Source organism: Procambarus clarkii, chromosome 81, assembly GCF_040958095.1.
Source record: "Procambarus clarkii isolate CNS0578487 chromosome 81, FALCON_Pclarkii_2.0, whole genome shotgun sequence".
Taxonomy (NCBI): Eukaryota; Metazoa; Arthropoda; class Malacostraca; order Decapoda; family Cambaridae; genus Procambarus; species Procambarus clarkii.
Genome location: NC_091230.1, coordinates 22284652 through 22356740, shown reverse-complemented (window position 1 = coordinate 22356740; position 72089 = coordinate 22284652). Strand labels below are relative to the sequence as shown.

The 72089-nt window shown below is 38.3% G+C and overlaps 2 protein-coding genes and 1 long non-coding RNA gene across 34 annotated transcripts in view; 2 read left to right on the top strand and 1 right to left on the bottom strand.

Annotated features, from left to right (window-relative positions):
* LOC123773018 (cytospin-A) overlaps positions 1-17321 on the top strand; it is a 424140-nt gene extending 406819 nt beyond the window's left edge. For 17 of the 25 annotated variants that reach the window (XM_069315366.1, XM_069315367.1, XM_069315363.1 and 14 more), the window contains 11 exons: positions 282-400; positions 595-742; positions 1512-1700; positions 3272-3541; positions 4023-4185; positions 10711-10893; positions 11253-11345; positions 12573-12709; positions 14739-15059; positions 15354-15641; positions 15814-17321. In XM_069315366.1, coding sequence (XP_069171467.1) covers positions 282-400; positions 595-742; positions 1512-1700; positions 3272-3541; positions 4023-4185; positions 10711-10893; positions 11253-11345; positions 12573-12709; positions 14739-15059; positions 15354-15641; positions 15814-15903 — 2001 coding nt within the window. In that variant the 3' untranslated portion in view covers positions 15904-17321. The remainder of the gene's footprint in view (positions 1-281; positions 401-594; positions 743-1511; positions 1701-3271; positions 3542-4022; positions 4186-10710; positions 10894-11252; positions 11346-12572; positions 12710-14738; positions 15060-15353; positions 15642-15813) is intronic. The other 8 variants (XM_069315372.1, XM_069315374.1, XM_069315359.1 and 5 more) reach the window with 1 other exon arrangement.
* Positions 17322-24550: 7229 nt separating this feature from the next.
* On the top strand, positions 24551-60431 carry Aldh-III (Aldehyde dehydrogenase type III). 8 transcript variants are annotated; one of them, XM_045766497.2, is made up of 15 exons: positions 24551-24661; positions 26459-26509; positions 30252-30395; positions 31093-31188; positions 31382-31502; positions 33106-33206; positions 35666-35829; positions 37276-37506; positions 39130-39241; positions 40246-40331; positions 46175-46290; positions 50078-50213; positions 50804-50954; positions 54389-54513; positions 59030-60431. In XM_045766497.2, exons 2-14 carry the CDS (start codon positions 26480-26482, stop codon positions 54458-54460), a joined length of 1560 nt encoding a protein of 519 aa, XP_045622453.2. In that variant the 5' UTR covers positions 24551-24661; positions 26459-26479; the 3' UTR covers positions 54461-54513; positions 59030-60431. The 8 variants fall into 8 exon arrangements, with proteins under 8 accessions (XP_045622453.2, XP_045622451.2, XP_045622452.2 ...); XM_045766495.2 differs by lacking the exon at positions 46175-46290 and adding an exon at positions 43803-43918; XM_045766496.2 differs by lacking the exon at positions 46175-46290 and adding an exon at positions 42319-42434.
* Positions 60432-63919: 3488 nt separating this feature from the next.
* Positions 63920-66026, bottom strand: LOC123773016 (uncharacterized). Its single transcript, XR_006774737.2, has 2 exons — positions 65884-66026; positions 63920-64902 (listed from the first exon to the last, which is right to left on the bottom strand). It is a non-coding gene; the product is annotated as an uncharacterized lncRNA (long non-coding RNA).
* Positions 66027-72089: the final 6063 nt, after the last annotated feature.

The window sequence follows — 72089 nt, the reverse complement described above, 5'->3', positions numbered from 1 at the left end:
ACTGTCAGCGAGTTTTGATAATACTCTTGATATTGGAATAAAATGCAGATCATGGAAAAATGTAGTGTTAGGTCTAGTACCATGTAGCAATTGGGTGTGCTTTACTGATATTTCGGAAAATTTTTATACTTGTAATGTCCTCTTCCTAAATTCCTGAGATTAATACAGTGGGAGTATTTTTCTTGAATGATCATCTCTAAGATGTACACTAGTAACCAAAACATGAATTGCTCCTCAATTTTGTGTTTCAAATGTAACTAGCTTAACTTGTATGTTGATAGAGTGCACAAGAAGACCGGGAGTTGTTGCAAATGAAGCAGGAAGAAGTGGAACAGCAGCTTGCTACCACTAAAGAAGCGGAGGAACGCTATCATCGTGACTCGCAACTAATAAGAGATAGGTAAGGTTAGGAAACAAGTTTTAAAATGTAATATTTTGATGCATTTACTGTTAATCTAGTAATGGTAGATATTTATAGTGCTATTCAGTTTAAAGTGAATTAATAAATTCTTTGATAGTTTTTAATTAACTGTCTGAAGAACTTTCATGCTATAAAGAAAAAATGTACTAAATTACTTTATTCTTAATTTTCAGGATGAAGCTTTTGGAGTCTATGCTTGAGGCTGCTAATAGTGAAAAGAAGGCGGCTGAAAGCCAGTTAACAGAGGCCTTAGAGACCACTAAAGCCACAGAGATTGAAACTACAAGACTGCAGACTGCCTTAGACACTGCAAAAGACAAGGTATTTTAGTAGTTTAGTCCAGAATAAATGGGCAGTCGTCTCCTGAAGTTACCCGGTGAGAAGTGAAAAACACCTGGAGCCAGATTCAGGCTGAAAATGATTGCCCGGGTGCAGGTGGTGGTGCAAAATTGTTCAGAACACCAACCAGTGCGTGAAACTTGGGTGGATAGGAAAATGCCAGACATCCTGGATGTTCAGGGACTTGCTCATCTGGAAGATTGGTCAAAGAATAGGGGCATTCACTTTCCTTTAAGGTTGAGGATTACTACCATCTTAAGTATTGCACAACAAGAGAGATCACAGCAGTTGCCCTCAGCCAGTATCTTGTTAATGCTGAAGGGTGATGTACAGTACTTAATTTTCATGATTTAATCACTGCTTCCATGGTTTTTACTTAAAAGGACTTTTATTTCTTTTAAGTGTGGTCTTGCAACACAGTTTCTCGTAATTTAGGATATCTCTGCTAACACATGAATTAAATACATAGCACACTTCCATTACATAGATTTGTTAGTATTGACTACCCTGTTTTCTCTTAGGATTTTGATACTGATGTTTCTGTTTACCAAGAATATTCATTTAAGCTTGCAATATTTTACATTTGCATTAGCCTACTATATTGCATAACAAATATCACGATGCACTTGTTCCTATTGTCAATAGATGCGCAATTTTATATATTCGGTAAGTTAAATTCCCTGTGCCTCTCCCTTTCCATAACTTTCTTGGAACTGAAATGGACTTTACACACTTTTTTTTTTTTTTACAGATAACGGAGCTAGAGGCAGCTGTTATCTCTGGAGAGAAGAGTAAACTACCTGATGTACTGGAGAGAGTAAGACAAGAGAAGGATGCTCTAGAAAAAGAAAATGCGTCACATCAGCAGAAAGCCAATGCAATGGCTTGCGAGAATGAAAGGCTCAAAGATCAAATTTCCTCGCTTCAGGATGAAATAATGGTAATTACAGCAGGATCCTACATAAAGTTGCTTAAGTTCTCTCCCTCTGCAGGTATAGTGCTGGTAGGAAGTGGTTGAAAGTTACAATTAAGGCCAAGCAAAACTAGCAATAATAAGGGTAATATTGGAGACCCCACAGGTGGATGGGCAACTGAAGATTGAAAAGACACAGGTGATGGCATTAGATTTATTGAACAGCAAGAAAGCACGTGCCAGTTGAGTGGACAGCAGTAGAAATGATGCCATTGTAGGACAAGGATGGTATGGACTAGCAAATATTGAAGTGGAATTAGCCTCCTGGTAATTCATAGTCTGTCCTCATTGTGAGAGATTGGATAATTAGGATTTGGATTAGTGGAAATTTTTTTGCACTGAAATTTAATATCAAGTTGGTTGTACATGTATGAAGTGTGCAAATTGCATGTACTTCCTGAATGGTCTGCATTGGAGATTTGTGTGATAGGGGGGAGGGGGTAGAGGTAGACTGGTAAAGACTGCCAACACAAATGTAATATAATAATATACCGAAAGTTCTTTAAAAAAGGAAAATATAACCTAAATTGATGAGTGAATTGAGCAAAATAATTTCTGGTAGAAGCGAAGCCAAATACAGTTTGCCATGCATCTCTAAAGTTCTTCACAATAATGGCGACTTTTTCATTATGAATCACTGGTACTGTTCTGTACCAGTTACTCTAGTTTCTCTTGCTCATACATACCATCCTTTTGTTTGATAGTGCTGTTTATGAAACTTATGCAGCTTTTACTTTATAAATGTATTTACAATAATGCACAACTAGTGTAATTAAGGCTTAAAAAAAAAAGGAGAAAATTGTTAGAGCAGAGTGGGGATTGAACCAGCATCCTGGTGACTGCTAGATGCACTCCATATACCACATTGTGAATTCCTAGTGCTTTCAAAGAATACTTTAATATCCTTCTAGTGCACTAGTAAACAGGAGTGGTATTAGTGGTGTATCACAATAAGTGAATGGTGCAGCATAACTTAAAGGGTGCTCATTTGACTAGGGGCTTTCCTATACTACTATTTTACAACAATAATAATGCAAAAAAATCCTAGTTAATATAAGGCTCATCAGGAAGGTGAGCCTTCAAATTGGAGAACATAAAGATGCCTTTCAGTTTTTCCTGTAGTCTACTGCTTGCTACACTACACTGGTGAGAAATGGTACAATATCATTAGTGGCATTTTTTATTATTTTTTATTACTATTATTAATTACCTGGAGATTGCTAATTTTTGCAACCTAAAATGTTTGCACAATGTACTGCAGTATTCATAATAAGACTTTTTTGGGCCCTAATATTTACATGCTTATTTAGTGAATGTACTAGATAAAAATAATTATCTTTTCATAAATTTCACAATATCTCCTGATTTCATGTGATTAACTGAAATTAAGTTGAAATTGACCAGAAACCTAGCTAATTTAAAAAAAATTCTATACAATCTCAGTTTGTGAATTATATAATGGTATATTTTGCATAAATTGGTATAGAAAATTGAGTGGATACTTTTCTTTGTTGAACAATGTTATAACCAAACTACAGGTGGCCCGTAATAATGCCCGGAGTCAACTGGAAGATGCTGACTGGAAAAAGACTCGGTTGGAAGAGGAGCAGAGGCATCTACAAGAAGAGATGGACGTGTTAAGAGCAACGGTTGAAGATCTTAAACTGGCATGTCAACATCATCTTGAAGATAAGAGAGATCTTAAAGCAAACCTGTCTGAAGCTCAGAAAAAATTAAATGAGGCAAATGAAAAGTTGTCGGAGAAGGATCGCTGTATCAACGAGGAAAAGGCACATTTTAACAAGCAGGTGTGAAGTGCATTTGTTTGTAAATTAGGGACTTTGTTAGCAGGCAGGTAAAGTTTTGCATACTTTGTTTTTTTAATAACCCTACACACTAAATGGTTGATGTCTAAATCATAAATTATAACCTATCATAAAGCTTTGCAGAGAATTAATGTGTGGAAAATAGCATGTGTACAAACTTGTTCCAGAAATGGAAGGGACATGCTAGTGGTCAAGTCATCTTGTGTTGCATCAAATAAGATAGTTGTATTAAAGTTAATTGTCATCATGATATACCTAAATGTTTATTGCAACCATCTCCATTAACATTGATTTTATCCTTAGTGATGGAACTGAATATATTCCTGAAATAAACATTATCATCTTTCCCTTTTCTTTCCAAGGGTAGAGAATTACAACTGGATAATTGTTTTACTTAATGTAGCTTAGTAAATATAACTGACTTTATCAATCCAGCAAAGTATAATTTATTTTGTTTTTAAAGGTGGAGGAATGGGAGCAGTTCCAAAGTGACTTGTTGATGACAGTTCGTGTAGCAAATGACTTCAAGACGGAAGCGCAGCACGATTTGGAACGCTTGACTCAAGAAAATGCCATGCTCAGGGATAGGCTTAAGCAGCTAGGACAGGACCTTGAAAAAGCCAAGGGTAGGGATTTTGTATTATAAGGTTTATTTTAAAGATGGCTCACCGTTAGGTTTTACCAGTATTGTGCTATTTTAGCTTGAAAAATTATATTCCCTAATTTGTTTCAAATTGCTATAGTTATTTTTGATGAATAATAACCAAATTTATTTAAATACACATCTTGGCATGGTACTATGCTTCTTGGCCATTGCTCATTTTCCCACCTACATGCTTGCTATTAGTTGCTCAAGCTTAATGATTAAATATGATTTTTGTGTACACATTCTTGGATGTGTTGCTTAGAGAATAGTTTGTATAGGTAACTGGTTATTCTTACTTTCTCCAGCTAATCTATCCCTTCCCCCCTTCACACTTGTGGCCTGAGCAAGTTGCTAAAGGACTAGATAAAATAGAAATAGCACACAATAAAATTGTGAATTATAAATGGAGGGATGATGATGGGGGGGGACTAGGGGGCGATACCAAGAGCTGGCCGAGGACACATCTGTGAAAGGTAGTAAATTGGATTAAGAGGAAACCTGTCGGTTTTGAGTCCACAAATGAGACTATAGCATTGTATACAAAAACAAGTAAAAATAGTGATTGTGAAGGAGTACATGCGTAAGATATTAAGAAGGCAAAATTAAAGTACAAGAAGTTGCATAGAAGGGGCTGTTTGGATGGTATTTTTCCATTGCCAACCTCTAAGGGAAAATACATAAACAGTATCATTAACTTTGAACAAAGTTTGCAAAAAATTAATGAATGTCATCTAATTGGCAGTATAGGCTAGGCTAGTCTAGTATGTCTTGGCTCAATCTTTTAATTCAAGAGTTAAACAAAATTAATGCTACATTATTCTAAGGGGTTTACTTAGTTACGAACTGTTTACACATTAACAAATGCAATTCAATTATTGTTAAATATAATCTTATTTACCTTCACATTATTTTTAGCTGTTGTTAAATACCTGAATTTTTTAAAAAGTGAGGAAAAACCCAAAGGATTGGAAAAAGCTTTCACTTCTCTTGGTGGACAAGTTGCTTTCAAAGATGCCAACCTAAATTTCTTCCTACTCTCTGCGAATAAATGTGTGGCGAGCAATTGGACTTCGGTGAGAATGTTTACTTTTAGTGTGAAAGTTTAGCATGCCAATTCAGTGCACACTACGTTCGAACTATTGTAATTTGTTTCAAACCAGACTTAAAAATCGGGTGATGCTCAGATTTTTTAATTTTTTTAGTTTTATTCGGGAGGTGAGGTTCTTAAAGCAAATTAATGAACATAATTTGTGCATACAGTATTCAGAAAATATACTGTATAGGCAGATTTTATAATAATAACACTGATAATTGCATATTTTTTACTTTCCTTACCGAATGTTGTCCTTAATCTGGGAAGGTACTTTACTTCTGAAGTGCTTCAACAAATTTAAAGGAATTTTTCTTAATTTTTCAAAATCTGTGCTAACTGAATGTGCACATCAGTTTTTTTTTATTAATGTTTCAAATTGTTAAAAAACGGATAACTGGATAATTATCGTATTAAAACTGTGCAGTTAGACACCTTTATTAAACATTGTCAGTGAATTGCATATTATCAATATATACTCAAACTCAAGATATAATAAAGATATAATCAAACTGCTGCTCCATATATATTTGGCTTCATTCAGATAAAATGTTTACATGCTTCTGTTCTGGCTACTAAATTATTCCCTGAACAAGTGTCAGCTTTCATACGCTAATGATTTCCTTTCTACAAAAACGTTAGTTTCGACAATTTGAAAATTCAGGTATTGGCAATTGTGCTCCAGGTGGAGGCAGAAGCTGATGACCTAAATCTGAGCTTTATAAAGTTCTTAACATACATCTAAAAGTTTCCTCTTCCTCCGTTTTCTTCCCTCCACAATTAAACTGGAATGTCCTGCATTATTATTTTGATTAGTTTATAAGTCTTTATTCTACAGTTTTTTTCTCTTTCAACCTTAAGTTTCTTTTTACATATCACTTAAACTAAAAGGAATGCAATGAACCCCTTCATCTTTACCATATTTGAAACGGCTTAAAAGTTGGCACTACTACATTCGGATAGGCTACTGTACATTAACATTTTGGCGTACCCCGCGCGCCACCCCTCAACTGTGCGATATGGGACCCAGGGTGTCACGGGAGCGCGCGTAAATTCTGAAAAGTGTATACTCTCCAACTTTGTCACCTTAATTCTCGTCCTACGAGATTAAATTTGGTATCATTGTGTTCGCAATAGAATTCTCTACAGCACTAAATGCATATAAACTCCAAAAGCCCGGCTAATTACCCGCAGCAAACAGAGAAAGTGCGAACGAGTTACCCAGGAGCACGCAAACGCAATAAAATGTTTTCACCATTTTCACTCTGGTCACCTCAATTTTTGTCCTAGGTCTTTCATTTTGGTCTCAATGGGTTCGCAATAGAATTCTCTAGAGGAACATTAGCATATAAAATAAAAAACCTGGTCACGCTCCAACCGCCGACGAGTTGAAGACGGGCCACGCGTTGGCCGCAAGTGAGCGCTCAGACGCCTTCCAGCTACACTCCCAATTCCCTCCCTTTTCAAGCCTTTCTTTCGCAATTTTCTTCCTGGAAGGGCCTTGTTCATGATTACTATCCATCGTGGAGTAAGCGTAGATAGTTTCTAAAGCCGCAGTAAGAAATATAGCCACGGAAAATAGCCGAAATGTTCACATGTTTGAGATGCGAGGGGAGGCGACATTGGTCACAACAGTGGAGCGAAAACAATGGGCCCACAGCGTGTGCCAAGCCACCTGAGGGCCACGAGGCTCAACAAAGAAAATGGGAAGACATCGGCGCACATTTTAAAACCAGTCCCCAAAAAATTGGATAAAAACCTGATTTTTGGCGATTATTTAAAGTGGATGACGCAATGCTGCGTCATCCCTAGTATTACCGACAGTAAACGGATGACGCAATGCTGCGTCATGCCCGGGCGAAAGTGTTAATTAATATACAAATGATAAATGGCACAATTTAGGAGCGATTCTGTCATTGGTACACTTTACCGGTATACACTTTACCGGTCATTGGTATACACTTTACTGTTGAAAATCATATTCAGTGCTCTTCTAGCTTAATAAGACCTTAACTTTAACCTGGTTCCCTTGACAAAATGTATTCTATGTGCTGTTAGGGAAAGCTATTAAACTAGTGAACACTGTTAACACTTTCGCGCTTTATATTAGAGATAACTCGTCACTGGTTTTTCTTACGATTCCGCATAACTGCCTACTTTTCTCGTCAATCGAAAAAATATTTCTATAAATTCCATTTTTTAACCGAAATGGATGGGGATACTTTTGTTTTGTAGAGAATTTATTTGCGAATTTTTTGCTACCAGAATGAATATTATATCACATAAACTTCTATGAGTAAAAAAAAAATACACAAAGTATGTTTGGGGGTGTGGCGAGCGTGTGGCAGTGGGTTCCCTTTAGCCGTTGATATATCCAACACGTGGGAAATATTTGAATGTGTTATGTATATGTCTGTGTAGGGAATTTTACTGCGATCACTGTCATACAAATTATAAAATGTTTCAACAAGTATAAACATGACAAACATCAAACGAACGAAAACAATGCGTTCATTTCTGCCGCGAACGCATACTGAGCGACGTGGTTCTATATTTGGCGCTTCTCTTACACATGCTTTGTACAAATGTTATACAGTTCATCTTATAGAAAATTTTATTGCGAACACATTGGTATAAAAAAGAAATACGTACATAGAAAAGTAGGGTCAGGAAACGTATAAACTTTCCAAGCATGATTTCCCACCTGTGTTTTCGCCAGTGCGCTCGCTGCTAACTACTCTCCACTTCACACACTCTTGCGGGTGGGCAATTACCTATATTAAACATTCATATGCATATGTCCGTGTAGAGAATTTTATTGCGATTCCAATGATACCAAAATTAGCGATGTAGGACAACTGTAGGCTTCGCAACCATTAAGAGAGTGGAAACATTTTGTTGCTGTTTGGCGCTCTCGGCGAGTGATCTGCATAGTTTATTTGGTGTTGATACTCCTTATGCTTGGGCGGCATTTTATAGGTATGCTCTTATAGACAATTTCATTGCGAACACAGTGATACCAAATTTAAATACGTGCGCTTTCAATTATTGTCAGGACAGTCAAAAGAGTGTACACTTTTTCGGTCTTACCGCGTAGGCGCGCGAAGTGCCGAAAGCATCTGGGGTATTGTTTTTTTTTGAGCGCCGAGAGCGCGAAAGTGTTAAAAGGACAAAAATTTTTCTTCTAAATTCTAAGTATGAATTTTAAATTCTAGTTTTCAAAAGCATCAAAAAGGATGTCAGCTGGAGACTTGTTTAAATAATTATATTTGGTTAAACTATAAAAATGAAACATTGACGCTACTGAAAATAAATTTGTAGGAATGGCACCATGAAGGCCTCCAATGCTATCCCAGACTTTAAATTATATTTGTAAGAACATATAAGTTTCTACCAGCTCATAAAATTGGCTAAATCGTAGAAATGTTTTAAGTAGAGATCATCTTTAGTGCATTTCACAGAATATAAATTCTCCTCATAAAGATGCATTAAAACTTCACGATTGTTTAATTCGGTAACCAGTTCCTTTAATTCTTTCAAACAGACCACTAAAATGCTTTTTAATCTTGGGACAGTGTGACCCCAGACAGAACATTAAGGGGCTGGTTCTGAAGGAATTCCATTAAAAAAGTGGTGTTGGATGCCACTAATCTTCACTAAAAGGCATCAAAAGGAGAGTAAAGTCAATATTTGCTTATTGTTCACTGGATTTGTTACCAGGGCTAAACTCTAGAGGAATATTTAGTGGAGAGAGAACTTCCACCGAAGTTGGACATGTTTGCTCAAGGTAAAACCCCATTACCAAGGATGTTACAAAGTGGCAATACATTGTTTTGCACTAGTATATACCAAAACATATTTGAATATTTTCCTGCTTTTAGAGTAAGCAATTAAAGCATCTGGTGGACTAAATATATTGCCTTGAGATTGTTTACTTGTACAAGGAATATATATTAAATACAGATATATCATTGTTATATATCGATGAACAATTCCACAGGAGCCGTGATGGTTTGATCCTATATGCTGGGTGTTCCCAGATGCACGCTCTAGTCGACTGCGCCACGACATGGTAAAGAGCTGCAACCTGGGGTACTACTGCACCCATGAGGATCCCCGCTGCTTCCACTGAAGCCAAAACATAGATTCGCAAAATTATCCCCATGCACTGTGATTTCCCATGTGAAAACCCATTTGATTTGTATATTGAAAGAGGGGCATCAGAAGTAGAACTACTAGACGAGAGCCAGAATACATGAGGGGGAATTGTGTGAAACTGTTTCGGCTTTAGTGGAAGCCTCGGGATCCTTGTGGGTGCAGTAGTACCCCAGGTTGCAATTCTTTGCCATGTCGTGGTGCAGTCGACTAGTGTGTTCATCTGGGAACACCCAGCACACAGGTTCAACCCCTCAACATGCCTAATAAAGGTTATTATAATTAAGTATGGTGATTGTAATTTTCTAACCACTTTCCGCCTATTCTCTACCCGTGCCTCCATGGAATTGGCCTCCTTCCATATCCCCCTCTCCTCCCTTTCCTCTCGCTCCTCCCGCAATACCCCTTCCATAATTTGACTTGCATAGCCTCTACAGGTTTGGGGGGGGGGATGCTATCAACTCAAATGTCAATGAACGCACTTATCCTCGTGAAGCTGTATACATGCATGCATGTCATATCTGATAGATTTGATAAAGCATTAAAAAGTTAAACATTCTACAGATGCCACAATACTACCACTTTGCACATTACACCTCCTTTTATCTGGAGATGACCTGATTTGATTACTCTCCTGAATAGATCTCTTGTGGTTACATAATATCTCTTTGGGTAGTTTTGTTGTACAGTATTGCTCACGTTTTACAATATTACAACACTTCCTCCTGTTCAGATAGTACTGTACTGTACTTTTATTAACTGTGGACCATCGTACGTATATTGATGTAATGAACAATTATATAGAACTTGGTACTACTGTATTCATTTTGGTTTTAGGTTTATTTTTTCTGGACTCTAACTTAAATATTCCTTGGCCTAGTATAGCCCATTTATGTATTATATTAGTCCTTTGCGTGTATTAGGCCTAGGAATGTTTTATTAATATAGATGCCAAACTTTCAGGCGTGTCCAAATTCGGTAGTAACAAATTGTACTTATTGCACATTACACGAATATATATACGATGGTCCACATTGTTAAAGTACATATAATCCAAACAGAGGATGGGTTGGATATTAACACAATAAAATTCTGCAAGATTTCCTATTGCAATTTTGGCTCTTGGGTACCAAGGTGAGCAGTATCCAAACTTTTAGGAGCATTTTACTTTGTAAGCTATCATGCTTTGTAAAGCAATATATTCGGTAATAAGAATAACCTATTTCCTTAGTTCATTATTTAGTCTTTTGTGTTACACAGCTGTGAAAGTGTGCAGCCCAGTGAGTAATAGCAGTAATACCACCTTGAACAATGGTAGCAGCGAGCGCCGCACTGTACGTGCAGTACCCGCATCCCTGCCTAATGGGGACCCTAACATCCTTGCCGACCGCCGTAACCCTCGCCCCCTGTCACGTGGAGATTCAAGAGTTAAATCTCTTATCGGTGAGCATTTACCCTGTGCATGAGTTCCCTAATAAAGCTCTCTATACCTGTATCCTTATTTTAAACTAAGTGTATACAAACCGGTTTCGTTCTTTTCCCCTTTCGCACATTGATGGTGCAAAAAAAAAGGTATCTTTTGACACTTGATTTTAATTTGACGTTTTAACCGCTTTATGGTTCTTGGTTCTACCATTATGAAAGGGTGTTGTGGTGTGTGGCTCCCCATCACATGTTTGTACATGTGTGCTTTAGATTTGCTTGAAGCTGCTATCCTTGGCTAAAGTAAATAGCATTGCTTATGAAAGGACATTTATAATTTATCTATTAGGATATTTTTTTTTTATATACTTTGTTTGCAGTAAAGGGAAAGAGGCCAATTGGTGCGGAGTCTGGAGACCATAAAAAGGGAAATAGAGATGCGGTGTCTCCACAGATGTTATTTAAGAAACAAGGTATTTGTTAAAGATGTTGGGTGGTACAATAGTTTTGTGTATAATGGCTGTGGAATATGAAAGCATGAAACTTGCAGGCCCTTATGAGTGTGGTTTATAGTTCTAGAAGGCAGAGATGTAATTTTGAAAATGGTCTTATAAAATACTGCAGTTGTGACACCTCTTGGATCATAACCTAAATAGTTATTGTAGAATATCCCTTAGGTATTGAGCGGTTAGAAGGCAAAGGTAGAGGTAATACTGTTAAATCAGTTTTTTCTCCATATTGTAGTTGTTTAAATATCGTTTGAGCACAATTACAGGTGCAACTAACACTAGGACTCTTCTGAAGAATCTCATTAGACTAGAGTTTGGAAGACTAGACTCAAATATGTTTTGTCATAGCAAGGTTCCACTGAAATACGAGACCCATAACAATTAATATAACCAGTTTGGTAGCAATCGGGTATATAACTAGGTTTTGCTAACTTAATCCATAGTCTTTGGATATGTAACGATAATGTTTGTGGTTGCTAAACTATCAAATATTTAGCTTTGGAAAATATTTGTAGATTTTAGTTTATAGTTGATGGTACAGGTTCAGGAGCGAGTGTGTAAAATCCTCATCTTTATATTTAATGCCGTACCTTCTAGATATGTACATAAGCATAATATGTATATATATATAGAGGTTTGCAATTGGTTTGGTAAGAAAAACACACTGAACAGACACTGAAACTGGAGTTCAGGTACAGGTTCAGGAGCGAGTGTGTAAAATCCTCATCTTTATATTTAATGCCGTACCTTCTAGATATGTACATAAGCATAATATGTATATATATATAGAGGTTTGCAATTGGTTTGGTAAGAAAAACACACTGAACAGACACTGAAACTGGAGTAGGTCCAGTCCTAATTTGCCCAATTGAATTTGGTGAAGATGTACATACTCAAATATTATTAAATTTTGTATAATTTTTAAAGCTTCCATAGCGCCAAAAAGAAGAAAAAATGGTCAAATTTCCTATAATGCTAATACAGTACTGTATTTTGAATATTGCCATCTAAAATATGACAAATAGGAATTGGTAGACCTTTAAAATAAGGCTTAAATTGTTGATAGCTAGGTTTTCTGCAAAAATGTAAAATGAGTAATATTTGCTTATTTTCTTGAATGACTTTGTAAAATAAGATCCACTACAGTATTCACATTACAGTAGTTACTAATAAAGTTTCTTCTTCGAACAGAATCAATTGAAAGTGCAACTAGGCAGACGCGTGCAGGTTCTCGGAGTTCTTCCACATCAAGTCTCTGCAGTACCAGTAGTGAAAGCAATATTAATAACAAGACAACTGCTCCGATCCTGAAGAGAGCCGATACAGAGGTAAGTGTTTAATAAATATTGAATCCATCTTATACAGTTACATGTTGTCATTCCTTTGCTTCATTACTTTTATGGGGAATGGGGAACATCAGCCCAGAAAAAAAATTGTACTGCAGAAAATTTGATACATGTTAAATATACTTCATTGATCAACCATGTTATGCCTACACTATGGTTCTAACACTTACTACCTCATTGAGGCTTCTCATTGTGGAGTAGCAATAGCAGGAGGCTGTCACCATATCAGCTTCAGCCAAATCTTCTGCCATCTTTCCATGTTACTGTATTTCTCTATCCCCTTTGAAGATGCTGGTCATCTAACTCAACCATTTAATTCCCTAATTTTGCCCTTTGTGCAGCCTTTTAAGAGTTGTCATGCATCCTGCTGACAAGGCATCTGTGTTGTGCTTCACCCCTCCACTGCTCCCTTTTATTCCATTTATCCTTTGTCAATTTAGTGATATGTTTGTTGCTATGAAAACATAACACAATTATCTGGTGTACTTGAAGTCAACATGAGGGTGGGATGAGATTTGAATAGTTTTAGGGATACACTCGCCTAGTTGTGCTTGCGGGGGGTTGAACTTCAGCTTTTAGGTCCCGCCTCTTGATTATCAATCAATCTGTGTATAAATTCTGGAGACTATTAGGCTATCATATCTACATTTGAAACTGCACGGAGAAGTTCTTTTTATGTAATAAAGTATGATAATGATATAAAAGTCAAGAATTGATGAGATATATGATAAGTAATTGGGATCCTCTACAAAGTAGGGAGAGTAGTGCATCTAGGAAGATTATAGAATTGCCAGAATTGGGGAGAACATCCACATTCACTGAAGGGTATACTGTATTTAAAATCTGTTCCCTAGTCGTTTGCCAATTGGTGATATATGAAGTACTAATAAAAATACTAATGTTCCAGAGTTAACACTTGTAAAGGAACGAATTAGAAAGGTAAACAAAGAGAATTAAGACACTAAATACATTAAATGGTTAATAACTGGTTGTGGAGACCACAGGAATACCAACCCGTTGTTCCTACCTCACAATGGCCGACACAGGTATAACTTGAACACACTATATGCTACCCTATAGAAGAAATACAGTACTGTATTGTATTTCTTGTAAGAAGAAATGCAAGTACTGTACTAGTGTCGTAAGGGCAGTCAGCAAGTGGAATGCACTGGAAGAAATTGTGAAGGCCACCTCAGTCCACAACTGCAAAAGCAAATTAAATACTGTAGTTTGAATAATGGGATATTTAAAATATGCACCAGGTATTAAAAAGTAGGTGGCAGGCAGTAAATGGAGACTAATTACTTACTGTATTCACTGATAGACAAGCACTGCTGTACACTGTAATAAACCAGTAATACACTGTTACAAGCTGTTGATCATGGCTCGCAAAAAGTCTAATATCCCCTGAAATTCCCACACTCCATTTTCTGTGCCAGAGTACGGATGAAATTGAAAACTGGCAGACACAAGTTTTGCCAGTATAATCTAGGACTCCACACAGTGTCCACTACAAGTTTCAGACCTCAAATGGCTTGGTATATATTTTGAACTTCAGTACAGCACTGGTAGTGTTCAAACCCTTGAAACCTCAATGGTGTTCAGATTGTCCCAAGTCATGGTTCAGTATTTGGAGAAGCTACAATATTCTAATATTTACTCTTGGGTAATCTGAGCGTTTGAGTAGAGAAGCTTTCACCAATTTGCTTTGCACTTTTATAGATTTCTAATCAGAACTGTGTTTGACATGCTAAGATTATAAACTATCTAAAAATTAAGTTGGTTACATTAAAAAGAAAATTTAACTGTAGATTACAAGTGTGTGTGTTACATACCACAATTTAATTTTAAATTATTGTACAGTACCATGCTTTCATGGACTGACAAACACAACTAGTGAAATAAATCAGAATTAATGTTATTTTATTTATACATTTACTTACCTCAACAAAATTTAAAATGCACAATACTGTATTAGTTAATTTCTAAAAGTTGGTATATATTTTTCTAGACTGTAATACGTGGTGGTTCATCCTCACCATTGAAGGATGCTGGAAATACTCTTGGAACATCATCAGTATCCTCGCCTCTAAGAGCTATCCAGCGCAATTCCTTCACGGATGGCATCAGTCAGTCGTCAATCACTCAATCTACCTTCTCGAAACCGGGTCCGGGCTCTTCTAATCTCTCTGACAATGTCAAGATGTCGCAACTAAGTGATAAAAACTCTGGCAAAATTTCTTCTCTTGGTTCTGGTGATAATGTCTCGAAGCCTATTTCAATCTTGAGCAATAAGATTGACCATACCATGAGACGCAATAGTTATGGACAGGTAAGCCTTCTTTATGTACTACAGTTAGATTTGAAAATATACAGTAATTACACAGAGATCACACTGATGCATCAAATGAACAAATCCACAAGGGCCGTGACGAGGATTCAAACCTGCGTCTTTTACCCTGTCGTAGCTCAGTCGATTAAGGCAGTGTCTGGGATGCTTCCGGACGCAGGTTCGAATCCTCGTCACGGCCCTTGTGGAATTGTTTATACAGTAATACTGCATAATACTTTCAAATTTACTTTACTGCATTGCCAAGGTTATGAGGTTACTGTTTATCATTTTCAGATTAGTGCTGTTGTTGATAAGAAAGATCCTTTGGCTTCCCTAGCACAAAGTGGAGGATCAAAGAGAAATGCTTTGCTCAAATGGTGTCAGAGCAAGACCTTGGGCTACAACAACGTTGATATTACCAACTTCAGCTCCAGTTGGAATGATGGCCTTGCCCTTTGTGCCATCTTGGATACCTATTTGTCAGAAAAAATAAACTACAAATATCTTTCACCCCAAAACAAGAGACAAAATTTTCAAGTTGCTATATCAGCTGCTGAATCTGTGGGAATACCTAATTTACTGGTAAGTTGTAGAAAGGTCGCCCTCATCCTATAACTACTCTTGGGTAATTAAGTACAGTACTTGTAATATATGTTTTATGTGTAAAGTTCTCAAAGACAGTTTCTACTTCAATTTATTAAATATTTAATAATATACAAATTATTACTGTACTACATGAAATTTTTTTTTGCAGGATGTCAATGATATGATTACATCGGAACGTCCAAATTGGCAGACGGTTTATAACTACGTTACTTCTATCTACTGTCATTTTGAGACTTAAGTTATATTTAGTCTTGGATTGTGAACCTCCATGTGCTTTACCATACTCTGTGTGGTTGCTCGAATGTGCTAGCATTAAGAAGATTGACTTTGAGATTAATGCGGCCTTGGGAAACTTTATATAATATTTTTTTATCCTCGATAAAAAAACAAAAAAAAAATTCAACTATATACTGCATATATAATATATAATAAAAGTAAGTACAGTACACACAGATATACAGTATATAAAAGTTTGGCTTAATTGAACTTTTCTAAGGGTGAAAAGTGCCTTTTGTCATTCTATTTACTTTGTTACAGTTTACATTAGTAAATGTCTTAATGCTATTTCATATTACAACAAAAGGTTGGATCTTATTGGCAGTTCTGCAATTATTTAATTTTCCTAGAGAATTGATTTGTAAAAGTCAAATAAGGAAATTGTCTAGTGTTTTTTTTATTATACAGAAAAGGCAACTAAAATTTTCCGACTGTATGAAGGTCTTGATACAGGAAAGCAAGATACACGTGCTGTATCCAGTACAAAAGATAATACTGCAGCATTGTTGAATGACAGAATTTCATCATTACAAGTTGACTACAACTAAAATTTGAATAAAGTTCTGTTATTACCCTCCCTCGGTGGTAATAAGCTGTGATAACTTTCCTCTTTCAAGAAAATATCAATTAATACCCCTCTCCCCCCCTTTTTTTATTATTATTATTATTATTAATACTCTCATCACCCACCTCACTTTTTGTATGTGACAGCTTATATGGAAAGTAATGCTCTGGCTCTAGTTAGTTGGACGCTAACTGAGCTGTGAGGGTTACTGTGCCGACAGCACATCAGTGCAGAAAAATATTGGCTCGGCTAACTTGTATTTGTCCTCGTTTATATTTTAACAGGTATTTGAGGATATTAGTTTGTATTGTCTTGAGCATAATTTGAAGTCTTTGTAAATATTATAATGGTCGAAATTTTTTGCAGTAGTTATGCCTCGAGTCGTCGAAGTAAATATTAAGCAGTGTAAACGATGAAACATAGGTTTTCTTGCTTAAGATGTGTGCTTTGTGGCGATTCTTTGAGGTTCTGCGGACAACTAGGAATGTAGCGATTCAAAATCCAGTTGTAAAATAAAAGTATTAATTTTTGTACTTGCCAGCTTGAATTTATCATACATTCTCATTTAGTTCATATACTTGTTCATGCCAGTCATTCATCAGCTTGATATGTCAAATTCTATCACTAATGTACAAAGTTCTGTAACCATGGCCAAACTGACATGTTGCAGTGGCTCTGTAAATATGCTTGTACATAGTAAATGTTTAGACTTTAAGGGTGACTACATATGTAGTACACCTGGTGCAACATGCATGTATGCTTGCAAGTTCCTATGGCACACATGGAAGCAGTATTATAATAAACACTGAAGCTTCTTTTGGTTCTCATTTCCATTATTTAAAGGGTAAATATTAGAATGTCAACAATCTGAATGTTAGAATGGTCTTGCTGGTCTCCTCCCAAAAAATAAACTACATAAAGTTTTAATTATGAAGATTTTATCAGTTTGCCAAATTGCCTTGTAATGTAAAGCACTGTACAGCACTTGAAGTATTAACATTTTTGTGGTCTGACCCTTCACCATACTCTAGTGCAGTATAAAATGCTGTCTATGCATTATATCAAGATGTAGCAGAGTATACAATGTAAACATCTAACCATTCCTCATTTATTGTAACAAATGTGGATATAATTAATACAGTGCATCCTTGCTCAAATTCCTGGTTTGTCCAAGCAAATTGTATTTGGTAAAAGATGTTCAGTGGAACATACAAATATTCGATTAGCAAGGATTGTTCATCCAAGCTGTCACTGAGGCAGTCAGATGGTGCCTCTTACCATCCATGATCCACCAAAGTGTGAACAACTGTCCAGTTTTATTTTACTTTCCAATGTATCCATGGAGAAGGGTTTGAAGGATGACAATGGTGTCGGTGGTTGTCATGGAAGACAGGTGGTGTCGGGTGAGTGAAGATGTGTGTCCAGCACACGGTTGGTCTGGCCTGACGTCGCAGGACGCAACTAGCTTCAATCCAGTCAACACTTGTTCTGTTAATATTGTACATCAAATGTGCAATACTAGTACATTATTCTTTATTCATAAACTGTTTGCTATTTCATTTTTATTATTTGGTGCATCTTGAATATGTATTGGTAATTGTTAAATTGAAACTGATAATCTATTCCATCTTACTGAAAGCCTGCAGTGAGGTTAGAATGAGGTGGGCACATACACAAACTAGCGGTGTAGTTCTTCCCTTGCCCTGCTCTGCCTCCCCATCTGCCCTTCTCGTCCTGTCCTGCCTCCCAGTCTGCTCTCCCCGTCTGCCCTCCATTCCCTGCCCTCCCCGTGTGATAATAGTTGTACGATAGGAGGGTGCTCTAGACTGCATTTTCCTAAATTGTTTCAAAGTATTTGGTAGTGTTCTTCCAGCCCATCCTCCGAATAGACAGTACATTTTAATGCTAAATGTAATAAGTACAATCCTATTGGCATAGTACATAAATACACTAATCGCCAGCATCGCACCAAAATATTGTGAATACTGTATTAGTTTACCTGAAAAGCTATATAGAACACCACGACTTAATCTTACCTTGGGAGTGAAGGAGGACAAGCGTGTAAATAGCATTTATTGCTTCTTAATTACAATTAGTACTTTACCTATAGCTATATTGATATTACAATTTTATAAAACTAATAAAACAAAGCTTAAGTCTTTCAATAAATTATAAAGTAACAAATGATATTTTCAAATTTTTGTATAAAAGCTCTGTTTAATAAAACTGAAAAAGTCTTTATATTTAAAACTTGTGTATATAGAATTGAACACGAAAACTTCACCCAAAAAATCTGGAGTGTATTAGCACAAAATTAGGAGAATATATGGGAAGATAAATATAACAGAACAATTAAGTGTATGTATGTACTATGTAGATAGGAATGTAGCAGGCTTCCTTCAGTCTGCAGACTATGGAGTTGTGCTCTGGTTGCTCTCCAAAGCACAAAGCCTGGGTAGATTGATATGGAGAAGCTGTTACCCATGCAGCAGGTCGCCCCTCTCCATGTTGCTGAAATTATCCAATGGAAAGGCAAATGCCAATACACATGGTTCCAGCACCGTCGCAAGAGCTGCCAGAGCGAGGTCGAAATTGACAACGAACTGCCTTAGGGGCTCCAACTCCTGCTTTTTCCTCGAGGTCGACTCCTGAAGCCTTTCCCAAAATAGGGGTATGGCCGCAAGGCAGCGGAGGTTAAGAATCGGGGTTTTTCCTGACCCTAGATGAGCTGCCTTCCCAGGCTAACGAGTCCCATCTACCCGGAAGAATGTACTTGCTACATTTAATATTAAAACGTACTGTCTATTCAGAGGAAGGGTTGGTTCCTCACAAAAGGCTGGTGTATATGATGGAGAGGCAAGTTTTTGAACTGGGAAAAACATTAAATTGAGTAAGGAATCTCCTGCAAGTGTTACAATAGAGGTTGGACTGAAGAAATACATTAAACATGCAGTGTCCCTCAAGGATTAGTCTCTTGGATATGTTGCTGTTCCTGATCTATATGATCTACCAGGATGGAAGTGTGGTCATATGTTGCTGCTTGCAGATGAAGCCAAATTAGAAAGTACTAAAAAAACTAAGGACTGCAGGGTGCTTCAGGAGGACTTTGGACAATCTACAGATATGGATGATGCATGACTGGTGATGTTCGTACTTAATAAGTGTATGGTAATGAAACGGGGAACTGAAACAGGTCACCGGAAGGAATCTTCACTATGGAGTGCAACAATAGAAATTGGAGAGAAAAAGATTTAGGTGTAGATATATTTCTAGCACCAGCACTGGAAGCACATTTTAACAAGATAACATCCGTAACTTATATGGGAACTTGAAGGAAGTTAGCAAACATAGTGAAGGAAAAATAAATAAAATTTGGGAAAGAGCACAAAACCTCCCTCATTTGTTCTGCAGGAAAAATGGAGGAGCCTATAGTCACCGTGTTTGCCCCAGGGCTTCACAACCATCCAGGTCATTAGATCTGATATAGACATTGAGGTGTACCCCATTTTTTCAGTGTATATGCACTGAGATTACTTTAGTCCTAAACATTGTCCAGAAATAAAGTATTCTTGCTGGTTGGTCAGTAAGGAATTGTGGCAGCTTAATAACCCTCCAGAGGTTGATAAGCTCTGGAGGGTTATGTTTTTTGTTTGGCCCAAGACCAAACTGGGTCACTTGCACAAGGTCCTCCACACCCTGTATGAACCCTGTATACCACTTATGTAAGACCAATCCTGGAGTATGCAGCTCCAGCCTGGAGTCCATACCTAGTTAAACACAAGACAAAGTTAGAGAAGATTCAGCGGTATGCTACCAGGCTCGTCCCCGAACTGAGAGGATTGAGCTACGAGGAAAGGCTAAAGGAGCTGAACCTCACATCCCTGGAAAACAGAAGAGTAAGGGGAGACATGATAACCACCTACAAAATTCTCAGGGGAATTGACAGGGTGGACAAAGACAAACTCTTCAGCACGGGTGGGACACGAACAAGGGGACACAGGTGGAAACTTAGTACCCAGATGAGCCACAGAGACGTTAGAAAGAATTTTTTCAGTGTCAGAGTAGTTAATAAATGGAATGCACTAGGAAGTGATGTGGTGGAGGCTGACTCCATACACAGTTTCAAATGTAGATATGATAGAGCCCAGTAGGCTCAGGAATCTGTACACCAGTTGATTGACAGTTGAGAGGCGGGACCAAAGAGCCAAAGCTCAACCCCCGCAAGCACAATTAGGTGAGTACAATTAGGTGAGTACCCTACACAGGTCTTCACTCTATCTTGCATTTCCTCGTTCAATGTTCGCTAGGCGCTTTTGCATAAAGGAGAAGCTTACACCATTACACACCCTTTTGCAATGTGTGGAAATTTGATTCAAGGACTGTATGGTGCCATACAGTCTCCATAAGACGGCAATACTCCAGTCAGGATCAGGATATCTTTACTGGTAAGGAGGGAGTATTGGAAGCCAGTAAGATGAAGATACAGGAAATCTTGTAAGGATAGGGATAAGGTAATGTGGTAGTGGGCAAACCACTTTGGTTTCGTTAGTGATTTTGATACTGCGATATGAGTTGGTTTGTGATGCAAAGTTATAAGTGCATATTGTTAATGTAGGGGCGACGACGAACTTGTGATCGGATGCGCCCCGGTGTACCCGTAAGAGTTAATTGCCAGCCCTAATGGCGAAACTGATGACTCTTGTCACCGGAAACTAATATGCCTTGCGACAGAAAAACGCACAGATGATTGCAGAGCCCCGGAGTCCGTCAGGGTGACAAGCACCGTCCCCACCTCACACAGAGATCATTGGGTTTCTCTGTGAGGTGGGGACTAAAACTAAAACGCAAAAGTCACCCAGTGCCCTCTGGCAGAGCAGAATCCAGCCGTCCACCAGGAACCCACCACGGCTGAGGGCCCACCAGGAGCTCACCACGGCTGAGGGCCCATCAAGGAGCCCACCAGGGGCCCACCAGGAGCCCACCAGGAGCCCACCAGGAGCCCACCAGGAGCCCACCACGGCTGACGGCCCACCAGGAGCCCACCACGGCTGAGGACCCACCAGGAGCCCACCACGGCTGAGGACCCACAAGGAGCCCACCAAGACCCGCCAACTCCCGGCACCTCTCGGCCAAGCCGGCGCCGGACACCGTCATCCCGCCGGGAGAACCAGCCAGAAAACGTTCAAAATCTGTCACTCTCCTGTGACCCAAGGCGTCGTAACAATACGGACTGCTGAAGAAGAATGCTAAACGGCAGTATTAAATCCAAAATCAAGAAATAGAACGTGATCTGGCGGCTCCCAGGTGGAGTGTTCAGATGTCGGCTCGTCAAGCTTGAACCATAAGTGTATATTGATGTCCTTGAGCAGCCCACAATTGCCTTTTCACTAGTGACTTGGTGGTAGTGATTTTTTTTTGCTTTTGGTGACTTGCGTATCATGTTTGGTTTCGTTATTTGCTTGTATTCTTTTGTACAATGATTATTTGTCGTTTCTTATTTACTTATTACAGTTTATTTTTTGTGCACTTTCTGGTGTTTTCTATTTAGTTTGTTGTTGACCATTATTGACTTCTATGGTTGATCTATATTTCATACTTCTTATTGTGATTCATTGTTTTTCGTGTTCACTTTTTATAGGTGAAAAGAGACAAAAATTATGCTGCTCCATATCATAGTAGCGAATATATAATCTTAATTAGCAGCAGTGGATAAATTCACTGCATGATCACATGTATAAATGAATGCTCTGCGTCCTTCGAACGGATCAAAACTTTTTATTTTTTATTAATAAAAGAATTCTGGTGTTATTTATTGTTACCCAACTTAAAAAAAATCGCAAAGCCTAAAAAAAGGTACCTAGTTTTTTCGGTAATGTCCATGAGAGAGACTGAGACGTAGGAGATGGTGGATGAGAAGGAAAAGATGAATTATAGCTGGAGATGATTAAAGCTTCAGAACATGAAGTTTAATGACAAATAGTTGAAGTTCATGGATGAGGGAGGGGGGGGGGCGGGGATGGATGACGTGAGGGTCGAGGAATTATATATTTTGGCCGAAACGCTTTTCTGTAATGTGACTTCATAGATTGTGCAACTATTTTTTTTTTTTTTTTTTTTTTTTTTTATATACAAGAGTTGTTACATTCTTGTACAGCCACTAGTACGCGTAGCATTTCGGGCAGGTCCCTGGAATACGATCCCCTGCCGCGAAGAATCGGTTTTTTCATCCAAGTACACATTTTACTGTTGCGTTAAACAGAGGCTACAGTTAAGGAATTGCGCCCAGTAAATCCTCCTCGGCCAGGATACGAACCCATGACATAGCGCTCTATATATAATTCCTGCAACTGTCCCTACAATTGTACATTACTCTTATGTTCTTTGTACACACACATTCTTTTAGAATAAACATTTGTATTTCATTTTTATGAGTCGAAGTAGAACGGATCATAGCAAGAATAATAGCAAGACATAAGTTGACATTTAGGAGGTACGATACAAATCGCACGTTCTCCGTGAGTGGGAACAATGACCTCTAGCTATTGTTAATTTCTTTCTTGATGTGCGGCGTCCCCCCCCCCCTCCCCAGCTTGGGTATACTTATGCCAGAGTTTGCATGCAGGACCCCCCCCCCCCTCAGCACCGCTCCTGTGCCAGGTAAGTCCACGACGGGATCACCATAGCCCATGCTACTTGCCCCGCTCCTGTGCCAGGTAAGTTACAGGCTCACCATAGCTCGTGCTACTTGGAACTTGTTCCGAGTAGCTGAATGTATAACAACAACATTCAGTATGAGATATTACACAGTGTAGATCAAGAACTAGCTATAGGTTCAACTATTATTCCCATCTCAGAGGATGGTTAGTCATACACGGAATCAGGGGAGAAAATACCAGTCTCAATACAAAAACAAATCAACTATGACTAAAAATCACGTGAGAACATAAAGTGTAAGGCTGATGATCTGTTACCCTCCACTAGCAAAATCTGGGTACAGCATATTCTTATCTTCCAATATCCCCTGAGTGTATGAAATAAGTACCTCATATACCATTTGGTGTGGTCACTTAAAACAGGTCGACCAGGAGGCCTGGTCGACGACCGGGCCACGGGGACACTAAGCCCCGGAAGCACCTCAAGGTAACCACCTTAAGGGCAGTCACAGATATAGTGTTGGAGAGCATGTCCCAGCTCTTGTTCACTTAGTTTACAATTGGAATGTTTACCATTGGGGGAATGCATTACCTGCAGCCACCTGCCATAGCTGGAAGGGGAGGGGTGATGGAGAAGCTGGTGGGGAGGAGGGAGATGATGGAAGAGCTGGCTAGTGGGGGAGGGAGATGATGGAGGGGCTGGCTAGTGGGGGAGGGAGATGATGGAGGGGCTGGCTAGTGGGGGAGGGAGATGATGGAGGGGCTGGCTAGTGGGGGGGGAGGGAGGGAGATGATGGAGGGGCTGGCTAGTGGGGGAGGGAGGGAGGGAGATGATGGAGGGGCTGGCTAGTGGGGGGGGGGGGAGATGATGGAGGGGCTGGCTAGTGGGGGAGGGAGGGAGATGATAGAGGGGCTGGCTTGTGGGGGAGGGAGATGATGGAGGGGCTGTCTATTGGGGGAGGGAGGGAGATGATAGAGGGGCTGGCTAGTGGGGGAGGGAGATGATGGAGGGGCTGGCTAGTGGGGGAGGGAGATGATGGAGGGGCTGGCTAGTGGGGGAGGGAGATGATGGAGGGGCTGGCTAGTGGAGGAGGGAGATAATGGAGGGGCTGGCTAGTGGTGGGGGGGGAGCTGATGGAGGGGCTGGCTAGTGGGGGGGGAGATGATGGAGGGGCTGGCTAGTGGGGGGGGGAGATGATGGAGGGGCTGGCTAGTGCGGGAGGGAGATGATGGAGGGGCTGGCTAGTGGGGGTGAGATGATGGAGGGGCTGGCTAGTGGGGGAGGGGAGGGAGGGAGATGATGGAGGGGCTAGCTAGTGGGGGGGGGGGAGATGATGGAGGGGCTTGCTAGTGGGGGAGGGGAGGGAGGGAGATGATGGAGGGGCTGGCTAGCGGGGGAGGGATGGGGTCGGGCGGGGTGGTGATGGCCGGGAAGACAACACCTCGCCACAGTCTAGGTCAGCCTGAGAGTGAAGAGGACGTCGCCCCCCACACACACACTCGTCAGTACTCCCACACTTTCTAAAGTTGATTACTAATAGTGTGAGGGTGAGGGTAGGCCAGGGAGGGTGGCGGCCTCCTACACTCATCCCTACAGCAACTTCCGTGTTGCTAGGCCAGGGTGTGTCTCCTCCACCACTACACTATCACTGTACACTCTGGCTGGCAGGTGTTTCTGGCTGGTGATTCTCACTCAGTTTAAGCCTCTATGGTCGTTAAAAGGAATAGTTCCCTCGTTTGTGAGTTTCATTACTACTAATGAGAGTTTGGCTACTCTCATTAAGCTAATGAGTTTGGAGAGAGTATTGGTATAATCTACTCGCTAAAGGCTATATCACCGAGGAATTCACTATATTAATGTGTAATAATTTTGCTCCAGAGGGGAAAGTTTAGTGGGTAGTGTCACTTATAGTGCGAGTGAAGGTACTGCTATAGAAACATGTACAATACTCTACTCCTCTTTCTCCCCTCCCCCTTCAAGAGGAGGACAACCCACGGGCTTAACAACCTGTCACTTGTTACCAAACATATCTGGGACTCTTAATTAACTGTTACAAGTGGACACACTGTCAAACAAGGGATTCACATGTTAATTATTATCTTGCAACCCGTCAAGTTTACCTTGTCATCCTGGCATAAAGTGGGGGAACCTGTTTTGGCCATTATCTAAAGTACTGTGACAAAAAGTGTTTTCTTAATGCAGTGTGGTGGTTTATTATACTAAGCATGTTTCCTAGTGTCTCACAGATGGGCACATTATCTGGTGTAGTGAGTGGTGGAGACTATGTCCCTCACTGGCTAGCAAAGTTGCACACTGTAACTTTGCTGCTCGGCTGTCATTACTACCCCGGATTTCCATAAAGAATTCTAGACAAATTGTCTAGAATTCTTTCAATTTCGGATTTCCTCCTTTGGTCACCTACTTTTCGTCCATAATGATTACGGTTGTCGGTTGCGAATTGTCTAGAATTCTTTCAATTACGGATTTCCTCCTTTGGTCACCTACTTTTCGTCCATGATGATTAAGGTTGTCGGCTGCGACTACATTCTTCTGGCCTAACAATTTATCGGTCAGATAACGTAAAGGGGCCGTTTCCTTGTAATTACCCACCGAGTTTGTTTTAGAATTTGTGTGTTGGTGCTGTTCAGCTATGGCATTGTAGCCATGTGGTTCAGTCTGGGGTTAACTTGGTCTGAGGTTACCCTGATGAATGTACTGACCCTCCTCAGGGCTGCAAACCCACAATATGTTGACTAACTCCTGGGTACCTATTTACTGCTAGGTTATCTACTATAATAATAATGGCATGTTACAAATTTACTGTCAGTGTTTGCAAAACCTGAGATCATGAGACATTATCTCATGATCTAACATCTAAACATTATTTAAACGTTAAACAAAATGTTGTGTGTCGTTATTGGAGAATAACTTTGTCTTGTATCAGAGTACAGTACAGTACAAGTATTGTTATTGCTGGTGGTTAATAAGGTAGCAGTGGATAAAAGTACTGTAATGCTGACAAATGTGATATAAGACTGCAAAAATTTGGAGGAATTGCGAGAGAGAAACTCGGGACGTAAAATAAAGATGAATATGGGTCTTGACGGGCTTTAGTGTACAGTACTGTATTTACGTGCATGCTGTATTTTACCCTTTTCATATACACAATTTTTTTTTAATCTTGCCCTCAGATTCACTATCGTTATGTAACTATAAAAATTGAGAAGGAAGAATATACCTGTATAGCTATTTTTCTTAGTGTAACAAAATGTGTTATTAATTTTTTTCTATTTTTCAGGCTCAACATTAGGCTAGGCCTATGGGAGATAAGATGACTTCCAATCAACAGGTGAGGATTCCTGATACCATAGTAACTTTCTTAGTGCCTTGTGAGATGTAAATTTTATAAGAATTGGTAGAAATTAATTTCTTTTCTCAAACATGATAGAATTTCATGAATCCTTAATAAATTTGCATTTAGTTTCCATGGGAAGTTTTTGTATTTTAAGTTTCAGAGAGAGAGGTGGGTGCTTTCCAGATAATCAGTTGGTACAGTACTTAGTAACAAGAAAATGGCAAATGTCAGTCACTAAGAAGGGACAAATATTTGTATAATTTATAGGTCAATGAATTTAGGTCAATGAGCTTTCTTCATTCCTTCTTCTGGATTTTAAAATACAAGTTTGAAAAAATCATCAGAACAAATGGGCGACCTTTGAAAAGCTGCTGGCTTCCTGTCCTCATCAAGGCCATTAGTGTTAGTGGCCCACAGGTAAATTTAGGTAATGTGCTGGACCTATAATTGGCTACAATAAATTGTGAATTCAGTACAGTACTGTACATGCTGACTGGTATTCCTACACCTTCGCATGTTACTTGTGAGAAGCCTTTAGCTCTTTTGCTACTTTTATCGATATTCTTTCTCTATTATGAATGTGATATTTAGGGCCTTATTTTGGAAACTTTTTATTTTTTGAAGATGTTAAATACTATATTAAAAATTATAACTGTTCCTTGTTTCAAAGTTTACACCAGTCTCCGTGGTGTAGCGGTAAGATACTCGCCTCGCGTTCCTCGAGCGCTTTGTCATGGGTTCGTATCCTGGCCGGGGAGGATTTACTGGGTGCAAATCCTTAACTGTAGCCTCTGTTTAACTCGACAGTAAAATGGGTACTTGGTTGTAAAAACGATTCTTCGTGGGGGTTGTATTCCAGGGACCATAGGAATAAGGAATTGCCCGAAACACTACGCGTACTAGTGGCTGTACAAGAATGTAACAACTCTTGTATATATCTCAAAAAAAAAAAAAAAAAAAGTACTGTAATGTATTGCACATTCATGGGAATTTGTATATGAAAGCTCACCAGTATGCAAAAAGCAGAGTTTTCAAGAAATTTGATAGTCTAGGTAATTTTAATTGCAGGTTAGAGATGAGTTCTCTGATTGTCATAAACCATTAATAAGTTTACCACCCCTTAATAAATCAATAGCAATAATAAATCATTAAGTTTCTGGTAGTACAGTTTTATCTCGATTCAAAATTCTTAAGTGTGAACTTTGAATTCTGGGTTCAAATCCCAGGCAGGACATAAATGGTTGGGTTGGTTTCCTATTGCATCTGTTCACCTAGCAGTAAATAGGTACCCAGGAGTTAGTAAGCTTGTGGGGATACATCCTGGGGAGGGTCAGTAGTTCGACCTTCTGACCTTGGTATAAACCTAATATGTATATGCAGTACATACTGGCTGCATGTCCCCTCAACACAATGAATTATTAGGTACAGTATTCATAAAAATTTTAGGTAGAGCTAAATGTTCACAGTATTGTCAGTTTCTGGCAAGTTAAGTGATGCTTACTGATTAGTTACTATCATATCTGGGAGCACAAGGTCACATAGAACAAACTGCCAATATCATGGTGACAAGGCTGCATGCTTTACATGATCAATTTTGTTACGTGTACTTTATTTTATCTTAAGCAGTAAGTTATCATGACTTACAATATGGTACCTTGATGCAGTTGAATTTGTTTAATAATTACAATAAACAAGTATGGTATACCATACTGTAGATTCCTTCTGAAATGAACCAATTGTTTCCAGGCCTCTTCCACTGTATCTTATCCTCCATTGCATCCAATAATCAAAATGTACAGTATAATGATTACTGTTTTTATGATAAAAAGGCCAGATAAGCATTTGAGTGGAGATAGTTTGTTGCTAGGCAGGGCATAAAGTTGCTTCCTTAATCAATATCCGTTTCTACCCATAAACAACTTAACACTGGGCAGTTTGACATTAAGCCCCTGACACACACCAGAGATCCTTCAAACAATCCTGTTGGGTCATGGGAGATGCTGTAGAAGTCTTTATTTAGCCAAAAATGACCTAGAGAAGATTCACTAATCTATATTCCAAGACCTTTAATATACCATTTGGCATCAGATATGCCACCAATGAGTGCTCCGTTATTTTCAGCCACCACCAGATGTCAGGACCTACATGTGTATAGGGTAGTCTGGTTTAAGCCAACCTCACATTTCATCTGACTAGCACTTCCGAGTGCAGGGAAAATTTGGACAAAAAAAGAAGGGATTGGGAGGAACCCCGAGTACTGTACTGTACCTTATTTAAAAATTGGATTTGAATTAACACACACAGCCTTATTTGTATTATTTACTACTCTGGTGCTTCTTTAGGATAGATTACATTATTCTGAAAAAAAAACTATGAGACATAAATTGATGAAACTTGAGCTGGAGAGTGGTGCTAGATGGAGCCATAGGGGAGGAGAGTCTTCATCTCTAGAGATGCAGTTGGTATATGCTGACTGGTACCATACCATACCATGATGGTCATACCATGATGGTCAGCCATCTGAACTGTAGAAAACATTAAACAACATAGTTGTTCCTGATGAAACAGCGAACGTCTCATGACTCATGATCAGTTAAGTGGGATCGGAAGGGATTTTGCTTTATTTTAGTGTCTTGCTCACAAAAGGTCTTTCTAGTCACTCAAACCCTGATTTTCTTTTTCATTCCTGAAACCACACTGGAGTCATTACCATACTTCACGTTCAACAACTCCAAATTTTCACAATCGGTTTTCCCCTGTTATATATCATCTTTCTCTTATCTTTTTTGGCCTGATTATTGTTGTTACTAGAGATCTTTTAAATTGAAGATTAGTGTATATACAGTACTGTACTTAGTCTACATGGGAATTTTTTATTTTTATAAAGGGGTGGCAGAACCACATTACCCTACATAGTTAATAGGTAAACATTAAGAAAAACCTATTTTGAACTGGGTTCAATTCCCATGGCAGGATAGAAGCATTTGGGCAATGTTCCCTTTCATATGTTGCCTCTGTTCACCCAGCAGTAAATATGTGCAGCACCTGGGAGTTACATAACTGTTGTGGGTTGCATAGTGGGAAATGGCTGTAGTTGTTGTAGGGAAACACAGTGAATCTAAATAGATACCTAAATTGACAGGAAACTTGTAGGCTTCCTGTCCCCACTTACGGGTAACAATTTGACCTGAATGGAAGGGAACTACTGTATCAAGAGAGTGCTAAGCCATTGAGACTATATAGCACTTGGAAGGGGTCAGGATAAGGATTTGTGATGGGATGGGGGGTAAGGAATGGTGCCCAACCACTTGGATGGTCGAGGATTGAACGCTGACCTGAATGGAAGCCTTCCAATGCTTTTGATATTTGGAATCCACTATAATTACTAAAGTGTAGCAAGAGAAGGATGGCTGGGCCCACAGTGTTCAGTCTTAGTCTTGCCACATGGTTTTGAAGCTTCTAATGGTGCTGTCATATGCCACCCTTTCATTCAAGTTATTCCATCCATCAACTACACTGTTTGCAAAACACAATGTCCATACATGTTTTTGACACCTTTGTTTTCACATTTTGAACCTTCATTCCCTTGTCCTCGGATTTTGTGTCTAAAAAATGTTTCGTCTAATTCAACCCTCTCATAATTTTTATGTAATGATCAGATCGCTGAGGCAGTTCTGAAATTGTTCTTTGTGTCTAGAGTTTGTATCCCATTCTAAACAATACATTCTTTTAACAGATTCTTCAAAAGGCCCGTGAGGCTTTTATGTCCGGTAAAACAAGAGATGTTGAATTCCGAAAGAAGCAGTTAAAAGCCCTAAAGCGAATGTACGAAGAAAATGAGGCTGCATTTTGCACTGCTTTGGCGAAAGATCTGAATAAGGTAGGTATATCTTGCTTTGTCGATTATGATCAGTAGCTTTTGGAATAATGTTGACTGGATAAAACGGTGGATGTTTATGAAAAACATATCTTTCATATTATGACCTAAGTTTTATTTATTCTGACAGGTGAGTGAACAAAGAAATAAATTATATAAAAGAAATGAAAATGATCAATATTATATAGAAAAAGAAATTGTTTCGTGTGTGTTGTGAAGTTATGTTGTGTGAGTGAGTGCATGATCAAATGCAGAAATAGTGAAAACACTGTACAGTACAGTAATAGAGAAAATGACTTGTGTGGTAGAGAAAGATATTTAAATGATGGTATGAATGAGTGCTGTACTGTTTGTTGAAATCAAAATAAATATATAGTACTGTACTGTATATGGTATTAGTATGAAGAAAAGGTTGAACTAGAGTATGAAGAGAGGAAGTGGAATTGTTTAGTGGCTGGTAAGATGCAGGAGAAATGGAGAAATAACTACTTTATTGAGAAAGTGCTGATTGGAAAATTGGCAGAATAAGATGTATGATTAGGAACAGACATCACTTTTAAGACTTTGCTAGATGAGGTGAGTTATTGCAGCCTTAGTGTGATGTGACTACATGTGTGTGTGAAGTGATCAAGAGAAAACAGTATAATTTTAACCAAGTTAATTCTACGGTGTATTGATAGATTTTTTCCTCTCACAATAGCCAAAACAAGAGAGTATACTGCTTGAGCTAAACCTTCTGAAAGATGATATTAGGCATATTCTTGCCCGTATTGATGGTTGGGTGAAACCAGAAACAGTAAGTGGACAGTATCGTTTGTTTATGAATTATATTCTAAATTATATTTATATATTTATTTACATTTCACTCTTGGGTCCAAAGAGGCATTAAATGCCCTTGATTTGTTATTTTTTATGATGACTGAAATACAGTACTGTATTATATGTCTGATTAATATAGTCTTTTCTGAACAAGACATTGTCTCCAACAGTTATCACCCAACCTCGTAACCTTGTTCGACAAGCCTGTGATTTATCATGACCCCTATGGTGTAGTACTCATCATGGGAGCATGGAACTACCCAGTCCAGCTTCCTCTCCTCCCAGTATCAGGTAAACAAATAAATTAGTTAAATATGTTACATTTTAGTTACCTGTGTGTGTAAAATTATTTGCATTCACTCTCCAAAATACATAAGGGCACCCTCCTGCACAGGGTGGCACACTCGGGCACTGGGCCTTCACTGTTTGTCTTAGTGCTGCTGGGAAACTGGCTGTAAAATAATAAGCATATCATGTTTTGGAAAAATAGTATGTCGAAAATTGACTAAATTCTGCACCTGTCCTCAAGCCTAAATAACACACAAACGATCTACTGAGCAATACCTCATAAAACAAATAGGCAAGAGGAAATGTCATGTCCATGGTGCTTTTTTAATTATTCAAATATTGGCTTGCTTGATGTACTATCAGGCATTACCTAAGGTTCCTTTCCTTGTTTTCATAGTATCTGTTCAATACTCTGTTCTTTTCTGTTACCTAATGATTTATCTGGTTTAATTGATTGTTTTCTTTTCCTCTGATATCTCACTCTTTGGCCTTCATTTTGCTTTTTAACCACTTAAGAGATAAAGGTACACAAAAGCAGCTTCAATCCACTCTGATTATGTTGAAATATGCAATAAAAACATGCTTTTCTGCCTAATTTTAAACTAATTAATTGTATTAGTTTCAAATTGTTTATTTATATTAGTATTTTCCTATCTAATTTTTATGTACACCTTGCTGGTCTTTTGCTGACCTTGTATTGTGGTAGCTGGCAGGCACCAGATTTTTGTACAGTACAACCTCGATTCAACAAACTCTATGGGACCATCCCCAATTTGTTGCGTTGAGGGATTCGTTGCAACTGGAGATGCCTCTAGGATGCATTTCCCATGCCCTATGGGCTAATTTCACATGGCAAAATGTTATTTTCAACCTATAATGTAGTAGACATTGACCAAATGAACATGTCTGCATGTTTATACATTTAACCACATATGTCTTATTTCTCGACCCTTGCCTCAAAACTCATTTTCAAAAGGGTAGCAGAGCCATTCCTGAGTGAACAAAAACCTTGCCAACTCAAACTGAAAGCAAACCATAGAATTTGGTTTTAACCAATAGGCTCAGGGCTCCAACTATTTCTTGTAATGTTGAGTCTATCTACAAAAATCATCAGAAACATGATTGGAGCTATATTAAGAGATCCTTCATACCCTAATCCTTCATACCCTAGTTCATATCTGCAGGATTGATGTTCGTTAAATCAAGGTTCCACTACATTTATACGTTTTATATCTTCTCTATTTTTATTTTGACCATCTAACTTATCTTGCTATTCATATTCTTACTTCCTTGTCTTTCCTGATGCTAATCAGATAAAATACCTTGTCTGACTATTTTTTGATGACAGTTTGGATGTTCACTACTGTAGTTGCCGACACTGCTCAGCTAGTTTGCGTTCTTGTCACTAATATTTTTGCTATAAATTGCCTTTATTCCTTACTTAGGCCTTTCCTCCCTATTCCCAATTTATTTCTACTGTTCCTTCTTTATTTTATTTCACCCCTGTTTATGGATGTCACTTTGAAATGTGGCAATAGTGATTCTGAAAATTGTTTCTAGAGTGTTTCTTTAATCTGAATTTGTAATTTTCACTTCACTATCACAGGTGCTATAGCTGCTGGGAACTGTGTCATCATGAAACCATCGGAAGTATCACCTGCAACAGCAGAATTAATTGCTGAACTGATCCCCAAGTATTTGGATAATGTATGTAATCAATTTTTGTTTTACCGCCAAATTGCTATTAATCATTTCGTATGCGCACACACTCGTGTGATTTGCTCTGAACTGTAATGATATGTTTGTTTTCTTGGTTAAGCTTTAAAGGTTGTTTATAAATTTTAAGAATTTAGAAATTATTTGTTGAATAAGGAAATGCATGGATTGGAGGGGGTTTGATACTCTAAACATTTAGGTAAATAGCAATCATTTTGGTGTGTACTGTATCAGATAAATGTTAATTTATGCTAGACCCTGTCATTAAAAAGGTAAACATTTAAAAGAAGCTATTGCTGAAAAGCTTGAAAATTATATTGGGTATGAAACGGATAAGGCAAAGATTGCCAGATTTTAACAAGAAATTTGTTTTAAAGTAAGTAGCTTCAAAAGTTACAAAAATATAGTCTGGTATGTAATAACCTAACCTACACATATGAAATTAAAGTGATGACACTTTGGTCCATTCTGGATCTTTATCAAATCACCCTCCTTCTTGCCTTATACTGACCTCCAACTCTTCCTTGTCATGGCTTTATAAAGGTCCGGGATGGACCAAAGCAGCATCAATTTCACTTTATTTCATGTGTAGATTGTGTTATTTGTCATGTTATTGTGACTTATTTTCTTCTATAGCTATTAAAAAGTAAGTTAGTATGAAAAGCAGTTTTCTGAGCAGAACTATGCCGAGCAGATCCTAAAGGTAAAGAAGCCAATCACGCACAGCAATGTTTCTGTAGACTCTGGCACCCTCAAAAACTTTAAAATATTCACACCGAGTCATATAAGATGCTAGGAAGGCACTGGAGAAAAGTTGAAGCCTTTCCAGATTGACCATCAGAGGAAAATTAAGGGATACATAAGTACTTATTAATATGCACAGATGAAGTGAACATGTATATAGAAGGAGCATAGGTCACAATGTCTTGATGCATGAGTGAGTCACTTGACTCGAGCAGTTTCTATCTGCTTATTGAATATGAATACAGTCAGGGAAGGTTGTAACAATATCTGGGTAGGTATCAGTGCTGCTACCTAGTGCTGTGTTGGCCAGGCAAATTAACAGTTATGAATTTTCACTTGGTTTTACATATGATGACAAATGAGTACAGTATTTGGTAAAGCTTTGAGTCATCATGGCTGTACTTCTGATGGCTATTCTGGACTGAATTTAGGGTTTCTTTGATCCCTTTAGCCTTATTACCCCTCGGGAAATGTCTGAAAAGTTTCCTGTGGCATCAGTGCCTAAAGTCATCCTGACTGACTTTGTGAATCCTGTTTGACACAGTTTGATGGCTAAAAATATATCCAGTTTAATACTTAAATAACTGGCAAATTTTTGCCAGATTCACTCAAGAAAAAATTCAAATGCAAATTTTTGAATGGAATTGTAGACATATTATATAAAACAAATATATTCCCCAAATTTATATTTCTGCTTTGTATATGCCTGGTGTTATCTTGAGGTTATCTTGAGATGATTTCGGGGCTTTAGTGTCCCCGCGGCCCGGTCCTCGACCAGGCCTCCACCCCCAGGAAGCAGCCCGTGACAGCTGACTAACACCCAGGTACCTATTTTACTGCTAGGTAACAGCGGCATAGGGTGAAAGAAACTCTGCCCATTGTTTCTCGCCGGCGCCCGGGATCGAACCCGGGACCACAGGATCACAAGTCCAGCGTGCTGTCCGCTCGGCCGACCGGCTCCCTTGATCTACCTTGGTGTTGCTTGATCTATAGTATTGAGTAACGTTACACTATAGTATTTACACAATTCCATTGAAAAGTATATGCAGTACAGGTATAATTTACAGTATGTATGTAATATATTCTGGTAGTTGTTTTTGTAGATATGTGTGATTGAGTATGACTAATAGAGCTAGGTCAGTGATTCTGGCATTATTCTTCTCTATTTCATAGGTTAATTTATTTCAGCTATTTAATATTAATAGATTCTTATCTATTTCATTTTTTCATTTTTTGAGAAGGACTCTAGAAAATTAATTTTCCAAAGTTCATTTTACACCTATAACTGGTTTGATACATTTACCAAGTTGAACTGGGCATCCTCGGCTAGAAAGCGTATATAAAAGAACACAGCAGTATTTAGTCTATGTAGGTCGGGTTAAAGAATTAGTTACCCTTGGAATAAATAGTTAGTGGTACGCTGTAGTTAAATCTGAATAAATTATCTGGAAGCCGTGATGACCTTCGTGTTTGTCGCCTAATACCCTTCATAATATTGTGGATAGTGGTATTGCACAGTAGCAGATTTATTATACAATAATTATATTAATTCTAGAGAAAATGTAGATTGGAAGAATTTAATCGTTTTAAGATATAATGTATTCAAAAAATTGTATACCCTAATTAGGAACAATGGTCTTAAGAATAAATGTGAATCTGTTTTGTATTTGTACAGTATTTTGCTTTAGAGATGCCATGTATTACAGGATTGTTTCCATGTCGTGTGTGGAGGAATTGCTGAAACTTCGGAGTTGTTGAAAGAACGTTTTGACTACATTTTCTACACTGGCTCACCCCAGGTGGGCAAGATTGTGAGAGAAGCTGCCAACAAGTATCTTACTCCTACTACACTTGAACTAGGTGGAAAAAGGTATATAAATATATGAATCGCATATGTACTTGTTATAATTCAAGCCATATTCCCTGTCAAATTTATACTTTAGCAATTGTTCAGTGATTTACTGTAAAACAGTAGTGGCATGTATGTTTCATTTCACACTGCAATGCAAGAATAGCAGTATGATTGACTCTTGGCCTTTCTTATTGAGGAGACTATTTAAACAAATATAATGTAATGATAGTGTCTCAGTGTATTGCAATTTAAAAATTGTTTTTAATTCAAATTGAATTCATATTCAAAACTTTATTCACAAATGGTTATACATTTATAATCGACTTGGTTTAAAAAATGTAAAGTTCATTTCTGATTTATAAAAATAAATAAAAACTAATTGACAACACTGATCAATATAACTGTAAGTTATACACTGTATAATAAAAATGGCTAGGTCCATTATGACATGTTACCGAATAAATGAAAAAGACAGTGCAAACAATAATAATTATTCTAATTCTAATGACATTATTAGATACATCACAAAAGACAGAAGACATAACAGATAATGAGGATCTTCCCAATACATTATGTACAGTTCTTGAAAAATATATGGAAAGGCCTGCTGTGGAATAAAAACTTGAATGAATATGCTGGCTACGAACATTAATAAGTCGTATGCGGAAGGGATGTTAGAGAAAAGGGGAGAAAATCGGACCAACTTATCCTGATTAGGTGTCAGTTGTCATACTGTTATTTCCTTATGGGCAAAGGTTGTCAATTGGGAAATTCATATAACTGTTATCTTGAGGTTATCTTCAGATGATTTTGGGGCTTTAGTGTCCCCGCGGCCCGGTCCTCGACCAGGCCTCCACCCCCAGGAAGCAGCCCGTGACAGCTGACTAACACCCAGGTACCTATTTTACTGCTAGGTAACAGGGGCATAGGGTGAAAGAAACTCTGCCCATTGTTTCTCGCCGGCGCATGGGATCGAACCCGGGACCACAGGATCACAAGTCCAGCGTGCTGTCCGCTCGGCCGACCGGCTCCCTGAATAAAAACAATGAATATCCCTGTGAATAAAACATTGATATCATTGATCCAATATTAATTAAATGTTAGCAAGCAAAAACATGCTTGAATGAGATCATACTAATATTTAAATACAGCTTTAATTTGAAGGAAATGATTACAGTAGTGTATTATTTATCAAGGGCTACTAAAGTGACGTTAAAAGTCAAAGTACATTGTGTAGTCAGTCATTTGTAACATTCTTGTATAGTTAGGAAATGCTGTTAGTTATAATATGTAGTTGACATTTTAAGTTACACTTTCCCATACGTTATATTCTAAATACTAACTATGGCAATATAAACTTGCTGACTGCAGACTTATATCTGCAAAAATGTTTTGTTAGGTGTATAAATCTTTAGTCTTAATGTAAAATTGACGAGCCTTACATGTGTTAATTATTTCTTTCAGTCCACTCTACATTGATGACAGTGTTGACATGGATGTTGCAGTTCGACGCATCCTGTGGGGAAAATGTATAAATGTTGGCCAAACTTGCATTGCACCTGATTATGTTCTGTGCTCTAAACAAGTGCAGAAGAAATTTGTGGATAAGGCACGGGATGTTCTGAAGGAATGGTATGGTGAAGATCCCAAGAGCTCGCCTGATCTATGCAGGATTGTGTCCGAAAAGCATGTCGCGTGAGTAACTTTCTGATGTAGAGTGTGGAAATTTAGTTTTGGATATTTCCAAGTTTATATACGAGTCTTTTAGTGTAAATTTATTAATAAATAATTTGTTGTTATCGGTGTGGTGGAACAGGTCTAGAGAGCTTCATGTAGTCAGAGTTCTTAAATACATCTATCATTGATTCATGGCCATTAGAAAAGATGATTAAATTTTTAGACTTGTTTGACTTAATTGTCACTTTTCATTTGTGATTCAAAAAACTTAATTACCAGTACTAGTATATTCATAATAATAATAATAATAATAATAATTTTTATTTAGGTAAAGGTACATACATAAAGAGATTTTACAAAGTTTGTTGGCTTTATAGATAGAGCTAGTACATACAATGCCTAAAGCCACTATTACGCAAAGCGTTTCGGGCAGGAACTATAATGAAACTATAATGAAACTATAATGCTATATGAGCTATAACGGGCTATAATGAAACGCAAAGCGTTTCATTATAACTTGATTCAAATCTATCTTTGTACATAGGGCCTGTGCATGCCCTGGCCCCAGAAAGCAAAAGCATTGGTTTATAGTAATGTGCAACAGCAGCAGCTAGTTGTGGTGAGTTCTTATAAGTGATAGTTGAATAAGTTGTGATTGGTTATGGTTAGACGAGTGCCCCCCTCACAGACCGGTGTTCTCAAGCGCGCACACATATAAAGGTTTTATATGATTAATGTAGTCAACCCTTCCAGATCATTCTGTTTATTGGATCTGCTTACAAGGCCTGAAATGGGCTTGGGTCATCAGAATAATCAGAATTTTTATGTGGCAGTTTCAGTCCTATTTTGCTGTTAATTTTTGGTTAGTCTTAAATTCTTTGATACCCTAACTGTTGCTTGTCCTTTGTTTCCCTATGTTATTTTGTAGTACAGCCACACACTTCATGTTCATTTAGTTCATAGTGTCCTGTAAATAAATTAGTTTTGTTTTTATCAACTTTTGTTTTATCTTCTCGTTTTTCTCTATGGTGCCTATTGTGTAATCTAGATTGTTAAAACATAAGACTGAGGAACTTGATAACAGGTGCATGTAACAATGTGGACAAAAGTAAAGTGAAGTAGGTAGAGAAAAAACTAATTTTGAAATAAATGAATGGGCCAGTGCTAGAAGCGGTCGATCAGTTTAGATACTTGGATACCTGGGAGGCGATCAATACAGACTGCTGCTTGATGGAATAGTAATACTGACCCCCGTATGGATGAACGTAAGATGATCCCATTGTCTGAGTGTGAAACATCAAGAATAAGAGTAGTAGGTACAGTATGAGCAGTTTGAGAAGCATGTGTTGTGTTTGGAGAATAGATACCAGTACTGTAAAGAATGAAAATGGTATGAAGATATGTAGAGTGCAAAGGTCTGTAATTTGCAAGATTTAGAAGTGAATTAAGATGGTTTATGCATGTTGGATGAATGGTTGATGGTAGGATGAAAACACATTTAAGTGAATATAAAGAGAAGACACAAGAGAAGAAGGCTGCGAAGGTAATGTTTATATTTGGTGAGTGATCGTAGGAAACTGGGGATTGAGTGTGTTAAAAAGGGAAATTGGATAACAATAATTTACGTATTTATATTTTCAGACGAATAGCAGAGTACCTAAAGGATGGGGAGGCTGTGATTGGTGGGGATGTGAATAAGGAAGAGAGGTGGATAGCTCCCACAATTTTAGTGAATGTCTCTCCAAAAAGCAAGGTAATGAATTGCATGTTCTACTGATTCATTGTAATACACTACTGTATTAACAGTTACAGGGTATTTCATTTGATCACCCCCTTTTATGTAATATGCATTGTATTCTCTGGACAGAAAGCATCAGTCATGTAGGATACATTCTAGTCACTGGCAACACTGGTAACTTTTCATGCAGTCCTTGCAAGGTCATTAGAGATGGTAGGGGGGGGGGGGGGAATATGGAAAATAAGGTCACTAAGATGAGCTTAATCGTGGGAATAACTTAACAGAGGTATGTTCCATAAAACCTCAATTCCTTGAAAGAGTTCATTATGATAATATGTAACTACAAAATAAGATTGCCAAACACCCCACTACCTGCTTGGAAACCTAGTACTGTACTTAACTATTCCCAACTGCATATGCACATATAGCACCAAATCATTGATTTGGTCATTCTAATATGACCAAATAGCAGTCAGTATTCTTGTTATAACAATGTCCCCTGACCCTCCTACTCTTCACATTCTTCTTGAATATGTTCATGGAAGATATGCAGTGTGGGATCAGGCGGACCAGTGCACTCCTATTTATGGTGTGACAGTTACCTTTGTTTTCTTATGTATTTATTTTTTGTGTTTGCTGGAAGTGTATAGCAGAGGTATACAGTAGTCAGAAGAGGTTTCACCATTCACTACATGTATTTTTCGTATTTTTCAAGGTGGCAGCTTTCATGCAGTTAATAGTTACTGTATATCATATTGCTATAACTGATAAGGTGTTAACTACCTCAAAATATGTCTAATGACTGCCTATAATTGGATTATGAACAGTAGCCAGCCAGCTTGACATGTTTCATGGAAAGCATGCTTCTCCTCCAAATATGGAATGTTCATATATTTCCACATAGAAACCCCTTTTTGTAAACTGGCATCTTGAATCTGATAAATTCGTTGAAGTGCTGCAAATGTGTAATGTGACTAATTGTATGCAGAGGCTAAGATGAAAGATGTGTGATTTTCCAGGTGATGACTGAAGAAATATTTGGACCCATTCTACCCATTATCAATGTTGAATCCCCATATGATGCTATACAATTCATCAATGAAAGGTAAGATTGTATTACACTTAATTTGCCATGTACAAAATAAAGTCAATGATCATGAACTCTTTATACTTTACTTATCATTTTTCCAAATGCTCTTCACTTATTCCATATGTGGTAAATTAAATATTTTGTTCAATTTTAATTTTAAGTAGACAATGAAATTTGTGTCCATATTTAGTTAATACGTAAAATGGGCCTACTTTTTAATTGGTTATCGTGCCAAAGTGTCTCGTCAATACACACACAAATCACAATAGCGTGATGCATCAAATGAACAAATCCACAAGGGCCGTGACGAGGGTTTGAACTTTCATCATGGCCCTTGTGGATTTGTCTCATCAATGTGGAAGTAATGTTGTTGACTACCGAGCTGAAGAAAGATTAAATAACAATTGTTCAAATTTACAGCTGATTTACTACCCGATTTAAATCTAATTTACTACCTGATTCATCACGATTCCTTGGGCACGTACACTAGGGGACAAATTTCTGAAATTTCGTTCTTATAGAAGAAATTGTGGTTGGCTAATTAACAGGTAATTCAAGCCTGAGGCTTTCAGTACATAATGTTAATTTTTCTGAGAGTTCAGTATCCCTGCAGAATTCTTTATTACAACAAATGTTAAATTTGTATTGTTAACTTATTCAAATTTAATTGCTAAAAGTCATGATAATGGCAATACTGTATTAATATTAAAAAAATCTACTGTAATTACTCAGACATAGAGAAGCTTTTTAGTATAGGATATTGCTGAGCAATTTCACTGTTGCTCCCTGAAGTTAGATGTGCTCTGTGCCTGTAGGACAGGATCATGCACACTCGGCCAGAGCAGCATTCTGGTACTAGTGACACAAATTTTCAGACATGTCTCTGCATGGTCATTATGGGGGCTGGGGAGCCAGGGAAGAGCATTCAAGCAGATTCATATGAACTCAAGAGCCATTCCAAGTTCTCTTTGGCACTCGCTAACCACTGGTTATCCTGTCTTTACCACCTATGCTTACCATCGCCAGGTGTCAGTGTTCCTTGTGTCAGAAAGTATGTGGATGACTGGTTGGGGAACGTTGTTGCAGATTTGGTGCTGCTACTTAGTGGCAGATTAAAATGCTAGAACAATAATTTCATGCCAAAATACTGTACAGTATTTAAAGCCATTAAAAATGTTCAAGCAAAATATCTTTTAAAATTCACCTCAAAAATCATATCAATAAATCTGGTCACTAGAGTGGTTTTGGTATTAATCCACAAGGATCAAGTGTGTTGAGACATTCATTTTGCTGATTATTGCTTACTTTAGGCATTTCTATGCATTTTTAAAGAAATATTATTTGGATATATTGTACTTATGCTTAGTTTCCTCTACCTTTTATAATGACTATTCAAGTTCCATATTATAATTGAATTGCCACATTAAATATAATTATTCCTGAAGTCAAGGAAGTCCATGGATGCAAGTTTTTTCCTACCACATTGCCTCAGTATTTTCTCATAGTCAAAACTCCTTATTGCTAAGTTATGAAGAATACATTTCGCACATGTGTACATAAAAGGGTCATGGTAGTACAGTCGGGTTCGTTCTCGAGGCACAATCGAGAATTCCGGGTTCGAATCCCGGGCAGGACAGAAATGGTTGGGCACATTTTCTTTCACCTAATGCCTCTGTTCATCTAGCAGTGAGTAGGTACTCGGGTGTCAGTCAGCTTGTTATAGGGTTGCATCCTGGGCAGGGTTAGTAATTCAACCTTGGTGAGGGGGGGTGGGGGGCAATAAGAAAAATGTCAAACATGTATGAATACACTCTTACTTCCTGTCCCCCGACTCAGTAATTTATATTATTGCTAGGGCATTTCCCACTTGGCCATTTTAATAGTTTTGTTTGTCAAAACTGTAGATGTAAATATGTTTCTTGTAAGTGATTTAGACTTGTTGTTCATGTAGATTACTTATGGCATGTGAGATTGTGGCAATGACAAGTATCTGACCTTGCAGAGACCATCCCCTGTGTTGCTACTTGTTCACTTCAAAGCCAGATGTCCAGCAAGCCTTTATCAAAGATATTTTCACCGGCAGTATATGCATTAATGATTGTATTGTCCATTTTTCCAGTGAGTGTTGTTCATGTTTTTTACAGGTGGTGGTAAAGCATGCTACATATAACCTTATTTAATGATGGGATGCAAATAATGGTCTTGTTTCTATACTTTAAGACATAAAGTGTATACAGTATTTTGTTAATAGTAATGCTGTTGTATTACATGATGGAAAGTATTTACTATTTATAAGGTAACTGCTATATACCGTATGCTCCGAACAGGATTACTTTAATATTTTGGTTTTGTGGTGTTTGTGCGATATCTAGAGAACACCTTTATGTATTTGCTTGTTCCATATAGTTGTGCATGGAAGGTCTCTATTGGTATTGGGCCATGAAGCCTCTTGGTGAAAAATTGTAGAACTACATATTTTAACACATAGTAACAGCACATACTTTGTGCATATTTTAGCACAGAGTAAGACATTGAGAGATGTTTGTATAACTTAATACGTACAGCAGCACCAGAATTTTTACATTCAGAAGTCTATTTTGCACACAGTATAACTGTCTTCAATGATCACAGTGAAGTTTCTCTTTAACAAAATTCTTGGCCTACTAATGCTTCTTATTACTGTAACTTTAATCACTTTCACATATTAAACATTTGCATCACATTCTGTGTGAAATAACTTTTAACTTTATGAGTGGCTGTTGCCTCAATCACTTGAACATTTCAGACAGTTGTTAACTAAAGCTAAGCTCTGAGCAGTGCATATAATGCTACTTTAATTCTTACATACACAAAATAACCCAATGGGAAATAGCGGAATTTTGTTCTACAAAGTATTGGATACCCGTGAATGTTTCTTGGGGGAAACATTCATGAATATGGTATGTATGTATGTATGTTATGTATGTATGTATGGACCATGCATACAGTGCAAAGCCTTAACATAAGTAACTTTAAAATGGAGAGTTTGAGGATGGAAGCATGAGGACGATTGAGTGAGTAGGGAGGTACTGCATCCTACATCCTCATTTATGTTGTCCAATGCAAATTTTCAATTTTGTTTATCCTGGTCCATTATTGGGTGTAGCCTGAAAATTGAACCCCTTCTTTCCTGGAAGTTAGTCCATGAGCAGTAAACTAACAATTGCCTCCACATGAACTAGGTCACAAGAAGTCATTTGGTAAGTTATGCTGAAGGCTAGTGATGGTGTTTGTGAGCAAACCACCAATTTTGAGTTTAATTGTAAACTGAACCTTGGTGATATCGGACTCCTGTAGTGGCACTAAGAGAAAGTCGGCACACTTGCCATGCACGACGCCATCACCGTTTATTATCGCTTACGTGTTACATGTTAAATTAAAATGTTTGCTGGTAGATCTGGGTATCTTACAATTTTGCTAATGATTATTTTATTGATTCTTGCTCAGGGAGAAGCCATTATCATTGTATATCTTCAGTACACTAAAAAGTGTTCATCAACTTCTTCTCGAAGGCACCAGCAGTGGTGGCTGTTGTATAAATGACACTATGGTTCACTTATCAGGTACTGCTGTACATAGCTCATACTAATTCAGTTTGCTCAAGCTATTTCATGTATGTTCACACACTTCACGGAGCTGTACTTTGAAGATACATTTCATGTTTAGTCATGAAGTTACAACATTACTCTAGCATGATTTATAAATGAAGCTCATTGGACTTGGATATCAATGTGCACCAGCTTGGCTTCTTATTTAGTGATACGTAAAGGGTCTAGGTAAGGATGAGTACGGGGTACACGATAAACTGGGCCACCGCTGGGGGGGGGCAACAATATAGTGCTCGACCAGTAATAAGTAAAGTGTCAAGCTAGCCACCTGGTAAAAAAGTAGTGCCAGTTATTAGCTATGTTATAATCAAAGGCAGATTTGATTGGTTCGGTGTGTATGTAGAAGGATGATTGCATTCATGTATATATGATTGTAGAGTCTACATACTCTAGAGTATTTATTCATCCTGACTCTGGTTTCTTTGTTTCATCAAGCCTTTGCTTGTAGCACTCTCACACATCTTCATAGCTCTTAACTTTATCATTACTGGCTCTTTATCTTTTGTGCGTTACTGTATCATTCTCACTTGTAGCATAACAGGCAGTGATCTTATTTTTAGCCTTAAAAATGAGTAGTTTTGTTTAATTTATTTCATCACTCTCAAGACTTTAAGGATGCTAAGCTCTACTTTTGCTAAAAATTCCTCTCTATATTTATTCTTTGGGGTTTTGTACTAGTAGAAACCTGTGCCAAAGAGCTGCTGGTCTTTCGAGTTAATAGGGTGACAGGATGTTCAGTATTTTCAATGAAATATCATGTACAGTAGTGTAAAAGAACAATATCTTTGTCCATGGATGCTACCAAAATCCTGGTTCTGCATCTGTGAACAGATGCAGGACCAGTTTTCCTTGGCATTGGGTCTGTGCCCCTCTGTGATTCGGTGGTGAATTTACATGCACTTGGCTGGCACTGGATGTAGCGTGTTATAAATATATTTTGTCGGCTTTATGAGAAGTGTGTGAACATTACCTGGAATATTTACCATAATCTGAATGTATGAGCTTTTGGTGTATTTGTTCGGTTTTTGGGTACAAAACTAATTAAAGTATTATATATGTACTGTCTAGAATTCAAAGTGAAAATATACATGTTGTATGTAGAATGGTAAATGTATTGGATCCTGTAGTGAACCAGGTAGTAAATGTAGTTTGTCTTTTAATTAATATGGTAAAGTTGCTGAACACAGTGTTGTAAAAGATTGACAGTGCTGAAGTACGTGTTAATAGCTTAGATGCAGTACATTCAGACTCGTCATTAGTAAGATTCTATCTAATGATTCAGATAAGTATGTTTTTAACTAGATCAATCAAACTTGGAAAGTCTTGGAAACACTCTTGTTGGGGTTGCAAACTGGGCATCCTTCCTCATTGTTTGTTTACACACTACAATACCACTTGGTGATTTTTCTACTCTGAAATACCTTCTCAAATATTTTTTTTTATTTTATTTTCCTCCACATTCTGTCTTGGTATTTCTTTTTACCATTGTGTGTATACAACTGCACACATTTCTCAAGGTTCATTATTTTTTTTGTTTAAATATTTTGTGTTGAGTGTAGACGGGTCATCTAATTAGACTATACTGTAGCAAAGCAGCATATAGTTGCTTGATCCATGTGTTGGTGCTATTTAGTTTGGGAGTGTACCCAACTAATGCAGTCCAACATGGAGAGTTTGAGAGATTCCGCACCAGGTTGATGCAGAATGTTGATCCGTTGTCTATGCATTGCAGAAATTCACTTGGCTTAAATAACAATGATGAGAGTTTACTGGTTCTTGTTAACACCTTTTAAAGTTTTTTACTCGTTTATGTAATAAGCTTAAGAATTGTATGGTGAAAAAATATTTATTTATGTGATGCATTGTAATGTTAGTAAACCCAGTTTTACTATTCTAATGATATGATTTTGTTAAACAAAACTCTTGACTAGTTAACATATCTTATTTTTCCTGTAAGATCCTTGACAATATAATGCATAGCTTGGTTAATTTAAGGTGTTTATATACCTCGGAGTGTTGGTGTACGATATATATACTGTACTGCCCATTTTTTAGATTTTACCTATTTTATTGCTTTTAGGGGGTCCTATGATATTTGGATATCTCTCTGCATTATTTTTCTTACTGATTTTCTTACTGATATTTCATACTGTTGTATCTTTGACAATTCTCTACATTTTACTTCTAAAGGTAACTTTTCTTTTGTTGTAGAGAGAGACCTCTGGCTCTTTACCTATTTACAAACAAATGTGACCTAGTTGAGGTTTTTATGGAGCAAGTTCCTGCTGGTGGTTGTACAGTCAATGATGTAATTTTTCATGCAGCAGGTAGTGTACAGTGAAATTTTTGGTTATGCTTATGTACTAAACATGTTGCATACTGCATGTACAGTCCTGTTATGCAATGTATTCAATGTTTCATCCTATCGGCTAAAGTGTGAGTAATTATATTAATTACCAAAAATTCAATATGATTAAAAAATAAATGTCTTGATATAAAAGCAGTCTCCTTACTGGAATCTCGCTTTCAGTTAGTTTACTTGACTTTTTGTCAATTCGTTCTTCTGAGATAAGGTTTCTTGGTTGCTCCTCAAGCCAGTATCTGGGTGCATCAAAGATGCCATTTGCATGTCAGGCTCTAATCGACTTTGCCCTAACCATGCCAAGTAGCTTTGCAAATGATCTTGTGAAGTAATTAGTGCACGGAGGCAGAAGTTTTTATCTCAATCCACCACCGAGCAACTTCTTGTAAGACAAAAATATAAACAATGCACTCACCACCATATGTAAGCAAGTGTTGGAATTTTGTGAAAAACCAGTTAGCTCTTCTAACTATGGATTAATAATTGTCCGATAAACAGGCTGCTACCTCAGGAGAGGACACACTACTACCACATTGAGGTCTAGAGAGTTGGCAGCCCTCACTTTTTACCTTGCTATACAGTACTCCCGTTTCTACTTAGTTCTGGATTGGCCAAATTAGTAAAGATGATTGGCTGATCATATGATGAAAAGGTATGTCTCAAAATCTTTTATTGTTATCTGGACTTTTAGTTATCCAGTTGGTTATCAATTGGTTTGTATTATCACCATTGTCTAATATTATTGTGTTGTATCAGTCAGCGTTCTCCATCCCTTTGTTGAAATTTGGGACGAATTTGGCCTGTTCTCATTTTCTCAAATTATTGAATCGTGTTTTTGCACTTTTGGAGCCTTTGAAGGCTGTAAACCTAGTTTTATAGTTTGTTACTCTTAAAGGTAACTTCTTTTGGTGCTAGTAATGGGTGGTCAGGCCAGTGCGCTCTACACTGCTTTGTTGTCCAATTTTTGTGGTGTTTGGCCGATTCAGTTTTTTAAACTCCATCCTCTTCCTCTGTGTCTTGCCAAGAACAGGTCTCCTGTCTTTCATCCAGAGCTTATTTTCTTGAAGGTTTGCATGACCTGGAGCTACTTTGCACTGATATCTCCAGGTGTCTCATTCCCCTATTGTATCTTTAAACTTGGGTCATGTTCTAAGGTTGTACTTCCATACCTGCTGTATAAAGTAATCGGGCTCTGTCCGCTGTAAGCTTATCTCCATTCCCACGATCTTTGGAAAATTGCAGTTCTTGCAGTATTCGTCTAGCCAATGTCTTTCTTCAAAATCTGGGCTTGAGGTTTCTGCACACTGAACTGGACCTTTGCCACCCAATACCTGATCATTCTATTTCAGCAACATTGATAGGAGTGAGCTTGGGATGCAACCGATGGGGGTCTTTATTTTAGAAATAAGGCGTTGAGTGGAACAAGCCATGCTGTTTGAGCCAGTTCCTCAGTTGATTCTCTTCCCACCCTTCTGGTCCCACTGTCCCAAGTGTGCTTGGGTGGCCTGGGTTTTAAGTGAGAGCTGTAGATTCCCTCAACCCTATGGTGGTAGCTCGTGCTGCCACCTAATGTTGGTTGGTGTAGGAGGTACTGTACTGACTAACCCATAGAGCAGGACAGTAATTTCAATGATCATTTGTTGGTGGTATTGAGTAGAATGTCTCATTAATAATGAGCAGTTGCTCAATGGTGCATCGTGATACTCTTCACTGTCTTCTTGCCCTAACCACTTTATAAGATTATTTTACAAAGTTATACTTGCCAGGGTGGAAGGAGAGATCAACCAGAGCCTGGGGTGTGAATTGCATTTCAGGCGGACTAAGCATTGACTTGAATAGCGACCAAGGGACCAGTCAAGTCTTTTAAATGAAAAGAATAGACCTTTGATGCTTAAAGTATTTAGGTATCGAAAGTATCGATGGTTCTGAGTTAATCAGTGATTCTTGACTAATTTAAGGAAACAAAGCAGAAGTATTTGCTCAAGCTGTGATATGTTTTCAGGAATGCCATTATGAGAATAAAGGAAAACAGAGTTTAATAAAGGCATCTAGAATGATTAATTGATAACGTTGAGTAGTAACAGGTACCATATATTAATAAAATCATAAATGGAATCAACACCTGATGCAGGTGTTGATTACTTGCTCTCATTTACCAATGAGGGCAAGTAATCTTAACTACTTTGCTTCTTAGATCTGTTCATGCCTCCTCATGTACATGTGCCTTTGATATGCATGTACAGTACTTTTAAGGTATACATACTCTTAACCTTGTTTGGATAGGGCAATATTTCCACACTTTAGATGATCGTAGTTGTTATTCTTAGAGTACTATTATTACCATCTGTTTAATTCTTAAATTGCAAAATCAAAGAACTAGTATGACACAAATATATAGATTAGCTCTTTAGTTTTCAGCATTACTTTTAATATAGCACAAGGATGAGTTATTGCATACAGAGCTCTGAAACACTGTGTAATGTGTCCAGTGCGTATTGTTGCTGTCCAAACACACACACTTTCTGCTTCTGTCACTATGTATATTTTTTTTGTTTTCCTTTGTTCTTCACACTTGTGGTAAATTTATGATGCCATCTTTGTCACTTTCTTGTATCTGAGAGTAAACAGTTGGTAATAGTTTGCTTATGATACCTAAGCAAGCAGAGTTGGTTGTAGAGTGCGCATAGATTTCTCCACTGGTGTTTACAGGGACAAGTACCTGGAGTATACCTGGAATGGATTCTGGGAGTTTATCTGCTCCCTAAAGACCAGGCTTGTCTTGTGATAACGTGATGGCCCTGAGATGACCCCTGTGACGTAGTGGTTAGCTCGCTCTCCTAGCAAACAAGTTTAGCTGGGTTTAAATTCTGGACAGGATGTGATGAATGGGAGCCATTTATTTACTCGATTTGCCTATGTAATCAGCAGTAATTTGGGATCTGGATATAAAACAATTGGCAGATTGTATATGTGAAAAAAATGGACTTGAATTACCAAGTCGGTTCCACTGCCTAGCCAAAGGCTTAAATTCCAGCATAAAAAAATAAAAATTCAAAGTGTTGTTTTAAGTATTTGAGAAGAATAAAGTACTGTAGTTTAAATGCATTAGGATAAATTTTCATGTGGCTACTTCTTGTAGAGAAGTTATAAACGGTACAAGAATTACAGAAATTAAATTAATTCTACTCAATGTCTCTGACACACTTGCAACAAACATAAATTATTCTTGACCCCTTACCTGCACTTCAAGTCTCTCTTCAGTAAATAGCAAACAAGATTTTAATATCCAGGACTTTATAATGGGGCACATCTAAGAGTTGTCATGTTTTAAAAAAACATGAGCTCGAGAAAAAATAAATTGAACATTAAAAAACAAGAAAAATCATGTTCATCGCATGATACAGTATTTTACCTATGGTACTTGTTTCTGCATTTTATGTACTGGTGTTTGCTTTTTGCACATGGTAGTTGTCAAGTGCTGTGCCAAGGTTGAGACAAGTGTGAAATTGTTTGAATTGTATTTGTCATTATTGTTTGCATTTGTAATTATTGTTTGTATATGCTGCTTTTTATTAATAATGCTGCATACTGTTTATTAGTGCAGTTTCTCAATATGCATTAAATTAAGTTTCAGTTATGAATATAAAATAAAACTGAAGTTAGTGCTGAGGACAGTGTAATATGAACATACAGAATATTGTTCTGTGTATATATATTATGCATGCTATATCAATTTTTACCACTATTTTCAGTTCATGATTTACCATTTGGTGGTGTTGGCAACAGTGGAATGGGTGCATACCACGGGAAAGCTTCGTATGATACATTCACCCATCGCAAATCTTGCCTCATTCGGAACTACAACAAGATTGCCGATGCTATTGGGAAGTGAGTACAGCACTTAGTCATGACAACCAATCTATTATAGATTATACTGTGTAATTACACGCTGTTCTTTAATAATTGTGTTCATGTTTCAATATTCATAGTGTAACATTTGCATGTATGTTTGCTTATGGACTTGGGGGAAACAAGTTGGTATTTAGCAGAACTAAGGTACAGTAATTTGATTTTTAATTTATCACTACTGCAGTATAGTGGTATGTTTAGTGTTGCAAAAGCTTCTGCTAGTATGCTGGCGTGTATGGGAAGAGGCACATGTAATAAGTGGAGTAACTACAGTACTGTATTTCTCTAGACATTAATATTTTTAAAAGATATAGTCTTAGTATTCTTGCATAATACATCTTCATGTTGATCATTTTCATTTAATATAAAATTTGTGAGGTTGATTAATCCTCAGTGTTTGGAAATGTATACTGAATTTTGAAAGGAAATGTAGCCAGTATAGTGGATTGTGAAAGCACTATTCTGTACAGTACAGTATATAACATTTAGAGGTAGGGAGAATAGTCCAACAGGCCAGGAAAAAAGTGTTGTTTGGTGAGCCTTATATAATTTACTTACGTGCCTTACAGGAAGCGTTACCCACCATACAGTGAAAAGAACATGAAGTTCCTCTCTAACATGTTGAAAGAACATTCACTCCCAAGCTTAAAATACATGCCATACCTCATTGCTTTTGGCCTCGGTGTTGCTTCAGTGTTTGCAGTCCAGCAAATTGCCAAGGTGAGTCCATTAATAGCTGTAAGTGTGAATAATGCATGAAAAGTGGTAGGGAATTACGTTAAATCAATCAGTTTAGGAGTATTTGACCTAGTTTTTAGGTGATAGCTCTGGGAAAGGACTACAAACCTTGGTATACAAAGAGGTGGAGTGCTGGTTGGAATAAGTTGTTGGGAGTGTGACTATAATGGTTGTACATACATAGTTGTGTAGATTGTACTGCAAATAGATGGGAGGTGTTCCATTCACCACGGCCCGGATTCATAAAGCAGTTACGCAAGCACTTACACTCCTGTACATCTTTTCTCAATCTTTGGTGGCTTTGTTTGCAATTATTAAACAGCTAATAAGCTCCGAAGCACTAGGAGGCTGTTTATAACAATAACAACAGTTGATTGGGGCATTTTCATGCTTGTAAACTGTTTAATAAATGTAACCAAAGCCATCAAAGATTGAGGAAAGATGTACACGTTCGTAAGTACTTGCATAACTGATTCGTGATTCCGGGTCCTGGGCTCTAGGAGATTCAAACCATGGACCCCATGTGTGTGAGGCCGAAGCGCTCTCGACAGAGCTATTGAGTAGTCTTAATAGGCTTCGGCCACACACGTGTGGAGTCCAAGGTTCGAGCCTCCTAGAGCTCAGGTGAATGTAATGTTTGTTTCCACGGAAGTGTGGATGACAATTTAGATGGGAGATGTCTTTGAGTACACTAATTTTTAGACTTGCAAATTTTGCCCAAGTAGGTATTTGGCTACAATGTAAGAATATAAGGATTGAAGAAACTGAATTAGACCCATTGGTCCATGCACGACTGCTCCTGTTCCTATCCAACCATACCACCCAGTTTTTACTGAATTCTCTTTTTGAATCTAAACTCTTCTAATTTATATCTGTTTCATGTTAAATTTTGAGTCTTATATTTTTAGTGTTCTTTTTACATTGCTCTTGTTGTACCCTTTCATCAGTTTGTATACTTTAATAATGTTCCTCCTTACTCTTCATCCTTTTATAAAGTTTTAATTAAGTTTAACTAGTCACCAGACTGCATCATGCTCAGAATTAAATTTTGTTTCTGCCATTCATATTGATATATACTTTTGTATTATTTACACTCATTATTACAGGAATTATTGTGTAGTGTACATTTAATATTCTGTAATAACAGTGGTTTACATATTGACAAAGTTTAACATTTTTGTTTTAAGTTTTATATAACTTTATATTCATGCCAAAAAAAACTTGGATATTTTGTCTGTAGCTTATTTAATCTTCACAGCTAGCTATTGGTAGTGGCAGAGGTAATGCTTTGTAATCTAACTGTTCTATGCTGTCCACTTTGTGCTAAAACATATTAGAAATGGCTGCAGTTTAAGTAATATTACAGGTCGAACAATGAAAGTGTTAATCTCTTCATGTACAAGGTATCTAATTCCTGGAATGATCCGTGTCATCCTTCTCTGGAAATTTTTAAAGAGAATTCTTGTTTATCCGGTAGTGTGGTGCATGAAACTGAATTTACAGTCTCCGTGGTGTAGTGGTAAGACACTCGCCTGGCGTTCCGCGAGCGCTTTGTCATGGGTTCGTATCCTGACCGGGGAGGATTTACTGGGTGCAAATCCCTAACTGTAGCCTCTGTTTAATGCAACAGTAAAATGTGTACTTGGTTGTAACAACGATTCTTCGCGGTGGAGATCGTATTCCAGGGACCTGCCCGAAACGCTACGCGTACTAGTGGCTGTACAAGAATGTAACAACTCTTGTATATATCTCAAAAAACAAAAAAAAAAAAAACAAAAAAAAAAAAAATTGCATAATTTACAAAAGGGGGGGTAACAAGGGGAAGATAAAGCTGAAGAATAATATTAAATATTGTTCTTACTAATGCTTCTAGATATGAATCCATGTATCTCATTTCCTCTATTTTGAGCATTAATTGAATTTTTGGCTTGGGATTTTGTCTAATTATAACTCGTAGAGTCTTGTCACATTCAGGTTTGTTTATTTCATTTATTTAGCAGATACTTTGCAAGTTTTGTCAATTTCCAAGGTTCATAACCCTTCAAATATCAGCATTTCACTGTTTCTACTATTTAAATTTTGAAAGTATCCAAATCCTTCTATAGCAATTTTGAGTTATCTCCTAAATATATTTCTCATTCTATTTTAGTGTTGTCAGCAAATTTGTCAATGCTGACCAAACCACACTAGAAAGTGAAGGGACAACGACGTTTCAGTCCGTCCTGGACCATTCTCAAGTAGATTGTTGTGTTCTTCACAAGAATCGACTTGAGAATGGTCCAGGACAGACCGAAACGTCGTCGTCCCTTCACTTTCTAGTGTTTGGTTTGGTCAACATATCAGCCATGTTATTGTGACTCCTTGTCTGCAATTTGTCAATGTTTCTGCTCTCAATCCTGTGTCTTAGTTGTTTAAACATACGGCATTTTTGTACAACCGAGTTCTCTGGACGGATTCCTGGGGCACTGCACTTGCAACAGTTTACCACGCAGGTTTATACTGGCCCTACATGTCCTTTGAAATAACCATGTTCTTCCACCTTTCTAACCAGTGTTTGGTGAGGTAGTCAAAGTATATAATGTTGCAATCTTTGCCTTTGTATCAGATATTCTGTAAAAGAATGAGACAAAGTTTGTGAAACAAGAACAGACCTTAGGAAAGCTATGCTATGTTAACCTTATTTATTTCCATTTTTTTCAAACTGAATAGAAGTGTTATTTGTAATGATTAAAATAATTTTTCTACTACAAAAGTCAGAATAATTGGCCAGAAGTTGGATTTAATTTCTTTTCCTGTTTTTAAAACAATGGATTTGTCAGCAGTGAACAAATGTTTTGTCTGCATGTGCCCATTTTTATTCCATTGCAAGTCTGATTAGATATTCCACCTAACATTTTAAGATTTTTTGTTTTGATAAACATTGGTAATTTACTAAAGTTGCTGTTCACTCCTGTATCTAAATCACTTACGTTTATGGCAAACGATAGAAGTCCCAGGATAGTCCTTGGGCACTCCACTTGCTGCCATTTCCCACTCAGACTTATTTAGTCTGATCTATCTTTCATATTATTCTCTCGTGTGGAAAAAAATTGAAAGCCTTATTAAAGTCTAGGTATTTAATATTATAATCTTCTAATATAAAATTAAAAAAAAAAAAAATTGTAAATATGTTAAACAAGCTTGTTCTTTTATTAAATCATGTTGCTAGTCTTTCCATAAAAATGTGTAAAGAACTATAAAATAAATATTCAGTTTGAATGGAATGGGTCTCGTTAATCTGAATTGGGAATACATTGTACAATTTATGATACGTTACATATTTGTTTACACTAAAGCTGTTGTGTGCCTGCAGCTATATTTATAAGAATTATTAGTGGATTAGAAAGATAGGCCTCATTAGAATTTTCTTTCTTCAGGGTGGTTTTCGAGAATGGATGAATCATAGAATTGGTTCAGCTGTTGGGTTAATTCCACGATCCCAGACATAGGTCATATACACAAATTAATCTTCTTGCATTACACATATATTCTGTTTTTCCAAGTAAGTGAGTCTATGGCATTGTAAATTTGGCATGGGAATTGTGGTGTTTGTCTCGTGATTGACGGTGATGGATGTGGTTTTCTTTTTCTTTTTAACCCTTTGGCTGCAACATCACATCTTAAACCCTATCTTCGCCGAGAGTCAAAATGCATCCATATACAGATATTTTTTAGATCCTTAAACAGAAATTAACAAATACTGTAGTTTTTAGTTGTCTTTATATAGAATTGGGAGCCGGTCGGCCGAGCGGACAGCACGCTGGACTTGTGATCCTGTGGTCCCGGGTTCAATCCCGGGCGCTGACGAGAAACAATGGGCAGAGTTTCTTTCACCCTATGCCCCTGTTACCTAGCAGTAAAATGGTTACCTGGGTGTTAGTCAGCTGTCATGGGCTGCTTCCTGGGGGTGGAGGCCTGGTCGAGGACCGGGCCGCGGGGACACTAAGCCCCGAAATCATCTCCAAGATAACCTCTAAAGAAGATATACTGTAATATACAAAATTACTTTAACTATCAATTCATACATATTCCAGATGTATGTAGAATATTATCATAAATACAACAAATAAGTATACCCACTAAGAAATTATATATATATTTAGGTTGTAAATTACTACAATGCCAAAAACTTGTTTTGTCCCCTTTTTCCTTCCATTGTTCTTGTGTTTTCTAGAGTTATTTTGTTGTAATATTTAAGAAAAGGAATGTTCTTTATATTTACCATTAATTATTATAGGACAGAAAATGGCGAACTACTGTACATTTGACATGAAGACGAGGTAATTTTCATACAAAAGAAAAAAATGGTTCCAAACTTATGAATTGACTTTAATATGCTTAAATATATACATTGTATACTACAGTACTACAGTATACACAAGTATATTGTTTGCAACATATTACAACAATTAAAATGAAATAACATATCTTAATTATAAAAATAATTGCAGTAATAGATGTTAGGTGCAAATGTAAGAGTTTGAAGGAAGACTAATTACCAAATTTTTGGTGCTATTGTATGGAGTAACACTTCATTGTGCTGTCAATTGCTGGCAAGTGTTCACCTGGTCTAGGGGTCTGTTTTGAATGACCCGGTTGAAAATTTCATAGCTTGGAAATAGTTTTCTAGGCCCGTAGACTTGTGCTGCTTATGTCGTCTTTTTTTGTTTTTGTTTTTGAGCAGCCCACTATTGTTTAGTGCAGCCAAAGGGTTAAATTATAATCTTTTATTAACAAGAATCCCCTGTAGTTTTATTATTTTGTCGGTTATTGTAAGAATCAATTCTTGGCAAAACCCAAATTAATTCACTTAAAATTTAAAATAATGTACAGTACTAACAAGTTACACAGTAGTTTGTCAAGCCATTTGAGATTGAGCTGTCATTTAGAGGCTAAATACCATTAATTTTCATAAGATTTTGTGAGGAATAGTAGTTTCTCTTTGGTATATGGTAATTAAGTTATATATTTAGTGTGGATCTTTTCATGCCACCCCCTGCTGGGTCATTAATGTAGAAAGAAATATGATAACCAAACCACAGACCAGAAGATGAGACGATGACGTTTCTGTCCATCCTGGACCATTATCAAGTAGATTGTGATGATGGTCCAGGACGGATCTATCTTGAGGTTATCTTGAGATGATTTTGGGGCTTTAGTGTCCCCGCGGCCCGGTCCTCGACCAGGCCTCCACGCCCAGGAAGCAGCCCGTGACAGCTGACTAACACCCAGGTACCTATTTTACTGCTAGGTAACAGGGGCATAGGGTGAAAAAAACTCTGCCCATTGTTTCTCGCCGGTGCCCGGGACCACAGGATCACAAGTACAGTGTGCTGTCCGCTCGGCCAACCGGCTCCCATTGAAAACATTGTCACGGATTAAAACATTGTCGCCTCATCTTCTGGTGCGTGATTTGGTCATCGTATCTTCAGCCACGTTATTGTGACTCATCGTCTGCATGTGGAAAGAAACGCTTTAGAAGTTCATAAATTCTGCCTAAAATGACTAGCAGAAGGCTCATCCAACTACACTCAAGATACTTTATTAGCATTACAATGCTAATAAAGCTGCAATGCACTACAATAACAATGCTGCAATGCACTACAATAACTCTTTTAAAGAGACCACCAAGTATTGCTCTGCTTAATTGCTAGTTAGCCATTTTGGTTGCTATTCTTTTGCACTAAAAGATATCGCTGCCAGCATTGTTAATAGTGGGTGCTTGAGAACTCCTCACTTTTACATTTAGGCTCTCTCCTTTGTAAGATTTGCCGCCAAATGAGAACTCAATGGCTGTTTAGTGTACATCGTGAAAATGATTTTGAGTGCTGTTAGCCTTTGCCTTCAGTGGAGGCTTGCATGGTCAATTTTACTCATGCATGCCTCTTGGTCATTTACTGGCTAATGAAAGAGTTATCTCTGTGCTGGGTATGAAGTGCATCATCTTTGCTTACTCCTGCGTCGAGGCAAATAACAGTGCACACAAATTTTAACATGGGTCCATTAGTTGGCATGACTTCCTTGGGCGATTGTGATTCATGCATTCCACTGAACATCACTTGTTTTTATTGTGACAAAACACTTCTCATTTATTTTTATATTTCTAATAAAAAGAATACTCTTTCCATAAAGTCCATGAAAATCATTAAAAATGTATATTATCTATTGGACAAAATTTAATACCAGACTTAATGAGTTTTCCCTTTGCATATAATTTTATCATAAATACACTCAATAAAATAATACTTGCTAAAGAATTTTGTTGTAGTTTTTTTTGTATTGTGGGTCATAAAACCCACAACCAAAAATGAATTTACTTTTTTTCATAGTTTTAATTAAAAAACATTTCATATCTACCATTAATCATTATTGGATTCATACTGCAATAATTTACAATAGCTGGTAAATCAATTATAATATGCCAGACATAATGTTGACTGCTCTTGGAGTATTTAGTGTAATTGTTTTGGGTGAATCTTTTTATTCTCGCCACCGGGCAGAAATACCTACTGCATGGGGTAATGTTTTCTTCTCTTGCCACCAAACTGCCATGACTATTACCTTAAAAATCCTATTCTAATACAGGAGCTAGATGTCTTTTCCAGTATTGCAGGATTTAGAAAGTAATTTTTCAAACCACTATGGAAACTGAATACAATCTTTTTTCTAAATTGTATATTTCCAACTATCCACCCACTCTTGACACCCACCAACCCACCCATTCCTGACATTCCAACCACCAACCCACCGACTCCCAACACCCACCCACCGACTCCCAACGCCCATACACAGAGACAGAGACAGAGCCACAGAGATGTTAGAAAGAATTTTCTCACTGTCAGGGTAGTTAACAAATGGAATGCATTAAGTAGTGTTGTGGTGGAGGCTGACTCCATACACAGTTTCAAATGTAGATATGATAGAGCTCAGTAGGCTCAGGAATCTATACACCAGTTGATTGACAGTTGAGAGGCGGGACCAAAGAGCCAGAGCTCAACCCCCGCAAACACAACTAGGTGAGTACACACTCCCAACACCCACCACTGCACTCTCGACAAGCTGGCTGGCAATCAGCTGACAAGACAAGACAAGACTAGACTAAGCAATAAGTTGCCAGCAGTCACATTCCCCACCTACCATTCCCCACCATCATCCTCACACACCGTCTCTCTTCCCTCAAGGCCCCTCCTTCCCATCCCCCCCCTGACATTCACCTATCACCCACCCCCAATAGAGCATTATCTTGTTCTATTAGAACTTTGAAAGTAAGGAGGATTAGCTGTTTATGAGTGATCATAGTACTTCTGAGTGGGACAGTGTCAGTCACAACATGACACTAGTGGGTCATGTGGACATTTTGATCGATTTATGTATGCAGTATATATAGTGGATTAAGAGACAAAAATGGTACTTGGGAGGCTGTTTAGATGGACAAATGTTCATATAAAGAGGACTCCCTGTACTTTGTATCTAATAAGTATTGTTATAGTTGAGACCCCAAACTGTAGTTTTGCCTTTCACAGAGATCATTGATTTTAGAAGCTTAGCTCTTAGAATGTTTCACGCTGAATTTCCAATTTATTTTCCTCAACTTCATTTGGTTTGTAGTAATATTTTTTGGGTGTTCTTAGTGTGTCCTGGTAATCATATTAAATTATTTTTCTCTAAAACATTTATACTGATTTGTTAAGCTAAAAATTCACTGGTATTTGTGTTTTTTTTACTTTTTGACTACTAAATCACTTGAAATATTCTGAATATATATATATGTTTATTTTCCTGTACGTGTTTAAAAGGTTTTGGGCTATGATTTTTTGCTGCCATGCTTTTAATCATTGACCTTGAGATGAGGGTTGTTTCATTATTGCCCATACTGTTATCTTGTAAGACTTAATTTGGTCACATGGAATCGTGCCTTTATTATGTCAACAGTTGAAACGCAATAGGTTTGTTTCGGTTAATATAATTTTGTTTTATAAACAATGCCATGTGCACTTTAGATTTACTCTGTTTTACAGGCTGTTGGTACAGATGAGGACTAAATGCACACGCACACATTACCATGTGCGCACACACGACGACTGAGCGCACACGTTCGAGGGATCCGAAGATACACATTTTTTTTTTTTAATTTTAAGTACGTGTAGTTGAGCACCTATATGAATAATTTGAATATTTTATAGAAAGTATTCCTAGATTTCGTATTTAATTGGAGGGAGTGTTATGTTTTTGTTAAGGGTATTGTTTTTATGTAATTAGCTATATTGTAGTTGCACAGTAGTAATAGTAGTTTTGTTTTAGATGCACAAACTTTGATGCATAAACTTTCATTGTTGTCTGATATTTCATATTGCAACTATAATTAGATAACCTTAGTTGCTATTTATGACTGCCTGGAGAAAATGTTTATTAAATTTATGTTTTAAATGTTTTGTATTCATTTATTATTCATATTATAATTTCAGTCCTAAATAGTATTTATTACTACTATTACCATTGAGAAACTTTTAGGCTGTTACAGAGCAAAAGGAAATTGTTATAATAAAGGATCGAGTACTACAGTAGTCAGCTGTGCTAGGTGCCATGGGCTCGGTGTGTTAAGTGAAGATTACCTTGTAGGCTTGTCTTTGTATAAATTATCAAGAGGAGTATTGAGATGAGTTATGCAACAGAGCATGTTGCCATATTGTCATTGCATGTCTATTCCAACTAGTTATTACAGCAGTTATGTAGTTAATAATATACATATATATATATTTTATATACAGTACCATTATATTCAACAGTTGATATATAGTATAAGTGCCAATTTTCTGTTTTATTTTCTTATAGATTTAATCATTTTAATCACTTGCCCACTGGAAGATTGACAAGATTTTAAAATGAGCTTAATTAAATCTGCATTGATATTGTAAAGGTCATGTATGTTAGGAGAATGTTATGATTGGTTATTTAATTTTAGGTTTTTAAATTCTATAATGATTAGCTCTTTGTTAATAAAATACCTATATGTGCTTGGCAGACTGAGCTTCACAGGAGCTATATAGAAGTGATATATTGCCTATGCTTGGTAATCTGAATCATAAGATGTCCTGCCCCATTTGAGTTAGCCGACCATATGATATAGCCGAGTTTCTTGCCAGGAATGGCTAAAAATAAACATTCAACATTTTTTGTATCACGACTCTGCTACTCTTGCCTTTTTTCCTGGTTCCTCCAGCTGTTTGCTTAAAAATGATGAACACCAATTCATTAGTTACTCAAAGATTTGGGATATCGGATTTTCAGATTACCGAGCTCTTGTATGATAGAAGGAAATTTGGAGGAAAAATAATTTGTTTTCATTTTTCTGTAAAAGTATAGATTTTATATATTACAATTTAATTGGAAGCTCTAGTTAAATAAAACAAATGATAAGAATGTATGCTTATTGGAAGGATCCCCGCCTTGGAAAACTGCCTTGTATTAGATTTAAGATTACTTGGTATTACTGTATCCAGTATGTCCACAGTAGTTTGGTGAGGATAACATTTACTAAAAATAATTCTTCAATAGGTCACGTGAAAATTAACTTTATTTAATTCCAACTACTGTATATTAGTAATTATTTATGACATCATGGACTTAACCTCTTCAGTGGCTGTGTACTGGTTCCTTCCTTACCTTAAGGTACAGGAAGCATTCCGCTATGCTGCTGCTGAACATAGAGGTGTTGCACCCATTCAATGTCTTTATTGCTATGAATGAGTTTAGTGCATTTATACCTATTAGGAAAGGTTCACGGACACCCAGCCTAGATAAAATATTTGATGGTAACCTACCTTAAAAATTAAATCGTGGCAAGGCTTGTTGAATTTACACGTTCAATGTCGGTGTTTGCAGGTCCAAAACATATCACAAACTCTTAAGAGCTATACACCAGTGGCATGACACCAGTGACAAGTATGTGATTCTCATGGATATAGACTACTGCATCTGTATTTAATATTATTGTAAGTATTAATTAAATTTGTCCCATGTGTGTGTGACCGTTTGATTATAATGATAATCAGTATAAATGAATTATTTTGGTCTTCAATGAACAGGACAAGAGAACCATTATACTTATTGCGTTGTGGATTATCGAGCAGTTTTTCTGGTGAGTTTACTTATCGTGGGCAATAGCATACAGGAGTTCAAAGCATGGAGGAAGCTAGCAATTAGTGGGTTATCAGGCTGGTAAAGGTCAATATTAAGATCTGTTAGCATTGCAAGTTTTTGTTAAGTTTGTTAGTTAATGTTAAATTTCTAAGGTTAGAGTTTAATTCTATTACATTTGTTTAGAATTCTGTAGACAGCTTCCAAAGTTAAGTCCGAGTTTGAACCCTTGATTTTGAACAGGAAATATATATATCTGGTTCTCTCCACAAATGTCTCCAGTTTTGATAACTTTCAAGCACAATGGCTCTTAGTGGCAGTAAATTATTGTACCACCACCACCACCTCCACCTGAGTTGGCCTACAATTGTGGATAATAGAGTAGTTGGGCATGTTAAATAATTGGGTAAAGTCATTATGCAATCATGTCTCAGCTTATACAACAAATAAAAATCTTCAGTTTTTGTGCTTGCAATAAGGCACTAACATCTTTGTGATGTATGTTTAGAAACCATACATTTAAGTTAATTAATGATACATTATAATTAATAATAATAATTCATTGCGTCAGGGGACATCAGCCAGTATACATATACAGTGGGGCCTCGATTTACGATGGTAATACGTTCTCAGAGACGTATTGTAAGTCGAAGCGATTTTTCCCATAAGAAATAAAGGGAATTGAATTAATCTGTTCCATGCCCCAAAAAATATTAACTTAAAAATTACATTTTATACTGAAAACAATTTTTGTTCTCTAACTACAATACAGTACATATGTTTATCTTACCTTTATGGAGGACTCTTGATGTCATATGGAAGATGGTGATGAGGAGGGAGGAGGAGAGGTGTTACTGTTTGAAGGGGGAGTCTCCTTCCATTATAACATCAGGTAGTGATGACTTCTCTGGGGTACACTCTCTCCTACATTTTGCCTGCATACCATTAGGACCTGGTTGTGGTTCACTGCTTGTTTGTCTCGTTAAAAATTTGTCTAGCGACACTTGTTTTTCCCCTTCGTTTTAACATTTGTCTGTAGTGATGCATCAGTGTCCTTGAAAAGGTTAAAGCAACGGCCTACTGCAGCTTGCTCTGGGTGAGTCATTTCAACAAAAGTTTGCAGTTCTTCCCACAGTCTACATCACTTCCTAATTGTTGAGGAAGGGACATTCTGTTCTGCATCCTCCTTCCCTGAAGAAATTTGATCAATTAACTCTATGGTCATCCTCATGTGTGTTTTCATATGTTGAACCTTACCACTGACTTTCTTGGGACCCATGGCATGATATATAATAATCAGTTTTATGTTCAAAAGGCAAAAAATAGCCAAAAAATGGAATTTCTTATAAGCATGATCGTCACTAAGCTGGTGACTCTAGTAAACTGAGGCAGGTCGGCCAGCGCGACTGTGAACCATGTGCTCAGTCGACCGTGTATCAACGAATATCATTAGTTGACGACACTATCGTAAGTCGAGTTGCAATTTTCCGATCAAATTTGTCGTAACTTGAAACTGTCGTAAGTCGGGCAATCGTAAGTCAAGGTGTCACTGTGCATGTTAATAAGCTAACATTAAGGTCCTCCAATGTTGAACTACTGACCTCCAGCATTATATACTTAAAATATACTTGGCAAACCATTAAGGGTATACAACTGTACAGGAAAGGTAGTTTACCATATGTAGTACACTCGATAGCAGATAACAAAAAAATGTGAAACGGGTAGAAATATAGCCAGAGTAGAGTGGAGCTGGGAGAAGAGTTGGAGGGGCTAGGTGACATTGGGAGTGGAATATATTGAAGGTTCCCTCATATTTCAAAAGTATTTCTCCCTTGTACTGATGCACCAATACTATGTTTTGCTTATGAACTTTACTCAGATGTCAAAAAAATTCCTTTCTTTTTTCCAAGTCAATCACTTGTAGATGTAAACACCTTTATTGGGGGACACTGCATAGTTGACAAGATCAGATTTAATAGAGCAACCAGCTAGTTTGAGATGAATTTTCCATTGACTTAGACCATTTCAATTCTTTTTACCAACTCTTTATGCAGCAATAATGTTGATTTCAAATTGTAGTTGGCCTTTCAGCATGTCATGCACGATGTTAACATAGCCGTGCCTATGCTGTGCACTTACACTTTCCACAGGTAAGACTGAAGAGGCCACAATAGGAGTCTAATAGCTTTTCTTGGTCAGTTTCATTCTGGGAGATAGGGTGTGTTGAATATGAGGGCCTCGTTGATTTTAATGGCCTTTAGCCACTAGCTAGTTCGGTCTTATTTTGTTTTATGTCTTGGTAAAATAATATTTTTAATGTTCTACATTCAGCACCACCATTATAGTAAGCATATGTTATATTTCCTCTATACTTAAGTAATTTTAGGAGATAACACACAGAAATCACAATAGCGTGATACATCAATCACGCTGTTGATGATTTCTCGGTCAATTAAGGCAGCGTCTGGGATGCTCCCAGACGTAGGTTCGAATCCTCGTCACAGCCCTTGTGGATTTGTTCATTTGTTTAATTTAAAGAGGCTTTGGGTGGTTTTGGGTAATTGAATGGACCAGTTTAAACTGTGTCCAGTTCTAGCAGGTGCCTCCCTACTTCATCTCTGGTAATGGCAGCTTCTATTTAACTGGGGGACTGGAGATGTAGCTACAATGCAGAATCAGAGCTGAATTTCTTAGTTCTATATAAAAAAGGCCATGATGTAATGATTATACAAACTGGAAAATATTGTAGTGGTTGGTAATAAAGCATAATGCACTTTGCCAATATTTATTTAAAATTTAAACAAAATACAATAGTGTTTTTTTTTTTTAAATAACTACAATATAAATTTATGTTAAACAAAAGTGTGCAGCATTTACTCAGCATGCAAATAGCAAACAGAATATTAATTTAGGCTCATTAATAATCCTATCTCTATATTACTGAAAGTTTAAGAAGAAAGAAATCACAAACACTTCTTAACAAAACACTATAGCAGTAACAATTGCGAATTGTTCCGATCTGAAATTTGTATGCAAGGATAACAGTTCCATCAAAGTGTGCCATTGTAATTACCAGGATTAGGCTAGGATATTAATAATTGTTGAAGGTTATCTTCAGATAACAATCTCCAAACCTTAACCACTCCTAATATGAACTAATAAGTTAAAGGCAGCAAGGACATGTCTCAAACACTATATTGCTCAATATCCGGCAATTAAACATGTCACACAGGTGTAAAATATCTGGAGCTTTTTAATTAATGTTTATTTTAAAGTATGTACATGAACATTTTCCCACAGTTTACATGCCATTTGATAGAGCAGGCTAGCAGAAGGGAATGATAACTGAACATGGCTAGCTTTTGACCTAAACTCTAACCTTATAGAATATAGTAGCAATACAGTGCCGGTGTACTTGAGTTTGTAGAAAAAAAAAAAGATACTCGCTTTTGTTGCCTTAAGTCATACCCTTGGGTTCTAGTGGTATTATTACAAGGTTATCCTTACGCTGCTGCTGTAGTAGCTCCTGCTCCTCCTCCTGCGGCAGTGGTTTCCCCCCCTGCGGCAGGTGCTGTGGTAGCACCAGCTCCTGCTGCACCCCCTGCGCCAGCTGCTGGGGTAGTAGCACCCCCTGCTGCACCCTCTGCGGGAGGAGCCGCTGCTGCATCCGTTGCCTGCGGCAAGGCCGATGCAATTGCTACCAGAAAGACCATCAACACAAAGACCTTCATCATGGAGTTGTGGAGTTGGTACACTATGGAGAAGAAAAACTCTTTAAATCATCAATGGTGTATGGAACAGGTTAATTTCACGCAATAAAAAATAATGACTAAACTAATGGAATAAATTTAAAAAGTAAAGCAGGGGTATAATTAATCTAAGTTACTCTATCCTTTTTGGATGTTTTTTATTTTCTGGGGTAAAGCAAGTATTTTTTATAAGGTGGCCATCCCTATAAACACTTTCCAGAAATATGAAGATATGGAACCTGTGAAATATGATTTTCTTTCTATATTATGCACCCCATACCCATCAAGACGGGACACCACGAGCGTAGCTCTCATCCTGTAACTACACTTAGGTAATTACGTGACCAAATGCTAAGCAGATTACCTGCTAAATAACCAAGATGACCGTGACCAGACAGTGGTCAGTGCTGAGAGTGGCTGCCTCACGCCTAATTGTACCTTGTTTCAGTTGAAATAGACAATCCCAACTGACTTTTGGTGGCGTTATAAAAACTGAGGTTCCCGTAAGTTTAGTGTCTTTTTAATCGTACTGATGTCAACTACTGTAGTTTGGATTTATTTATTTATTTATTTATGCATATACAAGAATGTACATAAGGAATGTGAGGATACAAATATGGTAATTACAGTCTTGTAAATGCTTCTATATAGCGTACATGTTAAGTTTAAAAAGTTACTGTACATGGAAAAAGTTAAAAACCGTTAAAAAGTTACTGTTACTGTACATCTTAATTTTTGTTTTGTGAAAGTTACTTGTTTAAAGTACGTGCTAGGATGGTGTAGATCTCAAGGCATATAACCCTGCATAAGTAGATTATTATAAGGCCACCACAGTTAACATGCTCACGGACCAACCAGCAAGTGTAATTTAGCCTTGAACATATTCCAGGATTAAAATAAAATTCTGGGTATATGCACCAAGAAATGTGGTCCACCTCTTGGGGCATACATCCCTAATGCTGGTGTGTGGGTAGCGAGGAACTCACCTGGAACTGGAAGAGAGTTGTGACCGAATGTGACTATACCGGCGCCTGCCCAGACTTATATACTGCAGCAGCTGTTTCGTCTCCAGCTTCACTGACCTGCTGCCCGCCACGTGCTTACCCCCTCTCCACCAGCCTCGCTGACCTGCTGCCCCCCCCCGTGCCTACCCCCTCTCCACCAGCCTCGCTGACCTGCTGCCCCCCCCCCCCCCCCGTTCCTACCCCCCTCTTCACAAGCCTCACTGACCTGCTGCCCGCCCCGTGCCTACCCCCTCTCCACCAGCCTCGCTGACCTGCTGCCCCCCCCTCCGTTCCTACCCCCTCTTCACCAGCCTCACTGACCTGCTGCCCGCCCCGTGCCTACCCCCTCTCCACCAGCCTCGCTGACCTGCTGCCCCCACCCGTTCCTACCCCCTTTCCACCAGCCTCGCTGACCTGCTGCCCGCCCCGTGCCTACCCCCTCTCCACCAGCCTCACTGACCTGCTGCCCGCCCCGTGCCTACCCCCTCTCCACCAGCCTCGCTGACCTCTGCTGCCCCCCCCCGTGCCTACCCCCTTTCCACCAGCCTCGCTGACCTGCTCCCCCCCCGTGCCTACCCCCTCTCCACCAGCCTCACTGACCTGCTGCCCCCCCGTGCCTACCCCCTCTCCACCAGCCTCGCTGACCTGCTGCCGCCCCCCGTGCCTACCCCCTCTCCACCAGCCTCACTGACCTGCCGCCCCCCCGTGCCTACCCCCTCTCCACCAGCCTCACTGACCTGCCGCCCCCCCGTGCCTACCCCCTCTCCACCAGCCTCGCTGACCTGCTGCCCGCCCCGTGCCTACCCCCTCTCCACCAGCCTCGCTGACCTGCTGCCCCCCCCGTGCCTACCCCTCCCTTCCCCCTTCCACCAGGCTCGCTGACCTGCCGCCCCCCCGTGCCTACCCCCTCTCCACCAGCCTCGCTGATCTGCTGCCTGCCCCGTGCCTACCCCCTCTCCACCAGCTTTGCTGACCTGCTGCCCGCCCCGTGCCTATCCCCTCTCCACCAGCCTCGCTGACCTGCTGCCCGCCCCGTGCCTACCCCCTCTCCACCAGCCTCGCTGACCTGCTGCCCGCCCCGTGCCTACCCCCTCTCCACCAGCCTCGCTGACCTGCTGCCCGCCCCGTGCCTACCCCCTCTCCACCAGCCTCGCTGACCTGCTGCCCGCCCCGTGCCTACCCCCTCTCCACCTGCCTCGCTGACCTGCTGCCCCCCCCCGTGCCTACCCCCTCTCCACCAGCCTCGCTGACCTGCTGCCCGCCCCGTGCCTACCCCCTCTCCACCAGCCTCGCTGACCTGCTGCCTGCCCCGTGCCTACCCCCTCTCCACCAGCCTTGCTGACCTGCTGCCCCCCCGGGCCTACCCCCTCTCCACCAGCCTCGCTGACCTGCTGCCCGCCCCGTGCCTACCCCTCCCTTCCCCCTTCCACCAGGCTCGGTAATAGCGAACATACACATAAGCCAGGCAAAAATTAACATTTCCCGCCGAAGAGAAGTGAATTCCACGAAGAACGCCAATTCTGTCCATAACAGCAGTAGTCCTATAGTTTTTAATTACTTTTTCATTTACAGTATTTATTATACACCCCCTACGCATCCCGTGGGCAGTGGTGGCGAGGGTTACAGAAGCACATACTGGGCTCAGAAACTGAACTCCCCTACTTCATTTAGGTAAGTGACGGGGGGAGCGGTGAGCTTTTCGTCAATCAGATTTGATCGATCAAGGCCTCTTGATGTTAGCACAAGTTTCAGAATGCTGTTACTGTAAGTACTGGGCCAAGAAATCGTTCTCCTTCCGCCTATGATGTTAGATTTGTCGAATCTATTATCTCGTGGTTAAAGTTCTCAATTATAAGAGATTCGGTTTCCGATGCCGCATTGATCACATTATGTAGATCAGTAACTTCCTCTGCTGTTGTTGTGTCTGTCCTGTAGCAATACTCTCACTGTCAGTTTGCTATCATTTTGAGCTAGAATATTGCCCCATACGGATTCCTAGAATCCAATGGTGTTCAATTTCTCACTGTTGGTTTCATTCAAGTCCTCTTACGTATAGCATTACACCACTTGCTCTTGTTATGTCCTTTTTGAAAGGTAGATGGTGTTCTGGAAATTAGAATTATCATTTACTTGTGCCTTCTCGTCTCAATTTTTCGCTGATGTCAATGATGTGGGGATTCTCAGCCTCAGTGTAGTGCACAATGCATCAAGTTTACTTAAAAGGCTTCTGGCATTTGTGTAGAAGCAATTTGAACTCTTGGATATTGTTTCTGAAAGGCTGAAGCTCCTGCATTCTACACATTATTGTTCCGTACATTGTCACTCATGTTTTGTGCCTGAGTGATGATGATTAAACCACACAAGAGGTAGCACGGGCTTGAATAACCCATAAATTTGTGTCTGCTTGTCGTCCCAGATATATATAGGGTTAGCCATGCTTGGCTGTGTGAAGGACTGCTTCCTCTACTCGATCACTAATCCTGACTAACTCAAAGACTTTCCTATAGTTTTGGATTAATATCCCTTCTACGCACTTCCTCCTACGTAGTGCAGTGGTTCGGGTGTCGGTAGCATAGTGGATATACTTCCGACTCACAACTGGGAATCCCGGGTTCGATTCCCAAGCGGGACAGAACAGATGATGCCTCTGTTCACCTAGTAATAAATAGGTACCCGAGAGTTAGACAATGTGGGATTGCTTCCTTGCAGGAATCCTGATACAAGCCTAAAGTATACACAAGCTTCTTCTCCCCGACAAAACTAATTATAACTGTTTTATTCTCATCATCTGCCATAACATTACCCTAACCCAATTATTAATTAAATATTCATCCATCCTTTTCTATCAATCTTTTTCGGGTCACCTGTGGTAGCAGGCAGAACTGAGAGAGCTGACTAGCCTAGCCCTTGCTAGCCTAAAGTGGTTCATCAGTTCTTCCTTATGGTACGTGCAGTCTACTGAAAGGTTTTCTCTTCAACTGTATGGGTTGGTGGTGTTGGGAGATGTGTCACAGTGGTGTGTCAGTGTTTGTGTCATGGCTCGGCCTGAATGTTGTGTTTTAGAGTTAGACATTGCACTTGGCGAGGGCTGGATTTGTTGATGGCGCCAACTGCCGTTCTTTGCAGCTGCGATTATGCAAGATTGTCCCGATGGTTTGGGTTATATGAATAGGTCAGATATGGCCTAAATTTTCGTTGACTGGAGATATTTAAATAATGTTTTAATTAATTTGTACAAATCCACAAGGGCCGTGACGAGGATTCGAACCTACGTCCGAGATCATCCCAGACGCTTCCTTTTGTTCATTTGATGCATGATTTTCTATTGTAATTTCTATGTGTAATTAATTTGTATTTTATATATAGCAAGAAGTCTCCTCCCCCCTAATATATACTAGAAATTAAAAGGCACTTTGAGGGTGATAAGAAGTGGCTAGAAATTGATTCTGGTACTATATCTGAAACGGCGAAGGAGATAATTTTGATTTGTCTCTTGCATCCACTGCCATCTTCTCTGGAACATGGCAGTGGATGCAAGTTCATTTATATCTGACCTATATTTATAGCTGTGTGTGGCTAGTTTGGTGCGTGCCAGCCTTGTTCTGGTCATTATTATAACTTTTTATGTCCAGTGTTTCCAAGTCTCCCAGGTCTGTTTTATGGTTCCATGGTACGTTGAAGAGCATGATGTTCTCCACTGCAAAATATTTGGTAATGGTGGATTTTAGAGTCCCTCTGGCACTGATCCAGTTTTGTAGGGAGGGTGAGGTCTCCCTCACAAAAAAAAATATTTTAGATTTAGTGTTAACTAACAGGGAAACAAATTAATTTTATTGAATTAAAATCGGTGTGGATTCAAATTACAACTTATTTAAAAATATTATAAGCAAAGCACAGGAACGTAGTATGTCATACAAATTGAATAGATCGAATACTAATGACCCGAAATGGAAACAAAGGATCTGAAGAACCTTATAGGTAAAAAGAGAGCTTGGTACAAAAGGATTAAGAATGGGGAGGTCGGTTTAGAACAGGAATTCGTACAACTGGTTAGAGATGTTAAAAATTCTTACTTATCATAACTTCCCTTTCGCAATCCGACTTCGCAGTCTCAACACCATCTAGCTCGTATCTTGTAACTCTTATCATTATTACCTAGCCTCAAAACTTTACATTTGTCAGCAAAACTGCATCTTCCAATTTTTGACCATTTCAAAACCCTATTTAGATTGTCTTGAAGTGATAGTGAGTCTTTTTCAGTGTTTATTTCCCTCTCTATTTTCGTATCTTCGGCAAATTTGCAAATATTGCTGCTCAATCCTGAATCTAAATCATTCATATATATTATGAATAACAGAGGTCCCAGGACAGAATCTTGAGGGACTCCACTTACAACATTTTCCACACTCTGACTTAATTCCATTTATACTAACTCTTTGTTTCTTTTGGTATAGCCATGCCCTAATTCATTTTAATATAGCCCCTCCCCCAATACCGTGAGACTCTTATTCTTATGTTTTTGTGTTCTTAAATTACATTCTCTAGAAAGGCGAAGAACCATGGGTGACATGATAGAGGCTTATAAGTGGATGAAAGGGCATAACAAAGGGGATATTAATAGGGTATTAAAAGTATCAACACAAGAACACGAAACAATGAGTATAAATTAGATAAATTTAGATTTAGGAAGGACCCGGGTAAATACTGGTTCGGTAACAGGGTTGTTGATTTGTGGAACCAATAACCGCGTAACGTGGTGGAGGTGGGGGTCCCTTGATTGTTTCAAACGTGGGTTGGACATGTATATGAGTGGGATTGGGTGGTTATAAATAGGAGCTGTCTCGTATGGGCCCATAGGCCCTGAAATATGTTGACCTAACCACACACTAGAAGGTGAAGGGACGATGACGTTTCGGTCCGTCCTGGACCATTCTCAAGTAGATTGTGAGAATGCTTACCACTATCTACTGCCTCAACTCTGCTCGAATAAAATGATAGCTAATTTGTTAAACATGAACGGCCATTAGTAAAACCATGTTGTGAATCATTTATTAATCTATGTTTTTCAAGATGAAGACGAATGGTATTTTAAGTTATCGATTCGAGCAACATTCTAGTTTCAAGTTTTCTTACACATTTGTGTGGTCGCATAGTTTAATGATAAAAAATGGTTTGCAAATCATGTTTCCGTTGTTTTCTTAAACTTCTGTGGCCGCATAATTTAACAATATTAAAATTAGTATTTTAATAATAATTTATTCGCAAGAGAATGCAAGGTCACAGTAAGATTACTTAAGTTTGGTATTTGTTCATTCTTGCGAAGCCACTAACACGCATAGCGTTTTGGGCAGGACCTTAATCTAACAAATCAGGTAAGATGAAAAAGTACATTGTAGCAAGATTTTATATCAACAAATAACTACAATATAAATTGACAGCGGTGATTACACTGGTAAAGATATATGTCTTGGGTACTAATATTGGGAAGGTGGGTAGTACAAGATACAGTGTGAGTTTGAAGCACAAGGTAGGAAACAATGAGGATGAAATTATGTACTTTTTGGTTTTACTTTTGAATAGGTTGGACAACTTTTTTTAATTCGTAAGGGGGTGAGTTCCAAAGACTGGGTCACCTCCTAGGATGATGTGATTTTTGTTGAGTTTGTTGTTTATGATTAGGTTCCCTATATTATCCGAGAATGTAGTTGTATAAGTATTGGGACATGAAATAAAATAAGAATCAGTGTACTTGGGTAAGTAGGATACAGATGACATTAGGATCATCTGTATGTACATTTTAAGAATGTATTAGCCTCTGTCTCTCTCTCTCTTTCTCTTGTATCTGGGAGATAGATAGTGGTTACATTTGGTTTTAGCTAGACTTATAATGTTCCAAATGGGAAGTGTTAAGTGGTGAGTTGGTGGTTGAAGGTTTGTCAATTTCATGATGACGGGTTTGTGGTCCTTACCAATGTCCGGTCCAGTGTGAAATTGTAGTTCATGTTGAAAGTGTGTTAAACTACAATATGTTTACTGAGGCTTCGTAATTGGGTTTGTAGTTAATGTTGGGAGGTATGGTGGTGATAGGAGAGTATGTATGGTGTAGTGTCTAGGTATTTATTGAGTTAAGTGCCTGCTATGTTTTGAGTACCTCTACTCCACGTGAGGTGGTTGGCATTAAAGTTGCC

Coding starts and splice junctions, on each gene's coding strand:
- Aldh-III (XM_045766497.2), top strand. CDS start 26,480: ATGGGAGATAAGATGACTTCCAATCAACAG. Junction 46,291..50,077: donor TGTAATTTTTCATGCAGCAG/GTAGTGTACAGT, acceptor CACTATTTTCAG/TTCATGATTTACCATTTGGT. Junction 50,955..54,388: donor CAGTCCAGCAAATTGCCAAG/GTGAGTCCATTA, acceptor TTCTTTCTTCAG/GGTGGTTTTCGAGAATGGAT.